Source organism: Bos indicus, chromosome 23, assembly GCF_029378745.1.
Source record: "Bos indicus isolate NIAB-ARS_2022 breed Sahiwal x Tharparkar chromosome 23, NIAB-ARS_B.indTharparkar_mat_pri_1.0, whole genome shotgun sequence".
NCBI classification, from domain to species: domain Eukaryota; kingdom Metazoa; phylum Chordata; class Mammalia; order Artiodactyla; family Bovidae; genus Bos; species Bos indicus.
The window spans coordinates 44,389,615-44,461,703 of NC_091782.1; the positions used below are offsets into that span (position 1 = coordinate 44,389,615).

General features: G+C 45.2%; 1 long non-coding RNA gene across 1 annotated transcript; it reads left to right on the forward strand.

Moving 5' to 3' along the window:
- Positions 1-11,650: 11,650 nt before the first annotated feature.
- Positions 11,651-36,033, forward strand: LOC139179082 (uncharacterized). Its single transcript, XR_011563485.1, has 4 exons — positions 11,651-11,857; positions 27,093-27,234; positions 33,036-33,307; positions 33,907-36,033. It is a non-coding gene; the product is annotated as an uncharacterized lncRNA (long non-coding RNA).
- Positions 36,034-72,089: the final 36,056 nt, after the last annotated feature.

The window sequence follows — 72,089 nt, forward strand, 5'->3', positions numbered from 1 at the left end:
TTAAGTTTTAAATTAAGTTGCAAACTAGTTGAATTTGTGTCCATCCATAAGGAGAAATTCAAAGTGAAAAAAAAAAATTCAGCGTTTTTGATGTTTGTTATTGTTTGGTTTGGGGTTTCATTTTTTTCCCCATGGAATTCTCTTGAAGACTGTTCAGACTAATGAAAACATTTTTTCTGCCTCCTCCTTCCTCAATACCTTTCAGAGAAGGGGAATTTGGAGTTTTTTTTTTTTTTTTCCATAGACACTTCTGAGTTTGAACAGTCCTATCATCCGACCCAGATAATCACGATGGTGTGATCACTGACCTAGAGCCAGACATCCTGGAATGTGAAGTCAAGTGGGCCCTAGAAAGCATCACTACGAACAAAGCTAGTGGAGGTGATGGAATTCCAGTTGAACTATTCCAAATCCTGAAAGATGATGCTGTGAAAGTGCTGCACTCAATATGCCAGCAAATTTGGAAAAGTCAGCAGTGGCCACAGGACTGGAAAAGGTCAGTTTTCATTCCAATCCCAAAGAAAGGCAATGCCAAAGAATGCTCAAACTACCACACAATTGCACGCATCTCACACACTAGTAAAGTAATGCTCAAAATTCTCCAAGCCAGGCTTCAGCAATATGTGAACCGTGAACTTCCTGATGTTCAAGCTGGTTTTAGAAAAGGCAGAGGAACCAGAGATCAAATTGCCAACAGCCGCTGGATCATCAAAAAAGCAAGAGAGTTCCAGAAAAACATCTACTTCTGCTTTATTGACTATGCCAAAGCCTTTGACTGTGTGGATCACAATAAACTGTGGAAAATTCTGAAAGAGATGGGAATACCAGACCACCTGATCTGCCTCTTGAGAAATCTGTATTCAGGTCAGGAAGCAACAGTTAGAACTGGACATGGAACAACAGACTGGTTCCAAATAGGAAAAGGAGTTCGTCAAGGCTGTATATTGTCACCCTGTTTATTTAATTTATATGCAGAGTATATCATGAGAAACGCTGGACTGGAAGAAACACAAGCTGGAATCAAGATTGCCAGGAGAAATATCAATAACCTCAGATACGCAGATGACACCACCCTTATGGCAGAAAGTGAAGAGGAACTCAAAAGCCTCTTGATGAAAGTGAAAGAGGAGAGTGAAAAAGTTGGCTTAAAGCTCAACATTCAGAAAACGAAGATCATGGCATCCGGTCCCACCACTTCATGGGAAATAGATGGGGAAACAGTGGAAACAGTGTTAGACTTTATTTTTTTGGGCTCCAAAATCACTACAGATGGTGACTGCAGCCATGAAATTAAAAGACGCTTAGTCCAGGGAAGGAAAGTTATAACCAATCTAGATAGCATATTCAAAAGCAGAGACATTACTTTGCCAACAAAGGTTCATCTAGTCAAGGCTATGGTTTTTCCTGTGGTCATGTATGGATGTGAGAGTTGGACTGTGAAGAAGGCTGAGCGCCGAAGAATTGATTCTTTTGAACTGTGGTGCTGGAGAAGACTATTGAGAGTCCCTTGGACTGCAAGGAGATCCAACCAGTCCATTCTGAAGATCAGCCCTGGGATTTCTTTGGAAGGAAAGATGCTAAAGCTGAAACTCCAGCACTTTGGCCACCTCATGTGAAGAGTTGACTCATTGGAAAAGACTCTGATGCTGGGAGGGATTGGGGGCAGGAGGAGAAGGGGATGACAGAGGATGAGATGGCTGGATGGCATCACCGACCAGATGCACATGAGTTTGGGTGAACTCTGGGAGTTGGTGATGGACAGGGAGGCCTGGCGTGCTGCGATTCATGGGGTCGCAAAGAGTCGGACACGACTGATCGACTGATCTGATCTGATCATCATGATAGCTGCATTCAAACTCACTTCACTTTTACAAATAAAGCCCCAACCTCTCATCAGGTCTGGTTGGCACAGACGGTAAAAACTTCAGTCTAAGATCTGGGAATGGGAAGCATAGCAGTTCGTTCTTTTTTAAAATCAAATTACATGGGGGCTCCACACTCCCACCATTAGTTGGAGGAAAGTCCAGGACTGGCTAATACTGGCCTGCGGGGCTCTGGTTCCATCACTCAGTCACTGGCTGATCTTGGCAGGTTACTAACCATTCTGTGCCTCAGTCTCCCCATTAGTAAAATGGGACTATTAGTACCTCTCTTCTTAATGGAAGGCTGTTGTAGAAGATTAAATGAATCTTACACTTACATGTACAAGTGCTTAGAGCAATGCTTCATATCAAATGTTCAGAAGGTGTCAGTTTGATCATAACGTTGATGATTATTGTTATCAATTGAGAGACTTATGTGATACCACCAAAGTGGGACAGTGGCATGATCCTTAGTCTATAAAAATGACCATCCCTACCAGTTCACCCTTTGGGCTCCTTGATGTGCTCTCTAGTGTTGGCCCTCTGCCACCTGTTAGGCACCTGGGTGTGCTCTGGGCAGGTTGCAGAGTGGCCGCCGAAGCCAAACTCAGTGTTGGAGGACCCTCACCTGGAGCTGGGCTCCAAGAGCCAGTTCCCAGAAATCCACAGCCATCCCCACCAGAGGACTAGCTGCTTTCCCATAGTGGGATGGGGATGATGTCTTTTCTACAGGTCCAACTACTCAGTTTCAGAGTCTCTTTCTCTGTCTCCCTGCCCCTGTCTCTCGATCCATGGACCCATGTCCTCCAATAATTTGGCCACTTAATATGAAGAGCTGACTCTTGGAAAAGACCCTGATGCTGGGAAAGATTGAAGGCAAAAGGAGAAGAGGGCGGCAGAGGATGAGATGGTTAGGTAGCGTCACTGACTCAATAAACACCAATTTAAGAAACTCCAGGAGACAGTGAAGGACAGGGAAGCCTGGAGTACTGCAGTCCATGGGTCTCAGACAGTCGGACAGGACTTAGCAACTGAGCAACAACAATAACACAGCCTCCTAGACAATCCAGTTCTGTAGCTTTGGGACCGAAGTCTTAAAGCAAAATCTATGCATTCTCCCCTGGAGCAAGGAATGTTTCACCCTCAGAATGGAAAACTTGCTCAACTCACTATTCTCTCAGAGGTGTGGAATGTTCTGAGGGTGGGATTGGAGCAAAGGAAGACGACCTTTGTGATTGTGTTGAGCCTGTAGCTGAAATCAGGACACAGCTCATTTCTCATCTGGTCTTCACACTGGCTGGAAGGCAAGTTTTGGAAACCGTGTGTTTGGCACATTCACCCCTTTAGAGCCTGAGCCAGCAGTGTTCTAGAAGCTGAGCTGAGGGAAGGGCGCCTCTTGGTTGAGTTGAGAGACTAAGGACTTCAGAGAGATGCCTGAGGCAGACAGACACTTAATGGAGTTGGTGGCTCAGAACTGAGTCTCCAGAACAAAGCTCATCTATTCAGTCCAGGGCTGCTGAAGAACCATAGGAAGTCAGTGGGTTCATGGGTGCTGGGGAGCCAGTGTATGGGGGATTCTAAGAGAAAGGAAGGAAGGGAGGGAGACATATTTGGAGGTACTTCCGGTTGTTGACAGTGGCACATTTTTGTTTTTTGCCAGTTATGTCACTTGTTCCCATGCTCTTCTAGGGTTATTGTCCTCTAATGGCCAGTGTGGCTCCTTCTTTTTATCCTATTATCTCTGGCTTGCACATCCCAATGTCTCAGGTCAGTTAGAATAGCCGGACTATCCACAAAGAAAATCATCAGGCCCCGCTTCTTCATTCAGTACCCCTGCCCCAGATCTAGATTTAGAAGAAAACTAGCATCAATTGATCATTTTGTATACTATGGGGCACACGTAAATGTGTTATCTAATTTAAGATCGGGTTCTGATCTCAGCTCTTCCATTTCAAGCATACTTATATATGATATCTTTTATATAAAGTCCAAAATAAGAAAAACTGATCTATGATGATTCAAGTCAGAATGGTCACCTTAGGAGGGAGGTGGTTAATAACCAGCAGTTATTAGAAGGTTCTCAGATCCTAGTAATGTTCTATATCTTTATCTAGGTAGTAAGTCCGTGGAAATGTTTACTTTCTACAAATTCATTCAATAAAAAAAAAAAAAAACAGTCCAAAAGCTAATTCGGGTATTTTGCTTATGGAAATAATTTTCATGCTTGGCAGAATGGCTAAAAAGCTTGATATGACCCACCTATTTATTACATGTTCTTCTGCATGTAAGATGAAGCTAATCTGAGACAGTGGCTGAGAACTTTAAACCCAGTTGCTGTTTGCAGCTCGTGGAAGCTGCCCTGCTCCGCCTCCCTTGGCTGCACTCTAGGCAAGTCTTTGCTCTCATTTTGGTCCCTAGCATCCTTTTGCCTAGCCTCATTGCTCGAGGCTGTCAACCAACACTAAAGAATTATAGCATGAAGGCCAGCTTAGAAGCACCATTTCTTTGTGGTACAAATGAGCAGTGAGAAGGAGCTATCTCCCCCATCACAGATCTTCCTGGTTGAAGAAGAAACAGACGTCACCGGGAAAATTTCCAGCTTTCATAGGAACCTGTTCCAGGTTATAATATTGAATCTAATCTTTGAACTTCCCTGGTGGTCCAGTGGTTAAAACTCAACTCCCAGTGCAGAGGGCACAAGGTCAATCCCTGGTTGGAGAAGATCTCACATGCCACGTGAGGCCATAACAGAAGTAACCTTTGGGGTGTGTGCCTATGCTCTAGGTTCTGCTGCTGCTGCTAAGTCATTTCAGTCGTGTCTGACTCTGTGCAACCCCATAGACGGCAGCCCACCAGGCTCTGCCGTCCCTGGGATTTTCCAGGCAAGAACATTGGAGTGGGTTGCCATTTCCTTCTCCAATGCCTGAAAGTGAAAAGTGAAAGTGAAGTCGCTTAGTCGTGTCTGACTCCTAGCGACCCCATGGACTGCAGCCCACCAGGCCCCTCCGTCCATGGGATTTTCCGCGCAAGAGTACTGGAGTGGAGTGCCATCGCCTTCATCTCCTTTTTGGTTTTCTTTTCGTATGTGTATGTGTTCAGTTGTGTCTGACTCTTTGTGACCCCATGTCTGTAGCCTGCCAGGCTCCTCTGTCCATAGCATTTTCCACGCAAGAATACTGGAGTGGGTTGCCATTTCCTCCTCTGGGGATCTGCCCGACCCAGGGCTTGAACCCATGTCTCCTGTGTCTCCTGCGTTGCAGGCAGATGCTTTACCGCTGAGCCACCAGGGAAGCCCTTGTTCTATTCTATGTACTTTAAATGTATTAACTTACATGATTACTTAACGACTGTATTGAAATGTAATAACTTACCTAATTATATAACAACTGCATGAGGTAGTGTTATAGATTGAATATTTGTGTTCCCACCAAAACTCATATTTTGAAACTCTGACTCCTAATGGGATAATGTGAGGGAGTGAGGTCTTTGGAAGTAATTAAGTTATAAGGGTGGAGCCCTCAGGATAGAATTAGTGCCCTTATAAGAATAGAGTTAAGAGAGCTTCTTGCTTCTTCTCTTTCTCTGCTCTCTACCATGAGAAGACACAGTTAGAAGGCAGCTGTATACAAACCAGCAAGAGGGTGTCCCCAGACCCCGACCATGTTGGCCCCCTGTTATTAGACTTCCAGCCTCCAGAACTGTGAGAAATAGGTGTCTGTTGTTTAAGCCACCCACCCTATGGTGTTTTGTTATAAGAACCCAGACTGATAAAACAGGTAGAAACTATTCCCCATGTTGCTGGTGAGGAAACAGAGGCAGAGAGCAGTTCTGTCAAAGAACACACAGTTAGCAAGCAGGGGAGTCAGGGACTTGGCCTCTTCCTAGAGCCCTTGCTCATCACACACACGCAGTACAAGACACAATCAACTTCCTGCTGCCGTCCATGTGTCTTCAGTTTCAGGAGACCCATAGCATGAGGCTTTCTCAACAGGGCCCCAGCTCTCTGTGAGCGGCTGGCTGTACATCAGAGGTCAGTCCCTGGGATTCAGGCCCCGGGGATGGTGAAGGGACCGTGAGGATCGTCCCTTCTTCATCTCTTGGTGATAGCAGCTGGGGAGCAGAGTGGGAGATTTTGCTCATTTCTGTTAAAAAAAAAAACAACAAAAAGCATCACAGAGAATGTAAACCTAGGTAAATCAAGGATCTGAGCAAGGGCGACGAACACTGTTTTCAAAAAAAAGAAGCACGGCTTTTCTCACCGCCCAATATTCCTCCTGCTCCCACTGCATGGCTTCCTCAGAACCGCCATTTTCTGAGCTCTCACCGGTAAACTTCATGAAGATTGATATCAGCGACAAATCTTGTCAACTTCCGTGCTGCGAAACTTAGTCACTGTGCAAAATGGACCAAGGAAAATAAATCACCCAAGGAATGATGAAGTGTGTAAATACTGATGTGGATGCCAGGCACCGGGAGGTTGGATGAAGCAAAAAAAGAGTTAGTGAAGGCAAGTTCCCATATCCTGATGGAAAGGAGAAAAGTCTTTTCACATCGATTTTAATTCTCTCTCATTATCTTCAGAATGGGAGTGTGTGTTGTAGGATTCCAAAAAGAACAAAAAAATCATTCTAGAAAAAGCATTTTTTAATTAGTTTAAAAAATTGCTATTACAAAAATAGTACTGTATATAGAAAAAATTTTAAATACATATATAAGAAATATAGAATAATGAAGAATACCATCACCAAAATAATTCCGTCACCGAAAATACTAGCTGTGAGTATCTTTCAGACTGTTTTCCATGCTTACGTATTCATTTCCTAATTTCTAAGGCCCAAGTTTTTCAAAATTTGGTATCTCTGAAATCAGACTGAATCTATGGCAGTGTTACCTTTTTTCCTAAAAGGCTGTTATTCAGTTAAAGTAGTTTCCTACCAATGATGACATCTTAAATCCAAAAATATATATGTGTACCACATATTTGTAGAAAATATTATATTGTACATACAATCTTTTCTTTTTTATTTTTTAACTGCTTTTTTTCTTTTTCTTTTCTTAAGGTATTATTGACATAACATTAAATTAGTTTAATGTGTACAATGTAATGATTTGATACTAGTATATACTGTAAAATAATCTCCACAATAAGTCCAGTTAGCATCTGTCACCACTCTTAATTACAATTTTTTTCCCTTATGATGAGAATTATCTACCCTCCTAGCTACTTTCAAATATGCAAATACAGTATTATTAACTATAGTCACTCTGCTGTACATTATATCCCCACGACATATGCCTTTTATAACTAAATTTGCACTTTTTAACCCCTCCACCCGTTTCACCCGCTCTAGCATCTCCTTTTCTCCTTTTTTCTCATAGTATTGTTGTTGCTCAGTTGCTCAGTCGTGTCTGACTCTGCGACCCCATGGACTGCAGCATGCCAGGCTTCCCTGTCTTTATGGTATGCTGCTGCTGCTGCTAAGTCGCTTCTGGATCATTTTAACCATTTTTAAGATTACAATTCAATGATATTAAGAATATTCAGGATGTTGTGTAACTATCACCACTATTTAATTTCTGAACTTCTTCATCATCCCAAACAGAAGCTCTCTACCCATTAATCAATAACTCTTTCTCCCAACCTCCTCCTCCCAGCCCGGATAACCACGTTCTACTTTCTGCTTCTGTAAATTTGCTTATTCATCATATAAATGGAACCATAGAATACTTCTTGTCATTTGTGTCTGGCTTATTTCATCTTGCGTAGTGTTTTTGAGGTTCACCCGTGTGGTAGCACGTATCAGAATTCCATTTGTTCTATGGCTGAATAACATACCACATTGTGCTTGTCTGGCGATGGACACTTGGGTTGTCTCCACCTTTGGGCTATTGTGAATAATGTTGCTATGAACATTGGCACACAGTATCAATTTCAATCCTGTTTTCAAGTCTTTGGAATTGAATATCTAGGTGTGGAATTGCTGGATCACATGATAATTCTCTTCAGCTTTTTGAAGAACTGTCAAAGTATTTTCTACAGTGGCTGTATTATCGTGTATTCCCATTAGTGATACATTAGGGTTCTAGTTTTTCCACATTCTCATCAATAATTATTTCCTGCCATATATATATAATTTATAATAGCCATCCTAATGGGTGCAAAGTAGCTGTACACACTTTTAAAATCTGCTTCTTCCTATTAATGATATATCCTAAATATATTTCCATGTCAGTTAATATTCTTCTATAATCCTTATCAATTACCATTTTAATGGCTGTAGTTTCTAGTTCTGTGTATGCTTAATTATATTAATATTTTTTTAAATAATCTTCTATTGTGGAATATTTAGGTTGTTCTCAGTTTTTTTCCTATTATAAATGATGATGAAATGGATACTTTATGGCTATTTTTTGCACACATTCTTAATTTATTTCATTGGTATAAATTCCTAGATATGCTATTGTTGGATCAAAAATATGAATGTGTAAAACTTTTAATTCATAATTCTAATTTTCCTCCACTTAGTTTTAAAAAGAAAAAAATCAACAGTGTTTTAGTGATGAACCACCCACACCACCACTGCCAACTCCAAAGATTTAACTGGAAAATATTTGCAATTATAAGGAAAAAAGGAAGTGGAAATGAAGATCTGGTCAATGAAATAGAAATTGTATCAGTCAGCTCTTTTGCCAGATGGCTTGACAATTCTGGAGTGATGAAATTCTTTATAATATTCATCTTGGGTCTGAGAATAAACTTTTTTTCAAGGAAGTATGATTACTTTCTTTCTGACCTGATTTTCAGATTTCTCATCTACCAGTGTTGCCTGGACTGTAGTAAGAAAAAAAAAAAGAGTGAAAGTAGGCATTCCACCAAAGAGTTCCTCCAGCAGTTACTTAAACTTGAAATTCTGAGCATCTGTATGAAATTTCTATAGAAGAGGAATAAAAAGAAGTTTCTGATTGGTATATCTAAATTAGTACAAATAACATGCTAAACCCACACCATAGAAATTCTCTGGAGGATTTTCTAACCTCTGAAAAATTGGATAATTTTATGGAAAGCATTACATTTCATCCCTCATTGCTCGTTAGGGTAGATGCTGCAACAGTAACCAGAGGGCAAGCAAGTGAGCAGTCATCCTGTAATTAGAATTTTCTGCCCCAGCTAAGTCACCTGTCCTAGTTTGTTTGGGCTGCTAAAACAGAGTGCCACAGACTTCTCACAGCTCTAGAAGCCAGGATGTCCAAGGCGCCGGTGGGTTTGGAATCTGGTGAAAACCTGCTTCTTTCCGTGGATGGCCATCTTATCACTGTGACCTCACGTGGTGGGAGGGACAAGGGAGCTCTCTGAGGTCTCTTTTAAAAGGGCGCTAATGGAATTAGGAGAGTTCCACCCTCCTGATCTAATCACCTCCCAGAGGCCTCATCTCCAAAGACCATGATACTGGGGATTAGATTTCAACCTAGGAACTTTGGGGAAACAGCATGCATATGTGTGTGCTCAGTCACTCAGTTGTGTCTGACTCTTTGGACAAAAAGAGTGGACTTTATAGGCCATGGACTATAGCCTGCCAGGCTTCTCTGTCCATTGGGATTGTTCAGGCAAGAATACTGGAATGGGTTGCCATTTCCTTCTCCAGGGGATCTTCCCCGCCTAGGGGTTGAACCTTCATCTCTTTTGCCTCCTGCATTGGCAGGCAGATTCTTTACCACTGTGCTACCTGGGAAGCCCCTCAATGTATAGCGACATTAAAAACCACAGCCCAACTGAGTGACTGAACTGAACTGAACACTGTGGTCCTTATGGCAGTAATTCTTAGACCTTAGTATCCATCACAATTACGGAGGGATGTTAAAACACAGATTGCTAGACTCCACCTCCAGAGTTTCCAATTCAGTAGATCTGAGTGGGGCCTGAGAATCTTCGTTTCTAACTGCTTCCAAAGTACTGCTGGTTAAGGACCGAACTGTGTAAAACCTGCCTTCATTGATACTGTCTTTCACTCGCCTCCCTCAGGACAGCTTTGGATGATCACTGAGATGAGTGGTTAAGAGCAAGCTAAATGCTAAACAAAACAACTGTATGGATTGTGATAATCATGACAAAGAGCTACAATTATGTTTTATTCATGGGGCAATTTTTCTCTAGGAGAATTATTGGAGTCCTCGTACTTAGAATTGGCATCAACAGACAACAGCCTTCTCACACGGAAACAAAGATGTCAATCCGGATCACACAGTAACTCTGATAATTAATTTTTTCACTGTGCTTACTTCAGTGGCTCTAGTGAATAATATATCTATGATGTGCATAAATAACACCAATGGGAAGTTTAAAATCCTTTCAAAGATGTATCTTTATAGGTTCCCAAATTAAATATATAGTCCTTGAGGCCAGAATCTTATTTCCTGTCACTCCAGGGCACTTGCTTCCATGGTAGCTCAGATGGTAAAGAGTCTGCCTACAATGAGGGAGACCCCAAGTTTGATCCTTGGGTTAGGAAGGTCCCCTGGACAGAGGAGCCTGGCAGGCTACAGTCCATAGGGTCACAAAGAGAGACACGACTGAGCAACTAACACGTCCTCTTTCACTTTCCAGGGTATTTGGCCTCTAGTCAGTATTCAGTACATGTTGTTGATCAATTCAAGGTTAACTCAACTACACAGCACATTTGAACCACCAGTATATGAGACAAAAACATATTTAGGAAGAATGGGAGGTGTGGTGTTAGACTGTGACAGGCCCTTGTGTGGGCCCTCCCATGTTGACTCTGGACTTGGCCATGTGCATTGCTTTGGCCAACGGAACAGCAACAAGTGTGATGATGCCAAGACTTGATCAGCACGTGTACACTGGGGCTTCTTCTCTGGAAAGATTCCTCTTGGATCCACCTCCCAGGCTGCTGGACACAATCACTGTGATGAGTGACCCCATGGAGAAAGAGGTCAGAAGACAGCTAGGATGTCCCCGCCCAGCTTCCAGGTGAGCACAGACTCATGAGTAACCTCAGCTACGGCACTTAGTCACTGAAGAACTTCCCACTGACTCCAATCAACTGCAGGCTCATAAGAAATGATGGGAGGCGGTGGGTACAAAGTAACAGGAAGCTGAAACAGGAGGACTGCAAAAGCAGTGTATTTTAAAATCTAAAAAATAATCCAACAGTCATGTAGATGATTTCCCTGGGTCATTTCTGCTTCTGTGATCCTTTTTCAAAGTCTGAGGAAAAAATCTGGATGTCACAAAACTTTCATTCATTTGTTTATCCACTCAACTGACTTTTGCTGACCTTCTATTACAAGCCCAGCTCTGTGTGAACAGAGGAGACAGGGAAGGAGGGAGAGACAGGGAAGTCAGTGATCCCCACCAGAGTGATAAGAGCCATGCAGGATGGTATGGGGGATGGAGGGAAAAAATGAAGCTGAGGCAGCTTCCCAAGACTGGCTCATGACTTCTATGGAACCCTGACTTGGGGTGATTGAATTCTAGGTACCTTGATGAAGCTCAGGATAAAAAATTAAATTAAAACAAGAGCTAGAGAGGTGGACAAGATGGAGTGGCAAGCTTTTGTTATCCGTATAAAGGTTTCAAATATAGCTCTTCTCGAGATATGAGCAATCCTTCTTGGCTTCCTTAAAGCACATCCTGGACGCAAGGCCAAGAAACTGTTTCCTTCCATCACTGAGACAGAACATCTCGTGTGACAACACATGCACCCTCCCCCCAACCCACCTTCCACATGCTGAAAGTCAGAGCTCAGACTCACACTGCCCGCCCCCGCGCCGGACACTAACGACTTGGGAATCACTAGGAGCAGAGCCTGGCATGTGCGGGAGCCACCCTAAGAGAAACCATCCCAGAAGAGAGGTGCTAACTAGGTGAAGACATATGACTCTGAGCTCCACTTCCTGATTCTAATGGAGGGAGAGTCTGGCATGGAGCCAGGAAGCAGAAAAGGCATGAAAGGAAGAACTAATTTGGAGCTGGCGCAGTGAGTGTTTTCTGGCTTATTTAAACACGTAGATATAGAATTCAAGCAGGGAGGAGGGAATCTGACTACCAGATGGAGATGCTGAGTGAGGTAGCATGTCAACAATGAAGGCAGCAATGCCCAGGCAGGAAAGGAGACATTTTTGACAGCAGGGAAGCTATAGAGGGATCGATGCTTGGTGGATTGGGTGGGTTCCAATTAACCTCAGGATTTTATTTTCACTTAAATCTCGAGGAGGCAGAGGATGAGGTTACTGGCTTGACCCCGTGTTAAAGGAAAACCACAACTCAGTCCTTTAAGGATGACTAAGGAAACAAGTCAAGTAGCTAACAAACAGGCAGAAGTAAGACCTTGGAACATGAATGTACTGAGTGCCTGGTGTGAGGCAGAGGGAGTGTGCTGGAGTACAGGGAAGCACAGAGGAGCATGACTGCATCCTGGCCCTCAGGGAACAGCCATTCTGGTTGCTGTTTAATGTCCCAAACACAGGGAGGTGCACAGAAGGCAGAGAAGGTCCGCAGGTAGCCGTGATGTGGCGGAAAGCTCCCAGAAAACCAGTCGTGCAACATCTCTCGGCAGTTTGCTTGCTTGGGGACCTGAAGCGAGTCTCTGAAATTCTCCTTTTCCCTTCTGTAAACTAGCGGTTCCTTCGAGGTCACACTGAAGAGTCACGAAGGCAGTGTTACAGGGTAACAGCGTGCTGGAGGGTGGAGGAAGGGCTTGGAGCCGTATTCTACCAGCCAAACCCACATGTGGTAGCTCTCAGGGGATGTGACTTTCCCTGGATAAAAATGTGGCAGGACAGGCAAAACCACTGGGAGAACTTAGAGGCAACAGTCAGAGAGAGGGCTTCCCTGGTGGCTCAGTGGTAAAGAATCCGCCTGCCAGTGCAGTGTTGGATCCCTGATCCGGGAAGATCCCACATCCATGGAGCGACTAAGCCCATGCACCACAGCTGTTGAGCCTACGTTCTGGAGCCCATGAGCCACAACGACTGAGCCCACGGGCACAACTGTGGAAGCCCACACACCCTAGAGCCTGTGCTCTGAAACAAGAGAAGCCACCTCAGTGAGAAGCCTGCTCACCACAGCTAGAGACTAGCCCCCTCTCTGCAACTAGAAAAAAGCCCGCATGGCAACAAAGACCCAGCACAGCCAAAACTAAATAATAAATGAATATGTGTGTATGTACTCAGTCGCATCTGACTTTTTGTGACCCTATGGACACATGGGGAAGACCCAGGGGAGCCTGGATCCCACCAGGCTGCTCTGTCCATGGGCTTCTTCAGGCAAGAATACTGGAGTAAGCTGCCATTTCCTTCTCCAGGGGATCTTCCTGACACCCGCTATCTCTTGCACCTCCTGCAATGGCAGACAGATTTTCTTTACCACCGAGCCACCTGGGAAGCCCAATAAATAAATGAAATTGTTTTTTTTAAAAGATGTTTAAAAAAAAAGAGAGAGAGACAGTATGCATCCACCTCCAGCCTAGTTCTATAGCGTCTGGAATTCATTGCTTCTCCCTCAATGTGATTCCATGATTCATGCTTCTCTGGATGTGATGTCACGTGCTCTCTGCTGTTCATTGCACTGCATTCCAAGGGTGGCGGAGGGAGCCTTTCCAATGTCAGAGAGCTTGGAAATGAGTCCTTGGTTTAATTTTAACTCCTTCTATAAACCGTGGCCTGATTTGAGGAAGACTCCATCTGCGTCTGGCCAGACATCCCTGCCCCTCCATCGCTTCCTTCTCTTCACCCCTTTCTCCTGTGCTCAGGCCGACCGTCTCGCCTGTATCGCACATATGGACTTTGCAAATAAGTGTGAGGTGATTTGTGAGCTCATCTAACTTGAGAAGAAAGAAAGTGTGTCAGCAAAGCCGAACAGCCAGCCAAGTCATGAGCCCCTGCAGTTGGGGAGCTGCCTGCTCCTCTCAGGCAGTGAAATGTTATCTCGGCAGGGGGATGGAGTCCAGGCAAGGCCAACAGATCAGCCAGAGAGCCCCTTCTTTCTCTCCCAGCCCCAGATTCTGCTGTATTTTTGTTTCCCCCTTGAGCAGTAAGTCAAGTTCCCTCTCTTCTTGTATAAATTGAGTGACGTTATGGCTGAGGGAACTGCCCCCCTTCTTGTTCACGGCTTTTCCCCTTTCCCTTCACCCACCATCAAGGAGGCTGGATTTACAGATGGGCAACACCTTGCAGAGGTGGACACGACTGAGCGACTTCACTTTCGCTTTTCACTTTACTGCACTGGAGAAGGGAATGGCAGCCCACTCCAGTGTTCTTGCCTGGAGAATCCCAGAGACGGGGGAGCCTGGTGGGCTGCCGTCTATGGGGTCGCACAGTCAGACACGGCTCAGATGATAAGGAATTTGCCTGCAATGCAGGAAACCTAGGTTCGATCCTTGGGTCAGAAAGATCCCTTGGAGAAGGGAATGGCCACTCACCCCAGTGTTCTTGCCTGGAGAATTCCATGGATAGAGAAGCCTGTCGGGCTACAGTTTATGGGATTGCAGAATCAGACATGACTGAGCGACTTTCACACACACACACACACACACACACACACGGCACCTCACAGGGGAATAGAAACCACCCTTCTCATTGCTCAGATGCCGACAAAGGCACTGAACGTTCCACTGGGAGCCCCCAGGTGATGGATGAATCCCAGTTAGTGAGCCACATGGTGGCCGTGGGTGGAGGATGGGGGTGAAACAGAGGGAGTGAGTGGAAGAGTCCTCTGAGGACAGATGGAGGGATGGCGACAAGCAAGGGTTAAAATGGCCGGCCACATTTTGACTGAGAAACATTAACTTAGGGCTGCTGCTGCTGCTGCTAAGTCGCGTCAGTCGTGTCCGACTCTGTGCGACCCCATAGACGGCAGCCCACCAGGCTCCGCCGGCCCTGGGATTCTCCAGGCAAGAACACTGGAGTGGGTTGCCATTTCCTTCTCCAATGCAGGAAAGTGAAACGTGAAAGTGAAGTCGCTCAGTAGTGTCCGACTCTTCGAGACCCACCAGGCTCTTCCGTCCATGGGATTTTCCAGGCAAGAGTACTGGGGTGGGGTGCCATTGCCTTCTCCAACTTAGGGCAGGGGTCAGCAAACTTTTTCTGTAAAGGGCCAGGTAGTAAATAATTTGTTCTCTTTGTGGGCCATGCGGTCTCTGTCCCAACTACTCCGTGGTCGTAGGGCAAAACTGGCTGCAGACAATTGGTAAACGAATGGGCGTGTATCTCTGGCCCCAATAAAAGATGGTTCAGAACAAGAGGCGGCAGGCGGGATTGGCTCGTGGGCTGCAGTCCGTGTGTGCATTTAGCCAGCTATCTCGGGGAGAGGTGACCTCTGCCTCCTTCACGTGGCTCTGCTTTTTCCACCCTGCTTCTCTCTTGGTACCGACTCTGGGTGTTGGACTTGGACAAGGAGACCCCCTAAATGAAAGCCACTGGGCTGGTGACTTCAGGGCTCAGGATTTTATTGATAAACCCCCCACCACAGGACAGGTAGAGAGTGCAGGCACTGAAATTCAGTCAGCGGAGGTGTTAGGAACTCCCTTAAGCAGTTTGGTATTAGGCTTCTCTGGTGGCTCAGTGGTAAAGAATCCACCTAGCAATGTAGGAGACAGAGATTGGACCCCTGGGTCAAGAAGATCCCCAGGAGAAGGAAATGGCAACCCACTCCAGTATTCTTGCCTGGAAAATCCCATGGACAGAGGAGCCTGGCAGGTTACAGTCCATGGGGTCACGAAGAGTTGGACACGACTTAGCAGTTAAACAACAACATAGATATTATAGAATTCTATTTTCTGCCTCTTTTCCACTTTCCAGGTCTGAATGTTGACACTCTGACTTCAGCCTCTATATGTGTCTTATATTTCCTATTGTAGCTTCTATTCCTTATCCATTCTATGCTTTCAGGAAGGGCTCCTTAATCTAATACTCCACCCCCTGGGTTCACTCCTTAACTGCCCTCTGTCCACCACTTCCCCTTCCATTGGGCTCCTTCATCCAGCCTGAGAGTGAGCTCAGTGATACAAGCTAGACTCTGCTTGGGTTCAAATCCCAGCTCTGCCTGTAATTGTCGACCAGTTAACCAATTCGTGCCTCTATTTTCTCATCTGTAAAATGGCCTTAATAATAGTACCCAGCCCATGTTGTGAGAAGTAAATGAATAGCCTGTATAGAACATTTAGAATAACAGGATCACCAAACCTATAGTGTTCTCATGTGTAGTGCTTCGATTTCCTTATTTTTCTTCACAATTTTTTCACCATATTTTATTGATAATATAAAATGGATTCTGAGTGGTAAGAATGATAATGACTGCACAGAACCTGGAGTTATCACTGGGTGACAGAAACTTGTCTTCAACCCGTAGGTATGTGGGAGGTCTTAGGTTTTTCATGATCAGTTGAAATCCTAGCCCTTTAATACTTTGGTATCAGATGCTATTTGTTGTACAAATACCAGTTTTTTCAGCATCAGAACTCCTCAGGGGTCTGGTTGTGGTCAGATGAGCTCACGGTGCCCCTGGGAATACCAGCTTCTATTTTCTAGTGCTGTGCTTTGGGGACGGTCAAAGTCCTGCCTAGGTGAGCTTAAGGGGAGAAGTCATGAGCCCTCGGGGATGGCCCTGGTCATCCCAGGACCACCGGTCATCATTCCACCAGAAACCTCTGTGGTTCGGTTGAACTCTAAGCCCTTCCAGGGAGTGCACTGGAAGGGGGCCATCTCCAAGGATTGCTCACCAGCCTGGGGGGGATGGGGGTGTTGGGGGGCAAGCCTGAGGGCAGCTATGTAGCCTTAATTCCACTACCCCCCACCAGGGTTTCTTCTGCTCAAATAGTAGCCCCGCCCCAACACCCCAGAGACCTCAGACAATAGGCACCAGTACCCTGCAGCCAATTTCTGTGTGGGATGGGTGGTCAGGGATTGTCCTCAGGCTCCTGGGAGGTGTGGTGGAGGCAGGGAGACCAGAGCAGAATTTTCAAAGCTTTCTTCCATCCTCTTCTCTCACTGTCCCTTCCAGCCACCTTCCTCAGCCCCACATCCCACATTCACACTGATTGAAGACAGGCCAGTGACTCAAGGTTCTGTGCGGTCATTATCATTCTCACTGCTCAGAACCCAGCTTTCCCTCTTGCTGCTGTGGTTTCTCAAGGGCTGATTTTGTTGGCAGGAGCCTGCACACTCTGCTAGTTCCCTATCTAAGGAAGAACCAGAAAACAGAATTGTAGAGTCTGAGAAAACTGAGATGCTGTCCAGCTTTCCGTCCTGGGTGTGACTCTCCCATGATGGCTCCAGTGAAGTGTCATTTGGGCTCAAACAGTGAAGGGATGGACCCGCTCATTTTCAGTGACTTGTATCTGAGACGTACCATACATACGGACGAGTGCTAAGACCTAAGTGCATTGCTCAATACAAGTTACAAGTTACCATGCTCAGTTGTGTCCAACTCTTCGTGACCCCATGGACTGTATGTAGCCTGCTAGGCTCCTCTGTCCATGGGATTTTCCAGGCAAGAATACCTGGAAAATACTGGACCAAGGTGCCATTCCTTTCTCCAGGGGATCTTCCCGACTCAGGGATCAAACCTGCGTCTCCTGCATCTCCTGCATTGGTAGGCAGATTCTTTTCCATTAAGCCACCTGGGCAACCCTCACAAAAAGAATACATCCAAATAATCTGCACCCAAATTTAAAAATTCTACAAGTGGGTTGTTCATTTTCACATCACTGTTAGGAAAGTCTCCTTTATTTTAGCTAAGAGTTTCCTTCTTATAATTTCCACCGATAGTTTCAGCTCTATGGAGTTACACAAAAGTGCAATATTTTCTCACCATTAAGTATTTAAATATTTATCTTTCCATCAAGTTTCTCCCCCCGCCCGAAGTTAGACAATCTTATTTCTTTCAAGCAATTTGTCTGTAACAAGATGGTATTGCAGTGGTGACGTAAGGAGACGTACAAGGTTGAAGGACTCACTCATTTAGGCAAAGGGATGTTTGGAGGACAGATGTTTGGGGACTGGCCTAGAAGGAGGCAATAGAAGGAGAGAAACAGAACCAGCACTGTGTCTGCCAGCATAAGGAATCCAGGGCCTTTCTGCCGGGTCACACCAGGAAGTTTGGCAGCTCTGGGCTGCCAGGTGGGTGGGCATGGGGCAGAGAGCAAGCGAGGTGGACCTGCTACTGTGCAGCCTGAGGTCCTTCCAGAGGCCTGACATGGGGCAGTCATGGTCCAAGAAATCAGGGAGGTGTGATCAGAGCCAGCAGTGGCGAGATGACAGCTCAACTGAGGTGGAGCTGAGAGAGCTCTGGCTACTTCCAAGACTCCACAGCCATGCATCTGGAAGCTGAATATAGAAGCCAGTTCTCTGCAGTTCTCACTGGACAGACTGGCAGAGGGAATAAAGCATTCAGGATTGGTGGTGACACGGAGGAGATCTGTAGACCTGGGTAAGGGAAGGACTGATGCTGAAGCTCCAATACTTTCTCCATCTGATGTGAAGAGCTGACTCGTTGGAAAAGAGCTTGATGCTGGGAAAGACTGAGGGCAGAAGGAGACGGGGCAACAGAGGATGAGATGGTTGGATGGCATCATGGGCTCCATGGACAGGAGGCATGCTGCAGTCCGTGGGATCGCTAAGAGCTGGACATGACTTAGTGATGTAACGACAAAAAAAAAAAATGCATAATTCATTACAGGTGTCCAGATATAGGCTGAAGGTTTGTGTGGAAAACAAGAAGTCCAACTCTGAGCCCCCTTCCACAACTGAGGCACCACGGGCGGGCCCTGGAGCCATGAGTAAGGACCGAGCGCGTGTGCAAAGGGAACCTGTGAAGCCTGGGAGCACTGGATCCATGTGCTCTTTGGGTTTCTTCCATTGTCCATAGAGGCCCCTCCTCTTTTTTGAAATTAATTAATCCATTTGGCTGTGTGGGGTCTTGGATGTGGCTCGAAGGATCTTCTTTGTCTCATGTGGGATCTCTCGTTTTGGCTCATCAGACTCAGGAATTGTGGCGTGAGGGTGCCGTGGTGCATGGGATTTTTAGTTCCCCAACCAGGAATCAAACCGGTGTCCCCTGCATTGCAAGGCCACTTCTTAAGCGCTGGACCGCCAGGGAAGTCTCAGGCCCATCCTTTTAGCCTCTCTTTGTGCAGGCTTGGAAAGGAGAGTGTGGAGTTATCTCAGCTAAAGGGCCTCAGGAAAACTGGGGCCACCTTCTTTTTCTCTTCTTCCTCCTCCCTCTGTACTTTTTTTCTAACGTACTGAGTCACTTGAATAAAAAGAATGAAAAGGGTGAAAAACGAGCCCTTTAACTTGTGTGCTCCCTATTACCCGTTGTATCTATGCTTACATTTATGTAGGTGTTTGCTATGTTCCTTTTTATACCCTTCTTTAATTCAACTCTTGCTCTTTCTGTGTGCAGGAAATAATGGAAAATAAAAGTGGGTGATTAGTTTCTGCCACGTACAGAGACCGCCCCTGCATTTGCCACGACGGGCTGTGTTTATAGTTTCTCCTGTGTAGACTTTTGGTCTTCGACCTCCTGAGTTGCAGGCTCTTTTGCTCAGAAGGAGTTCATCTGTTTCCTGTTGCCGTGTGCAAGTTTCGTGGCTCTTTTTCCCTAGGATTCCACGGCCGGGCCATACAATACCAAAAAGCATCGGCTATGGCTTATCCTAAAAGACTGCCAGAAGGAAAAAGTGCTGGTGGAGAAAAGAGAGGTTATTTTGCCTTATTGCAATGAGGGGGAATTTCACCTTGACAGAATCTAGAAGCATCTCAGAAGGGAGAAGTCAGGGGAAGGTTACTAGGGGTAGATTACTTAGGCTTGCACTGAGTAGCTTTACGGTGGGTTTTGCAAGGCAGGGAACTAGTTGGGATTAGGCAAAATTTCAATGCACAGTAGCTATGGGTTGGTAGGCACAGATGTGAGTATCTAAAAGTGAGCTTTGATGAAGAGACTGGTAGTCTTGATGTTAGCCATTTTATTTGAATGTTATTTATGTATTTAAAGTTTAGTTCATGTGCAATGTTATGTTAGTTTCACATGTACAACATTGTAATTCCATATTTTAATAGATTATACTCCATTTAAAATTATTATAAAATATTACCTATATTCGCTATGTATGATCATCTCCACATAGATGCAGAAAGAGCATCTGACAAAATTCAACACCATTCCTGATGAAAACTCTCCACAAAGCTGACATAAAAGGAACTTATCTCAACCTGATAAAGGCCATTTATGACAAACCACAGGTAGCATCATATTCAATAATGGAACGGTGAAAGCTTTTTCTTTAAAATCAGTAACAAGACAAGGATGCCCACTCTACCACTTCTATTTCATATAGTATTGGAAGTTCTAGTCACAGCAACCATACAAGAAAAAGAAATAAAAGGCATCCAGCTTGGAAGGGAGAAAGTAAAACTGTTACTATTTATAGATGACATGATACTATTTATAGGAAACCCTCAAGTCTCCACCAAAAAACTACTAGAACTAATCAATGAATTCAGTAAAGGTGCTGGCTACAGAACTAATATGCTCGCTATTTTAGTAGTTACACTGTCTAATGTGCCAGAAGCAAGTATTTATTGATAATTTAGTAATTTTTGCCTGGTTCCAGCATTATTCAGCTCAAAACCAGGAAATTATGCTTTATCCCAGAACCGTTTAGCACAAGAATGGAAAAATATGTTGTTAGTTTTTTATTCTGTTGTATTTGAACATTTTGCTTATACTACAATTGAAGCATACAGAGAAAATATGGTTTCAATGTTTTGCATCTACCTATTCTGCTCTTCTGGATGAGTCAACTATTGGGGACATAACAACAAAGTCAACAGTGTAGTCATTTAAGTGTGTGTGTGTGTTAGTTGCTCAGCGTCTCACTCTTTGCAACCCCATGGACTGTAGCCTGCCAAGCCCCTCTGCTCATGGGATTTTCCAGGCAAGAATAATACTGGAGTGGGTTGCCATTTCTTTCTCCAGGGGATCTTCCCAACCCAAAGATCGAACCCACATCTTCCGCATTGGTAGGTGAATTCTTTACTTCAGAGCCACCAGGGAAACCAGTATGAATTTCAGGGAGACAGAAACATTCTGACCAAATTACCCTGCCATAGGGCCTCTAGATTAGACCAACTTGCTTCAAGATAAGCTTCTGTACTATGCAAATAAATGAAGACCAACCTGATGAGAAAAGCAAAGGCTATTTATTTTGAGCTTGGTATGGATCAAGGGAGTCAGCACCATCACTTGCATTTTGGCAGACTCTAGGGCAGGCAGAGGAGTAGGAAAGCTTGACAGTGGGAAAAGGGAAGGCAGGAAACGTGTGCCCTGATTTGATCTGTTGTGGGGAAGCTGGAGACAGGCAGAGCATCCTATGTGATTGATTGGGGGGTGTGTGCATTTGATTTTTTCTGATTGGCCCTAAGATGGAGGTGGGGACAAAGGTTAGGAAAGATGTCAGTTATTAATCAAGTACTGGCCATTTGGGGCTGATTATTATAGAAGTTATTGTTCAGCTTCCTGGAGTCTCACTAGGGATAGCAGTCTGGCTTCCTTCCCACAAGACTGACTTGTATTAGGCTGCCTGCCTAGGCTGATTATCGTAGATAAGGAGTTGGCCTTCTGGGCAGATTTTAGGTCAGATTCTATTTTTAAACATGGCCTAACTATTTCCTTTGCCAACAAAGGCCCATCTAGTCAAAGCTATGGTTTTTCCAGTGGTCATGTATGGATGTGAGAGTTGGCCTATAAAGAAAGCTGAGTACCAAAGAATCGATGCTTTTGAACTGTGGTGTTGGAGAAGACTGTTGAGAGTTCCTTGGACTGCAACGAGATCCAACCAGTCCATCCTAAAGGAAATCAGTCCCAAATAGTCATTGGAAGGACTGATGCTGAAACTGAAACTCCCAATACTTTGGCCACCTGATGCAAAGAACTGACTCATTTGAAAAGACCCTGATGATGGGAAAGATTGAAGGCAGGAGGAGAAGGGGACGACAGAGGATGAGATGGTTGGATGGCATCAGTGATGCAATGGACATGAGTTTGAGTGAACTCCGGGAGTTGGTGATGGACAGGGAGGCCTGCCCTGCTACAGTCCATGGGGTCGCAAAGAGTTGAACATGACTGAGCAACTGACCTGAACTGAACTGTTTCCTGTTGGTTTGTTCCATCTCTCACTACCATAAACAGTCTGACCTCATCTCCCAGAAGTGCAATGTAGACCTCGGCTCGAACTCCACCCCATCCTCCTAACAATGCTGGGCTCTTCTGTGTTGTCTCAGTGCTCTGGCCCTTGGTGTCAGCATCAATTCCTTTGGGATGCTCCTAAATCAAGCCCTCCCCCAACTGCCTTTATCCACTCATCATCTCCTGGACAGGAAGGGGAGGACTCATCTGTGCTCCACTGAGGCATCTCCTCCTCCCCTGGAGCAACAAGCAGGTTGTATCTCTAGGGGAATAACTTTTCTATCTGCAGGAGAACACTGAGATTCTGGGTGCTTCTGGTTGGTGCTTAGCAGGTCAAAGGAGGAGATAAAGGAATTCCCATGGATCTGAGGGAAAAAATGGTCTTTTTGCTATTGTCTTGCTTCAAAAAACTTTTTTTTTTTAGATTTTGAATATCAAAAGCCTCAATATCAGCTCTTTCTTTCTCTTTGCATACTGTATGTAACATACCCACAGACCTCTGGACAGATGACCCTGGAACCAATTAGGAAGAAAGACCTATACTTGCAAAATCAAAGGGAAAATTACATTAATACTTTTCCAAAATATGGCTCTCATTACAGAAGATACTTTTCATTGTGTTCAAATAGAATTTTTTTGTCCTGCTTTGCTTCAGCTGGCTTTCTTTGGAGGCCCAGAGGTTAATAGGGAGAGAAGTGTAGCTATTTCTTATGCCCTGTTTAGGAATGATCTCTTCCTCTTCATTTTAAGTGCTGGAGTATAAAGTCTCTTTTATCCTCTCAGTATAGGGCTCCATCTTCTCAAAAGGGTCTCCATTGGCTTTTCTATTTCTTCTCCATAATTTGAGCTCCCTGCCCCCTCTTGCTTGAATATTAATGGAAAATAGATCTGCAACCCATAACTTGTAAGGATCTTGTTCATAGGGCTCCCCACCTACCCCCCCAACTTTACTGCAAGCTTTTTAAAGTTTGTGTGCACATGTGTAATAATAAGCCCTGTATCCCCTTCTTGTCTTGATCACTCTTACAGACTGTGTGTAATAATACTTTTATATCTGACTTTGCCTGTTACTTCATTCCCTCTAGTTCTAAGCCATTATTTAACATTTTCAGAGGCTCATTATGACTCATTGGGCAGCCAAAGAAACATAATGAGTCCAAGATGACTGCACATGGCAGTGCTCCACAAATAGATATTAAACAGCTCATGAAATCTATAAATGTCCTTACTATCCTGGGTGCATTATAAAGCTATGAATCAATAATTCAGGCAAGTTTTTTCATCCTGTCTTTAAAATCTGACTTTTGGGATGTTTTTCCTTCTGGAAGTGGAAGCTATGTACATACTGGGGAAAGAAAGCTGGAGGGAAAGAAGGCTAGAAAGATGATGAAGAATACAAAGAAAAAAAGGAAGAAAGCATGACTTATTTTAATAGTATAAGCCCTTTCTCTCAGCTTCATGACAGCTGTCCACATAAGGAATAAAAAAATTGGCACAACACAAGCACTCAAAAAGTATTTGTTGAATGAGCAAAGAAATTTTATGATTGTTTTGGGTTGAGTTTACATTGGTTTTGATGATTACCTTTGTTGAATTACCTTACCTGTTCTCTGAAATGATCTCTCCCTCTCATCATCTCCTTAGTTGGAAGTTCCTTACCTACAAGATACTTTCCAAGACTTGGCTTTGTTTTCCTCTGGGATAACTTTCCCACTTTTGTGTCCTGCCCCTTCCTTCTCTTCATCTCGCTATTCCCTCATCGACCTCCGAGGTACACACATCTCAAAAGTGGCCTCCATGTCTATATTAGCCAGTGTCCCAGCAGGAAACGGATGGACCCTCTGATCAGTCTAGACTAAAGGAGAGTTTATCGACAAGGGACTAATATAAACTAGTGGGTGGAGTTGAGTGCAACCATAAGAACTGGTGTAGAAATCTAGGGCCAGCGGCAGTGGAGCTGTCCCCAGGGAGAAGGTGAGCTAGTGGGTAGGTCTGTTGAGGATGAGCAGTGGCTTTCAACTGAGCCATCCTTCCAGAGAGGGAAGGGAAGCCCTAGCTTCCCTTGTGGCTCAGACGGTAAAGTGTCTGCCTACAATGCGGGAGACCTGGGTTCAATCCCTGGGTCGGGAAGATCTCCTGGAGAAGGAAATGGCAACCCACTCTGGTATTCTTGCCTGCAAAATCCCACAGATGGAGGAATCTGGTAGGCTACAGTCCACGGGGTCACAAAGAGTCAGACACAACTTCACTTTCACTTTCCAGAGAGGGAAATAAACGTCCTTGAACCCCCTCTCTCTCCCTCTGATCTCCTGAAGTGCTCTCCATTGATGGAAGCTTATGAGAGTTTTTTTGTTGTGGTCCCTGTAGGCCAGCCTCTCAAGGAAGAGAAAAAAGTGGTATAGAGGAAGAAAGACTTTTTTTTCTACCCTCTTAAGTTCTGACACAGTCTGAGAATTAAACCAACAAAAGACATATTAACAGGAGAAAAACAACACTTTTATTTGATGTTAATATTTTTACATGACACGGGAGCCTTCATAGAAAGGAAAATCCAAAGAAGTAGACAGGTCTGAGAGCTTATATGCCATTTCCTCAAAGAAAGATACATTGCGGAGATGTGACAAGACAGAAGAGAAAGGGTTTGGCCTAGGAGCAGTGAATTATGGGGAAGTGACTAGGAAATGTACGGGGAGCCTAATGGAAGATAAAGGTAATCCTAGTAGGTTTCTTTCAGATTCATCTCCGTATCAACTTCCCTTCTTGGGTGCAAGAATATTCACCTCTTCCTGGTGAAGGATGAGCACCTTTCTCATGGAAAATCTGGGCCCTACTTTCAGATAGAAAGAGGGGTGTGTGGGGAGCCCTTCCTGCTGCTGCTGCTTCTCAAAACCATATGCCAAAGGGACATATTTTGGGGTGGCCTACTCTGGTTCTCTTTAGTGAATCAGAAGGTACATGGTACCATTCTTCTGAGCCTCACAGACGTCCATGCACAGCTTTGGGATCCCACACCTCAACTGCTTAACCCTCTAGGGAATCCACTTGTTAGGGTTGGGGTTTCCATCATTTTATCCCATTCCCTATTAAGATGACTGGTGTGTAATATGGACTCATTCTCTAAAATGAAGTAACGTTTTGAGTGTATGTGGAGCCAGAATTGTTAGAAACCTAAGAGATGATTTTAACAAGTAGTTCAGAGCCAAATCCTAGTTCTCTTGATTCCCAGTCTTCCTCTCCTACTTCATTTTAACTGCCGTCTCAGGTTATCATTGGAAGGAGAATCCACACGCATTTCCCATAAAACCAAGAGTCTTATATTTTGGCAACAAGAGAGAGACAGCAAGGAGGGTTGGAACTGCCTGCCTCGAGTCCTTTGCCAAAAGCAATCTCGGAGCTCTCTGGATAAGCAACACTTTCAAACCCAGCAAAGTGGCAGGAGCTGGAGTCACGAAACAAAGTGCAGGGCTCAGGAATAACACGAACTACCTCTGGTGGTGGGTGGTGAGGGTGGCTTCCCTTTTAGCATCCTATTAGCCCATGATCTTTAGTTCCCAAAGTCTTTCTCGGTTCCAAACCCACAGGCGGGGATGGTGGGTGGGAGGAGGCTGGGTAAGATGTTCCTGAGTTGGGAGGCAGAGCTGCTGGTGCCTCCTCACTGAATGATTCAGCGAGGCACTGCTGCCCTATTGCTGTGTTCTTCCTGGGAAAAGCCACCCTTGCTGTGGAAGCGATTGCCTGCTAGAAGCACTCATCATACCACGTTGGGATTGTCTGTTTATTCATCTGCCCTCGGGGAACTGTGTGCTTTTGGGGGGCAGGGGTCACGTCTTTGTCTAGTCAAGCAGCTAATGTGTAGTCGGCACCCACCCCCCCCCCACCCCCAAAGAACAAAGAAAGGTTGTTGGATTTGAGGATATGGATTCAGTGATGGGCTAGCTCCTAAGACCTGGCGTTCTTAGCGCTCACCTGACCCCTAATCTGTCAAGAGAAGTGGTTCTATCAGTGTCAGCTGTCTGACACGATGACCCAGGAAGGTCACGTGCCTGAAACTCCATGTGACGTGAACTATAAAGGTCAACTGTAGCTGAACTGCCCAAAAGCCGTCAGCTGATGGGATGACTTTGGACAAGTTAAACCACCTACATGAACTTCGCTATTAAAATAAGAAGGTTGGAAACTGTGACTTATAAGGTCCTTTTCTTCTTTGGAATTCTTTAAAATTTCCCTGTTGTCAAACATCTGAACTTTCTTCTCTGACAAGACAGCAGCCAGTCCGTGAAGCTCCCCCTGAAAAGGATAAAGGGGGAATTGGCGGATTTATGATCGTAACCAGTTCTGCTACTGCCAAAAGCAAAAGAGCGCTGGATTTTTTAGTTTCTCAGAAGACATACAATGTTTGAAAATCATCTTCCTTCTTGCATTTTCCAAAAAGTAAAAGTAGAAGAGCCATCGAATTCTGCATAGCTTGTCTACTTATAGACACAATTTTTAATGCATGTTTTTTCTTTCCTAGAGGGGTAAGGGAGAATTCCCATAGCTGGAGGCGTGTGTCAGCCAGGGGACTCTGGGAGAAGGCGAGTGTGACTGTGGGGCTACGCTTAATTCATTAAAATGTGTGGTTTATGAAAATTGTTTTGCCAAAAATGAGCTTTGTGGGAAGAAGAAAGCAGCGGGGAGGACTGGGGTGAGGGGGAGGGAGGAATAAGAAGTGCCAAGAGAAAAGGGACTCTTATTTGTTGCTAAATGTTGAAGCCCACATAAGAATGTGTCATGAGCCAATTCCAGGAAATTAAAATGCAAATTGGGGGAGTGTAAATCTATTAGGCTCAGATATTATGTGTTGACATTATCATTGTCCTATTTTTATACTAACAGTGAATATTCTCCAATGACTTAAGAAAGTTTGAGGAAAGTTCTTTTGAGTTCACCTCCCTTCTCATTTTTTATCTTCTATCAAATCAAATGGCAGTAATATAATGACATTGTTCTTTTTTTCCCCTTTCTGTGGATACTGTGAGTTATTTCAGAAGCCAACTGCATTGGTGAGGGTAACACTAGCTGCTGTAACAAATAAACCCAACCTTCAGTGACTTACAGCAGGAGTCTATGTCTCATTCACAGAACAGTCCAATGCAGATGTGCCAGGCGGGCACCAACTTCCTCAATGAGGTAAGTCAAGGATGGAGAGGCTGACATCTCATAGCTTTGCAGTCTCATAGGAATTAGATGTGCTTAGTATCCAGCCAGGGAAAGAAAAATTGAGGGTGGAGAAAGCTCTGTCTTCTTAATTGCTGTGGCTCAGAGTGACAAATCCCGATTCTACACATATTCCCTTGGCCCAACCCAGAGGGTGCTAGAAATAGTCGCTGATCCGATGGTATTTGCCCATCAGGAGCATTTTACCAGGGAAGGAGGAGCTTGAATTTTGACAGTCATTGGTGTTCTGCCCATTTATCTTCATTGCTCTCAGACTCTAAGAAAAATGGCAACACTTCCTTGTCCCTTGAGTGTGACTTTTTCTCTAAAGACCTTCAAAGCAGAGTCCTAATTCATCTTTTCCGTGAGATGGATGATTTGGAGGTGAATTCCCACGGGAGCACTACCAGCTTCACTCTGCATCTGCCTCCAGGCTTTCCCCTCATCCTGCTCCATCTCTTTTGGAATTCCACTTCCACCCAGGTACCAGGGCCCACCCGCAGTGGTTTCTCCTCACATTCTTTTTGATTTTGCTTGTTTTCCTCTCCAGAGGTCTCCTCTCTCAGAGATATTTCTTTGAAAATCTTTGTCTTGATCAAAAGCATTTCAAGAATTGACAAACCAGTGGGGAGATAACTTCCCTTTAAGGAATCTCTTGATGGTCAGAGGCCCCAAGTCATACCCAGGCATGTCTGACTGTGCCTATACTCAGCAGTCACCAATGGGGTCCCCTTCCTCACTTATAAGTCAGGAAAGAACTATTCATAATAGTCTCAAACTGTAACCAACCCAAATGTCCATTAAATGGACAACAGAATGAATAAATATATTGTAAAATGGAATATTATACAGCAATGAAAATAAATGAACTCCTATTATATGTATACATGAAAAGCTTTCAAATATAATGCCAAGTAGCCAGACCAGAAAGAATATGTAAAGTACAGTTCTACTCAGTTGTGGCCTCAACGCAAATAAAACTGACCTGTGGTGTTACAACTCAGGAGTGGGCACCTTCGGAGGGAAGTAGTAATAATTGATGGAAATTTGCCAGGGATTTCTTAGATGCTGATAATGTTCTGGTTGTTGAACAGATATGTTCATTTTGTGAAAGTTCATTGAGGTACAAACTTAGTGATCTATGTGCTTTTCTGTATGTATGCAATACTTCATTAGGAAAGTCTTAAAAGTCTATTGAAATTAAAGAAAAAAAACTATTTTTCTTCCAACTAGCTGTTTCAATCCCAAAAATAGGGCAAGACATACCAGCTGTACAGATTCTTAGGTGAGATTGCAAAACAGCTGTACATAGAAACAGCACTTGGAAATGTCCACACGAAGGCCCAGATGGCTTCAATGTGTTAAACTTTAAAGGTCATCAGGATGGGGGTAAGAGATAGGCAGTTTGGGATGGACGTGTACACACTGCTATATTTAAAATGGATAACAAACAAGGACCTACTGTACAGCACAGGGAACTCTGCTCAATGTTGCAGCCTGGATGGAGAGGAATTTAGGGGAGAATGGATACATGTATATGTTTGGCAGAGTCCCTTTGCTGTTCACCTGAAATTATCATAACACTGTTAATCAGATATACCCCAATAGAAAATAAAAAGTTAAAAAAATACGTCATCTGAGCTAGTGACCATTGTACAGAAGGAATAGTTTCTAGATACAACCAGAGAGGTTCATCTCAGAATTATCAGGTCGAGAGGACAGCACGAGGTCAAGTCAGAAGAACTATAATGCAATTCTGGTCTCTAGCAACAGTCCCACTTTGGTCTCCCTTTTCTCCTGCCAGTCTCCACGGTTACATCTCATGGGATGTGGTTTTACTCACAGGACACATGGCTGTCTATACCCAGTGGCTCAGACTTAAGTTCCCCTAGAGCTGGGCTAGGTTGATTGGATATTTTTGAAGCTCTATTGTTTTTAATATGCAGTAGCTGAGAACTCTATTCCTGAGCCCTGGAACTATCATCTTCATTACATAAAGGGAATTTGGCCTCCCCAATCAGAGCAGAATGATTATTCAACTGCTTCATATTTTTCTCATCTAATCCTTGAAATCTTGAGAGGTCTCTAATTGAGACTTCCTAAATTCATTTCCTCTAAGTACTCCACTGCAGCTAGAACCGTTACTGGGGCTCAGAATTTTCTCTGACGGAGATACAACTGCTCCTCTGTCGGAGTCTGGGGAGAAGCTAACCTCAGTGCCCTGTTTTTCTAAGCTTTGGTGGTTGAGAGAAGGCTGACAGGACAGCAAGGAGGGAAGGATCCACACATGTCACCTTGAGTGGAATTTAGAAAAAGCACAGACTTTGGAGTCAGACAGATCTAGGCTCAAATACAAGTGTCCAACAATCGCCAGATGCGCAAATGACTGCATCTTGCTTAGATTCAGTTTTTTCAATTATAAAATAAATTGTGTTTATTTGATAGAGACGTTGTATGTGAAACACAAAACAAGCTATGTAACGTTCCTAGTGCGATGACTGACCCAAAGCAATAAATAAGAAGAATACTTAAATAGCATTTACCATGTACCAGGCATTGTTGTATGGGCAGTGTATATGTCAACTCATTTAATTGTCACAACAATCCTGTGAGATAAGTCCTGTTGACATGATCAATTTATAAATGAGGTGTAACTTGCCCAAAATGTCAGAGCAAGGCCACTGACCCAGGCAGCCTGGACCCAGGGCCCACATCTGTTCTTTTCCACTACACCAAACTGGTTTTCTGTCCCTAACGTGGAGAAATACATTATGGATTGTTCACTTAAAGAAACTCTTCTCACCTTTCTCACAAATCTTAATGGCGTATCTAATTTGTACAGTTTATGATAGAGAGATATTAAGGAGATCCCTATATGGTTTTCCCCTGGATCTTGCTTGAACCTCTTCAGTGAAAAGTTTTAGAGACTAGGACAGCTTTGGGGAGCTCGGCTATCCTCCACAAGCCCGTGCTATGGCATGCCGAGTGCTGTGCTGGGTGATGAGGAAAGAGCCTCCTCCCTCCTCACCCTTCCACCTCCTTCCTGTGGAAGCGCTGAGGAGCAAAGACCAGAGAACAGGCCCTCGGGCTATGGATGGGCCGCTGCTCCTGCAGCTGGGCCTCCTCGGTCGGCTTCAGGGAGGCTCGTGTGACGCCGTGACGGAACCAGCCCAGGGAGCCCCTCCAGCCTGGCCGTGCTCTGCCGGTTTGCTCCCGAAACAGCAAGCACACTGTTTCTCCTGGACGCACTTGCCAGCCGCAGCTCATGACCTTCCAGAAATTGCTTTGCTTTTATATAGCAGGCTTTAATTTTAACTCCCTTACCCGCCCGCCCCCGCCCCCCCCCCCCCCCCGCTTTTTTTCCATCAAAAATTAATTAAAACACCATGGCAAGCACAGAATTCCCTCGCTCTGGCAAGAAAGGAAAGAGAAAGGAAAAGAAAGGAAAAAAAACATTTCATTGTTTGCCACACCTGGGTTGGCAAAGTCCTCAAGAGTTTTGCTGGAGTTGGCATTCAAGACAATCGCTTCTCCAACCCAAACAGTCCTGCTGAGGGTGGCCATGCCTCCTGGGCCTCCCTCAGATCTGCGGGTTGGGGGGAAAAGCCAGGCCCTGAAGGACATTCTTGGCCCAACTTGAATAAATGAGTGCCTACACAAAGTGCATTTTCTTGCTGCCCTCCACCCCACCAGCTTCTGTCTTCTCCCTCAGGCCACCTCTCTCCTTCCCAGGGGGCTTCTCCTTCCCTTAACACACCTAGGAATCATCCTCTCTACCCAGGTCCCAGCCCACCATGATCAGGCTGTCAGGCCTTGACAGGTGAACCTCAGCCCAAGATCTGGGGGGATGGGGAGGGCGTGCCTGACTCCCCTCTTCCTGGCTCTCCCTCCCCGCTCCCCATCCCCACACCCAAGCCCTGATATGGGTGGTGAGCGCCGAGACAGAATCACTCACAGGAGTTTGGAGTGTTTGCCTGTAGTTCTTCTGGCCCAAGCTGGTATTTTCGCGATGCTTCCGAAGTCGAGTTAAGACCAACAGTGATCACAGCAAGCCCAGTGGTACATTCATGTTGAAACCGACATTGGTGTTTCTCCTAAACTTGATGCTCTTGGAGTTTATATAAAAAGGAGGAAGGACAAGCTGGAGGAACTGGCATTCTCCCAGTTTGCTCCATTTTCTTCCCTGGTTGTGTAATGTTCATGGCTGCCTGCTCCACGGAGAAGCAGGAGTTAATGCCAAGGCTCAAAGGGCCCGGTGAGTGGTGGGCGGGGGGTGGGGGGTGGGAGGGAGAGGGGCGCGGGGGGGCGGGGGGGGGTGGGCGGAGCTGACGGCTCCCAGCAGGGGAGCACGTGGGGCTTCTGTCCAGCTTTCTTGAACCACAGGACTGATTTTCTGCTGGAGTCCCCAAGAATCAATGAACCTATAGTCCTCCTTCCAGAAATTATCAGACTCTGGGGAGATGATAAGAAAGGAACTGAAACTATTTTTGAAAAGTTTTCCAAAGTCAGTGAAGGCCACACAAGGCCCCCATTGCCTTTCATTTCTGCCGGGTCAAGGAAGGGAGAAACACGAGGTGACTGTGTGGTTGGAAGCTTTGGCCGAGGCCTATGTTACTCAGAGTTAAGACTTAGGAAGTAGAATGTCCCCGGGGGCCCTGGTGCTGACTTTGAGTCGAGATCTTACATGTGGAACAGGAAAACAGTTGCCCGTTATGCTTGCGCAACAGCAGCGTGAGAGATTCTTTCACTCGAAGAATCTTTATGGGCTGATCTGAGAAGCCTGAACTTTAAGGAGATGACAAACGATGTGAGCTGAGGGGAAACTGGGTTGGTTCTGGGTGTCAACTACAAATTGGCACTTGCCGTGAGCACTTGCCATGTACCTCTCCAGGGATTAAGTCACAAGCTTCTGCTGCAACTGCTGACCTTCAATGGGAGGAGTTCAGGGTGGAGATCAGCAGTGAGGCGCTCTGTGCTGAGGGGGCAGAAACCTGGTAGGACAGGTCTTCAGATAGATATTTTCAGGAGCCAATTTCATGAGCCCAATTCTTATATCTCCTCATATCTAGAAAAATGCCAAAATCCTTCAGGGCAATGACTGTTCCTTGTGACTAGCAAAGACTCCACAAAACTAGTAGAAACCTTCTGGAAAAATATGTGCTAGATTGCCCGTATTGCCCCTTCATCCAAATCACATGTATATTAACCTTGCCGCAACCTGCCTCTTCGGAGCAGTTTCTCAGAGCTATCTGAGGTGCTGTCTCCTGGGCTGCAACTCGCATTTTGCCCCAAATAAAACTCAACTTGCAGCTCTCACTTTGTGCAGAATTTTAAGTCAGCCTGGGTCATGGAGCAAGCATTGCCCTGCATGCCTTGTGTTGTTCTTACTTAGGTTAGATTCACCGCAAGCATACACTGAGTGACTCATTTAAGGAACGTCCCCAGGAGAATCCGGCAGAAGGTTTGGGGAGTCAGGCCCAGAGAAGAAGGATACTAAGTAAGGGTGTAGCTTGGTGCAAAGCCCCAGAGAGGGAAGCGATGAGGGGCTGACCCTCTCTCCAGCCCCATGGCCCCTACCATGGTCCTGATTAGGACCCAGAGAAGCTGGAGTGTTTATATCCTACTTCCGCCTGTCATCTGCTGGTTAAGGGCTGTCACCCCTTTGTTGTCCAGTCGCTCAGTCGTGTCTGACTCTCTGCGACCCCATGGACTGCAGCACGCCAGGCTTCCCTGTCATCCCTGGAAGGATGCAAATTCTCGTTACTTTTCTCAAGCAGGCAAAGTAGTTCCAGATCCCGGAGGGTAACCTGCTGCCAAAGTGACAAAGGTCCTGCTCGGCACACCTGGAGCTGGAGCAGGAAAACGAGAAGGGAACCCTTGGGGGTGTGGCCGAGCACTGCCTGTATCGTGTCTGTATCGGCTGTATCGTGTCTGGACCAGAGAGCGCTGGGCTGGCAGGTCATCACAGAGCAGGTCCAAGAGAACCCGGCAGGAGCAATCCACGGGGGCGCAGGGACAGGAGGACCCACGTGGTCACTGGTGATTCGTGAGTGCCCCCAACCCTGCCACCAATCCCAGAGTTATTGTCAGCCTGTGGTGCCCGGGGGGTGTGCCAGTCATCTCAGCTTGTTCTGGTCCCCATGCCCCTGCTTGACTGCATGGAGGTGGGGGTCGTTGTGGGATGGTGGTGCATGAGCTGGGAAGCCACATACGTCGCCGTCATTAGCAACAGAGCCCAGCTTTGCACAGAGACTTCTGAAGGCACATCCCTTGTCCCTAAACCTCAAGGAGGAGCCTGAAACACAGCCCTTGGCTTCTCAACTGTGGCCTGCCTCGAGGCGGCCTGCCAGCCTGCAGAGAAACAGAAATTAGCTGCAAAGGCAGCTCTGGGATCCGTTTTACCTGATCCTGAAGTCTTTGGGAGACCGGTAGGGAGTCAGGGATGTGAGGCTACCACCCAGGGGCAGAAACAGCCAAACTCCTGGCTTTGTGCGAGTGCAAATCCTGCTGGTTAAGCCACACTGTCGCAGGCCTCCAGATCCTTGTCAGGCCTCTGCCTCAGACTAAAAATAATCTCTCGGATATAAACAAACGTAAATATATTTTTAACCCGCCTCAGAAAACCACCTTCCTGTTGGGTTTCAGGGCGTGTTCTCCACGTCAACCGGCAGATCACAAAAGCAACTGCAGCTCCTTGGAACTTTCCACCACAGATGGGCGATGGTGACCCCAGGTGACATCTGACTGCGATGACAAAGTGACTTGGGTTGAGAGATTAGAATCTCTAACTGCTTTGCGGTTTCAGAAGGCAAAAGGAGACAGACCTAAAAGAGGGGTGAGAGCTTAAAAATTCAGGGTGAATCGCTCCAGGACGATAGACTTGTCTGGTGGGTCATTCGTGTGGCTTCCTGAGGAAAAGCTTTTCAAGCCCCAGTTTGATACCGTTGAAATGGGCTGTGGAAACACAGGAAGCCCATCCCTCAACCGAGCAGCTCACTGGCAACTGCTTCCAGATGGAGTGGCGGTTCACCCCGTGAGGGCAGACAGACAGCGAAGGGAAAGCGGCCAGCTGACACCGATGTGGAAGACTGTGGCATTATAAAAACTGTATTCTCTCTTAAAGGCGTGCACAGGGCAGATGAGCCCTGAGTCACAGCTTATACCTGATGGGGTAACACTGTGTTCCTGCCAAAACACTCATTCTCTCACTCCCTAATCGGACGCCGGGCACCCCTTCCTTCTCCTTGGCACTTCCCGCCATTCCGACGAGGAACTTCATTGCGGGGACACTGTGTGCTTTTCAGCGTGTCCCACGTGGCCAGAAGGCAAGGCTAGGAATCGTTGGAAATATTTGTAGATAAAGAGGCCGAGATAGAAGGAGCCATGACATGTGCCCAAGGTCAGTGCTGGGTAAGCGGCAGAGGCATTTGCTGGGCACCAAAGGTAGGCCCTGTTCTGGTGATGACCTCAGGCTTCCTGTTCTTCCCATGAAATGGTGGAGGCTCGTCCAATGGAACGAGCACGAAGCCCGCTCAGGAGGGCAGAGCCCGAACTCCCAACCCCACCGCCTCCAACCTCTGCCATTGGAACCGTTTGGGAGCCTCCTTCACCTTGGCCTTCTGCCTCCAACAGTGTCATTTCTCAGGGTGGAAAGAGGAATCCCTCCACTGTGCCAACATCACCACCCCCCACCCCGTACTCCCCGCATCCGCCTTCTTCTCACCCCGAAGAGGGAGCACAGAGGGGCAAGAGCGAGCCTGCCCAGAGACGGAGTTTTGAGACGTGAGGTAATGCCGGTTCCCCATCCATGGCAGGAACCAGAGGGAGCCTGGCAGGGGCCCTGAGGGAGCAGAGCGCCAGCCTGGAGATTTTCTTTATGTTTGGCCTGGAGGTGTTCCAACCTGAAACTCAAACGAAAGCTTTACAAATGTTCTGTTACCGAAGTGTGCGCGTGTGTACGTCTGGGGGGAAAGGATACGCGTAGAAGGATTTGAGGGGCGGGGAGGCCACTGCGAAGCAGCTGGACTCAACACCTATCCTTACCTGCAGCGTCTCCTGATGACCCCCCGCTAGAAGGACAAAGCCTCACTACCCCAGCTCTTGGATTTTGTGCCTCAGTCACACACCAGTCCAGGGATGTGATTGGCACGCTTCGGTCCCAGCCATCCGCTTGTCACTAATGTGGTTGCTCACCTTCCTTCAATCTCCTTCCTTCTCTGACCCTCAGCCTGCTCGGTCATCAACTAGAGGCCCGAGGCAGACAGCAGGCATCTTTCCATTCACAGAGTGGTATTCAGACGCAATCAATGGCACATGTGATTTTTAAGCATCGGTCTCCCGTGCTTCTAAGACGGATTTGAAAAATGGGAAATGTTAAGGGGCTCAATGCATTCCTTTTTCTGTCTTTTTCAAAAGACCTTTGCTACTTCAGACACTGCCTCTGCGATGAGTATGTGTGTGTGAGAGAATATGTTTGCAAAACACACGAAACATTTGCGTATAATAGCATTTTCACAGCAGTGAGTATAAACAGGGCCAAACTTATCTTCTGCAAGTGATTAGGAGTGGCTTTTCGTGGGTGTCTCTGAAATGACAGATTGTGCAACTTTTAGAAAAAAAAAAAGTTTATAGGAAAAAACCCTACACAGGCAATAATATTTTGACCTTGAGGGGGAAAAATATGCTCATTTGTTTATAGAAAATAAACTCCCCTCCGAAGTTTATGTTCAGAAGACCCTTGGTTGGCTGCTTATAAATAAATTGAGAACAGAATTGTTGATTACTCAGTTTAATGTTCTTTTACTAAAGTGAAAATATTGTGCATAATTAGATTAAGAAGAGATTTCAGAAGAAAGGGTGACGATCTGAGTAATCGCGGAGTCAATACAGGCACATTTTGATTTTATTAGCCAGCTATTAGAGCCGTCTTTGGCATTTATATGTGGTGCGCAGGGCAGGCATGGAGCCGTGGAGAGTCATTTGTGTCCGCTGTCTGGACTAATTGAGCGACAATAATAAAACGCTGTTTTTAGATAAACAATGGGTGGCACAGCTCCATCAGTCCCCGCAGGGAGTGTGTTTATGTCTTTCAAAGAGCCACGGGCGGAGCTCGCCGGCCACAGTCATTTCACAGAGCAAAGTCAAGTCCTTTAAATCAACTAAATTGAACGCAGTTTTGAAATGGAAATCAGGGGTCCCAGTTTGGAGCTGCCTCGCTGTCAGTGGGAAGCTAGAGGCACCGATTGCCCTTTGGTCCTCTCCCAAGTCTTCTTCAAAGGAAGGAGGCCCCGAATGACATTAGCAACACAGGGGAATCAAAGGTCACGTATGATGTGTAATGTGTGGGTGCCGAGCAGCCTGACATGGAAATATCATCATAAATCCAGCTGCCCACTTCCATGCCGCCCTCCTTTGCAGAAAGTAGACAGGCCCATGACAGACGAACAGTCTGAGAGCTCCAAGAATTAAGTGGGTGAGTGCTGCCCCACCCAGGGCGCAGGCATTTCTCCTTGGGACCATGAGCTCTACCTCCATTCTCTGACCCCTTCAAAAAGTGTTCCTTCCTTCCTTCTCCCTCCACGCTCTTTAGACTGAAGAGTGTCTAGACATGAACCTCTGCTCTGTGTGGAGATTAAGATCTCTAGTTACAGACTAGGAACAGAAAAGCACTTGCAGACTGGTCTCCTGAAAAAGTCACTTTATCTTAACGCAGGCTCACACAACCGCCAGGCTTTTGTAGGCGCCAAGGGGTGGCTGGGAGGGTTTTAACACCTTTCTCTTTTCAGCCATCAGCCTTCTCCAAGCCAATTCAAACAACCACGCCTTTGAGGGAAAAGCAGTGTGCTTGCCTGGCAAATACAGCTTCAAGATAGGTTTCCTGCACCCCACCAACTAAATTGCATGCATCTCTTTCCACTCTTACAAAATGTCATTGCCACCGCTGTGTTTTAAAAAGTTGGGTAGAGTCCACTGACATCTTCATTCAATAGCTCTTCCTTAAGCACCTACAGGACACCAGGTCCTGTGCTGGTTGCTAAAGAGACAGCCTCTCATAAGACCAACCCATGGAAGCTGAGGTCTTGTGGGGATACAGGGAGATAAGAACAATATGATAAAATACTGCCCTGGGGAGGCACTCGAGAGGCCATGAGTGGCTTCCTCTGTGTCTTAGCTCCTGCTGCTGTGATAAAACATCAAAGACTGGGCTTCTCCGGTGGCTCAGTGGTAAAGAATCCGCCTGCCAATGCAGGAGACATGAGTTTGATCCCTGATCCAGGAAGATCCCCCATGCCACAGAGCTGTGTACCACAACTCCTGAGCCTGTGCTCTAGAGCCTGGGATCCTCAACTACTGAACCCATGTGCCCCAACTACTGAAGCCCACGCGCCCTAGAGCCTGTGCTCTGCAACAAAAGAAGCTATCATAACGAGAAGCCTGTGCACGGCAACTAGAGTAGCCCCTCCTCGCCGCAACTAGAGAAAAGTCCACACAGCAATGAAGACCCAGCACAGCCAAAAATAAATACATAACAATTATTAAGAAAAAAAAAATCAAAGCCTGAGTGGTTTAAACAACAGACATTGATTTCTCAGAGTTCTAGAGTATGTAAGTTCAAAAGAAAGTGGGGGTGGGGCAGATTCAGTTCTCAGAGATATCCTGCTCTTACTCTTTTTGTAAAGGGCACTAATCCCATCATGGAGGCTCCACCCTCATGACCTCACCTGCCAAAGATCCACCTCCAAATACCCTCACACTGGGGGTTAGGGCTGCAGCATATGAATACAGGGGCTGGAGGTGGGTGACAGACATTCAGCCCATCATTCTCTGCCAGCATACCAGCTGCAGACCAGCTGTTCTCCCTTACATCTTCTCACTGTGCCACAACCCTGACTTCCCTCCTCCACACTATCATTTCTGTCCATTTCTCTGATCCAAGCTACTGGGACAGATGAAAACTACTCTTCACACACTCAGCTGATCCCACTGGATCCTGCCCATTGGTATGTCCCCAAGGTCTAACAGCCTGAAAGTCTCCTCCACTTTTCTAAGTATCTCTTCCTGAATTTCCTCCATCCTGGACATATTATAGTACTTTTTTCAAAAAATATCTGTGATGGCTAATTTTATGTGTCAACTTGTCTGGGTTATGATGCCCACATGTTTGGTAAAACTCCAGTCTAGATGTTGCTGGGAAAGCAGTTTTTTTAAAAGATGTGATTAATGTTTACATTAGTAGACTTTGAGTGAAGCAGATTACCCTTCCTAATGTGGGTGGGCTCAAAGGACAAAGCACTGAGCAGAAGAGGGTGATTCTCAGGCCTGAAAATCTAATGGAATTTACTCTGCTGGGTTTCAAACTGTGTCAGGATCCATGCCCCTTTTTCCTTCTGATTTCTCCCTTTTGTAATGGAAAGGTCTGTGCTTTGACTGTCCCACTGTTGTGTTTTGGAAGCAGGTAGGTTTCACAGGTTCCCAGGTGGAAAGGAATTTTGCCCTGGGTAAATCTTACTCTCTCACCCATACCTTATTTAGATGAGATTTAGGACTTAGAGTTGATGTTGGAATAATTGAAGACTCTCAGGGCTATTGGGATGAGATGAATGCGATCTGCATGTGAGAAAGACAAAAATTTTAGGGGGCCAGAGGATAGGTCATTATGGGTTAAAATGTGTCCCCCAGAATTCACATGTCAAAGCCCTACTCTCAGAACATGACCGTATGTGGAAATAGGATCACTGCAGACACAGTTAGAAAAGATGAAGTCATGCTGCAGTAGAGGGTTCCCCTAATCCAATATAACTTGTGTCCTTGTAAAAAGGGGTGATTTGAACATAAACACACATGCACACTAGAGAACATCATGTGAAGATTGGGGACTTCCCTGCTGGTCTACTGGCTAAGACTCCACACTTCCAATATAGGGGCCTGGGTTCAACCCCTGGTCAGGGAACTCAAATCCCACATTCTGCATGGTGTCGCCAAAAAATTAAAAACAAACAGCAAAAACAACATGGAAAGTCTAAGAAACTGTCATAGCCAAGAGGCACCTAGGGAGTCATGACAACTGAATACCATGTATCCTGGATGGGATACTGGAAAAAATAAAGGACTGTGGGGGAAAACTGAGGAAATTGGAAAGAAGTATGAATTAAAAGAGAAAAAAAAAAGATTGGAACTATGCTGTCACAATCCAAGAAACTACTAGAAGCTAAGAGAGAGGCAGGGACAGCTTTTTCCCTCGGGCCTTAAGAGGGAGCTTGGCCCCAGCAGCACTTCCATGTCAGAATTCTAACTTCCAGAACCATGAATTCAACAAGTTTCTGTTGTTTAAGTCACCTGTTTGCAGTCCTTTTTACAACAACCCTACCAAACATCTTCAGCACTCTTTAAAAATTAAGCCAAAACATTATTAAATGGGGTAGGCACATTAACATCTGAAATGTAGGAATCCCATTCCTACTGAAACACCCATTTATGTAAAAATACGAAAGGAGAGGACACAGCCTCAAAAATTATGTCTTTACTGAAAATGCTGAGAACACGAGATCTTGGCTACTCAAAAGCCAATGTGCTTCTTGACTAGCTCTGACCATACTAAGTCGCTTCAGTCATGTCTGACTCTTTGTGACCCCATGGACTGTAGCCCGCCAGGGTCCTCTGTCCATGGGAATCTCCAGGCAAGAATACTGGAGTGGGTTGCCACTTCCTTCTCCAGGGAATCTTCCTGGAGAAGGAAGATTGTCCAGGAAGAGAATCTCCAGGGATCGAACACTCATCTCTTAGCTCTCCTGCAATAGAGGCAGATTCTTAACCACTAGCACCACCTTGCCTTGGAAGCCAGCTCTGACCAGAAAGATCCACTTTCTTTCTTTCTTCAAATGAATGCCTCTGGTGGATTAGGAATATGGGATAAAGTAAGAAACAGCTGGGGAAGACTCTTGAGATTTGCCTGGACTGCAAGGACCAAACCAGTCAATCCTAAAGGAAATCAACCCTGAATATTCATTATTGGAAGGACTGATGCGGAAGCTGAAACTCCAATACTTTGGCCACCTCATGAGAAAAAGTGAAAGAGTCACTGGAAAAGACTCTGATGCTGGGAAGGACTGAGGGCAGGAGGAAAAGGGGGAGACAGAGGATAAGATGGTTGGATGGCATCACCAACTCAATGGACATGAGTTTCAGCAAACTCTGGGAGATAATGAAGAACAGGGAAGCCTGGCGTGCTGCCATGGGATCACAAAGAGTTGGACATGACTGAGCGACAGAACAACAAGAAACAGCAGTTAAGACGTTGAGGACCTGGGTTCAAATTCTGACCAGGTTTCTAACCAGCTCTGTGATCCTAGATAAATGACTCATTCAGCGCTTTGAGCATCATCTTTCTCATTTATAAATGAAGGCAAAAATGCCTAACTGAGAGACAGAGCTTCCTTTAAGTCATTTATTTTCTCTGGCCTCTGACTTCTGAGAGGGAGGAAGCATTTTAACATAAAATATTGAAGTCCTGTAGTGAGAAGCCATCGTTACCAGCATGAGGAAGGTCTGCCCTGTGTATGATCCACAGGAAGAAGGTGAAAACCTCAAGATGGCAGGGGCCCCCCGCTGGTCCTCAGGTTGGGGCCAGGAATGCCTGTCAGCTCCCCAGAGAGCATCCTTATTTTGTGGAGTCTGGACCTTATCAATCTGGGGGAAGGCGCCTTCTGAAGGAGTAGAAATCCTGAATACAAATATAAAGGTAGACACAGGTCCTTGAATGAGGTTTGATGAATCCAAGCATGTCCATTTGGAACACCAGGAGGGCAGAGTCCAGACCTTGGGCAGTGCAGAAAGGGAAGGGGAAACGGACAGGGAATGAAATAACAAAAATGATTTTAAAACGCCCATCAGACTAATCCAGCATGGCTGGAGCATCAGTTTTCATCCATTCAGCTGTTTGTAATGGACTACTTGTTGTTCAGTCACTCAGTCATGTCCGAATCTTTTGCAACCCCATGGACTATAGCCCTCCAGGCTCCTCTGTCCATGGGATTTCCCGGGTAAGAATACTGGAGTGAGTTGCCATTTCTTTCTCTAGGGGTCTCCCCAACCCAGAGATCAAACCCACATCTCCTGTACTGGCAGGCAAATGTATTTTACCACTGAGCAACCAGGAAAGCCCAACTGACTACTAGGAAGATTAAAAAATTTTTTTTTCAACATTGTTAAGTTTTTTCCCATTAACTAAGCTGGAACCAAGTGCCTGCTGAAATCTGACAACATTTTGTCTATTATTTTTTCTTAACTTGATGCTAAGGATGAGTTTTGTGTCATAAACTCCCACATGCAGTGAGGGCCCAGCTTTGGGCCTTGTGTGGGCATCCCCACCGGTCACACGGAGTCTGTGTGAAGCCTGGGGACAGTTGCTATTGTAGAGTCGAGAGATGGAGAACTTGACCTGCAAGGAGACCCAGGTGTGAGGAGTGGGGAGCGGGTTGGATTCAATCAGCACACGTACTGCAACATTTGAAGGCCACAGTCACGTATCTGAAGCTCTGGAAGACAGACAGGTTTCAGAATTCAGAACATTTCCGACTTCAGCAAGGCATAAATGTGGTGCGTAAACCAAATGTCTGATAACATCCCAAAGAGGTCAGAGGCAACCCCTGGGATCAAACACATCAATATTTCCAGTCCTGTATCAGCAAAATAGTACATGAATATCCACACTAGGGGGATAAATGTAGCCTTGTATCACTTCACATGTGGCCACCAAGGTGGTTATAAACAATCTCTCAGTTTTCGGGGACTTCTGGATTTTAGATGTATGGATCCATGACTGTGGACTTGGGCCTGGTGCCAGGCGGTGTTCTCAGTGCCCCGAGGACTGGTGCCTGCAGGAGCTGGAGGTTCCTAATGGGGAACGGGAACTCTCTGGGTCACATCAGACACAGGTATAAGCCCCATGGGGAGAAGGCAGGATTTGAAAGGGAAGAAAACAAAGCAAAACAATTAAAACTGTGTGCTTGAAAATAAGGGGTCTCACAGAAAATCACACAAGGAAGAGAGGACTTCCCTGCCCCCCCAGTTCCTGTCAACAACAGGAGGCTCGCTGACGACTCTGGTGTCCTGAAGGCCGGGGGCCTCAGCTGTGGTTGGAGGTATCAGTGCCCAGCGGACCAGAAGGAACACAGCTGACGCCGCCGGACAGAAGCAGAGCCTGATGGGAGGAGAGCCGCTTCTAGTGGTAAGTGTACAACGTGTGTGTCAGGGTGGGGGTGACCGTGCGGCATTGTGAAACAGGGAGTCAGAATGCTTTAAGATCTGAAAGCGCCTGCAGTCTGCCAACAGAATGTGTGTGTGTGTGTGTGTGTGTGTGTGTGCACATTAAAACTCTTGGGAAAAAACTCTTCTTCCACCCACTTAGGTTGAATGGTCAGGACCTGCAAATTAACTGATGATAGACAGCCGAACAGGACAAAAGACAAGGTTTATTTGCGTGTGGCTGGGGAACTCTCGGTAATGAGTAACTTTCTCAGTACTCAGAGGTAAAGGCTTATATATCAGCTTAAAAGGGCGGGGGGCTTCACTGGGAAAACTGGGCTTCACTACACCCACTTCTTTTGGGTTTTCCTTGATGCTGCTGGGAATGGTCCGCCTGCCTCCTTCCTAGAATTTGCAGGGAACCCCTTGGAGGTGGGTTGGTGGCAGCTGTATTTTTCAGAAGGCTCTGCTTTGGTCAGATAAGGGAAGTTCAGATAAGATTTCAAATATTTTCACTCTAAATTAATTTTAGAGTGAAATGCCCAAATCATGTTGCTATATATATATATATAATGTACTTAAATTCTTTACCACCTGAGCCACCAAGGAAGCCCATACATATACATACATATATATGTATATGTGCATACATGTTGCTAATACTCAATCATGAGCACATTGATTCTCAAGGATGGGTCATAGCATCTCTGTTCCTTCTGAGTCCATATTAAGACAGCCTCAGTGGCTGTTCTGCATCATTCTTTGTTGTTAGGTTTTAAAGCTCCCTCTGTTTTTTTCTCTTGTTCTCCACTGTTTGCTCTCCTGGGGCTGTAGGATCAGGACAGGGAGAGGGCTGAGGAGGTGGAAATGTGGCTTGTGTACTGGGGAGCTTTGCCATTTCCTGAGGTTCCGCCCCGGGCTCTTGGGCCCACCAGGAACGTTAGAGGACACTGGTTCTCTGTGGCTCAAGGGCTTTACCCTCTAAGTAGATTTCCCAGGGAATCTCTGAAACACCAGAGGGGCGGGGGCCGCTTTCCCTGGGGCACGTGCTCCACGGCAGCACATACGATCAATAGCCAGTGGGATCCTCTAGGCTGGGAAACGGAGGTCTAGACTTGCTGGTGAAGACCCTCCACAAAGTCTGAAAGCTCTTTACCTCTTCCTGCCACTGTGCAGCTCCTCCACCCCAGAGTCCCCAGGAGAGCTCCCAGAAATCATTCTGGATTCTTCCAGAAAATAACTTAGCACTTTTATCTCTCCTTTCGCTTATCTTTCGGAATGTAGGGCAGCAAAACTCATCACCCCAAAATGTCTCTTTGGCGTGTGGATTACTTCAAGCTGAAAACAACCAAGGCCCAAAAGTCTCAGGAAGAAACTTTGACCTTGCCCCTTATCACCTAAGAGAATTCAGACAGAGGGCACATACCCGGAACAGAGCTATCCCCAAAGATGTCATCAGAGAATACAGGCTGGGTCTGGTGGGGGATGTCTAGGCAGAGCCTAGATATCAAGATATAAAGGTCAGAGTTCACTGCATGTCCCATCATCTCTGCCTGGCCCAATACTTATTTACCCACCATTTACTCATCCGCCTCCATGTCGATTGACTGCCTTCCCTTTGAAGTCCCAAACCACTACCTTCAACATTCCTTTTTTATTTTAGCTGAAGATGGTATTTGAGGGTTTTGTCCATTTTGGCAAATGACATACCTGGGTTTCACCCATGTATGCATGAGTGCTAAGTCGCTTCGGTCATGTCCAGCTCTTTGCTACCCTATATAGACTGTAGCCCACCAGTCACCTGTCCATGAGATTCTCCAGGCAAGACTACTGGAGTGGGTTGTCATGCCCTCCTCCAGAAGATCTTCCCAACCCAGGGATCAAACCCACATCTCTTATGTCTCTTGCATTGGGAAGTAGGTTCTTTACCATTAACGCCACCTGGGAAGCCCCTCACCCATGTTTCAGTTCAGTTCAGTCACTCAGTCGTGTCCAACTCTTTGTGACCCCATGGACTGGGGCGCGCCAGGCTTCCCTGTCCATCACCAACTTCCGGAGCTTGCTCAAACTCAAGTCCATCGAGTTGGTGATGCCATCCAACCATCTCATCCTCTGTCATCCCCTTCTCCTCCTGCCTTCAGTCTTTCCCAGCATCAGGGTCTTTTCCAATGAGTCAGTTCTTCACATCAGGTGGCCAGAGCATTGGAGCTTCAGCTTCAGCATCAGTTCTTCTAGTGTACATGTCCTTCATCCATGGATAAGCGTTATTAAATTTTTGTTTGATTTTTCTCCTGTTCATCTGTCTCATGTCAATTTAATTCTTAGACCAGAAGGATAACTTAGAAGGACAGAGGAAACTTTCTTGCTCCCCAGCAGGGACAGCAGGTATAGACCATTGCCCCGTGCTGTGTCTCGCCCCACACCCTTCATCTCATTGCTCAGCGGTCCAGCATTTCCTCATCATCCACGTGGGCCACCCCACTCATTCAGGATTTACCAGCAGAGGCAGAGACCCACCTGGGGGCTGATTTGTTACTAAAGAAAAGGTGAAGCCATTTCTGAAGGAGGGTTGCATTTGAGTAGAGAAAAGGAGCAAGTATCTCACAGAGGTTTTGGTTCTCTGGGTAGGACCGCTCCAGCTCCTGTTTATCCAGCACAGGGAAAGTGTTCTGAATAGATGTCTTGGCTGACATGGATCCCTTTGCTCCATGAATAAGGCAATTACTAAACAATGAAGCTATTACATAAGGAGTGAGGAGCTGGCTGGAGCCAACCAATCTTGTCCTCTAGGTTTACAGAGCTATAATTATCCCAAGTTTTAAAAAACAATGGTTGTATGTGCTGAAAGGGAACATCTGGGAAGGAACCAAGCAGCCCCGATGAAATGAATGAGGCACATCCCATGGACTGCATGACTCCACGTTAATGGGGTGGCGGGTTTTTTCGGTGTCACTCAAGTTAACAAATGTGCTGAAAGGTTTAAGTAGAACAAATGCACAGGGCGGGGGGAAATCAGATCAAGAAGAGAGATCTGTTTTATAAGATCAACAGCAAATTGGCCAGAGGAAGCATCCTGGGTTGTGAACGCTAATCAAGAGAAGTAAATGCTTTATGAGGCTTTTCCCATATGAGAATAAAAGCTTTTTCCAGTGGCCCTTTCATTTAAAAATGAACTCTTTTAACCTCCAGGGGCCTCTGTGTGGAGGAGCGGCTAGGGTGGGGGAGTTAGTGGGGAGGTCTGCGTGGCCTGGTGATCTGAGACGGTGCCCAGCATACAGTTTAGAGGAAATGGGTTGTTAAGGAGAGAAGGGAGCCTCTTTCCTAAAAATAGATTTGTTGGCCCAGATGGTAGCATTGGACTCTAATTTGAGAAGGAAGGATGCAGGATGTTCCCTTCCCCAATGATCTGGCCCCAAACTGAGTCCAGTCCACCCACTTAGGACTCTGGAGCACTTTTTCAAGATCTACAATGTCAATATAGGTTTCTACCCCCACATCTTCCCTGTATTGGGGCAATTCTTTCAGATAAAAAACTGAAAGAACAGCTGTGAGAATGACAACAAAAACAGACGGGAAGCAATCTCACTCAGTGTCTCCTACCGAGGGGAACGGACTTCCCAGGTGGCGCTAAAGAACCCTCCTGCCAATTTCAAGAGATTGGCAGGGTTTGATAGTTGGGTCGGAAGAATCTCCTAGAGTAGGAAACAGCAACCCACTCCAGTATTCTTGCCTGGAGAATCCCATAAACAGAGGAGCCTAGTGGGCTACAGTCCATGGGGTCACAAAGAATCAGACATGACTGAGCGACTCCGAAAGCGATCGAATACCATCTGAGCCAGCCCTGGGCCGTTTGCCTCTGAGCCGTCACCTGCCTTTTCTCCTCTGCCTCCAGGACTGGCTTGTTTTAAGTTCTCCTTTTAAAGTAGATCAACATGTGCAATACTTTTTCTGTCTGTGAAAGATACCTTTAGAATTCTTGGACCTTGACACACATTTTTTGCCCTATCAAAGATACCCATCCACATACCTCTTCCCCAAATCTCCTTATCACCCAATTTTCCCATCATGTTCTTTCCAAGTCCATGCTCATCCAGCCAAACTATTGGCCACCGCCCATGAATCAGGATATAATCATACAATCACACATGTGGTCATTTCTCCTTCTAAGCAAATAAAACAACCCAGGGGCACCTCTCACTCTTCTGCCCACTGAGAGGATTCCCCTTCACCACTGTCCTTCAGGGATGTTCCAGAAAGAAGGGCTGAGACGCTGCAGCTATTCACTCTGGGCTGGTGCCTGAATACCTCTCAGAACCATCAGCAAACTAGACTCTAATCACTTCCTGTAGGAGAGAGAAAGCGGTGTAGCAGAAGGGGGAGATGACTGGCATTTTGACCGTTTCTGCATGTAACTTAGAAATCAGTAGCTTTTTTTTTTTTTTTTTTTTTTACTTAAAAATTGTAATGAAGTATGTTGTACATTCATAGAAGTGTATAAATAATTAGGGTTTCAGATGAGTGACTTATTCCAAATATAATCAGACTAGAGAGTCAATTCCCAGAACCAATTCAGAAAACTCATCCTTAAAGTTCTATTCCACTCTCACCATTGTGGTGATGGTTGTATACAACATACACTTAACACACTTAATGCCACTGAACTGTACACTTGAAGATAGTTAAAATGGTAAATTTCACGTTATGTATATTTTACCACAAGAAAAAAAAACATACTTAGAAAGAAAAAGGAAAGGAAATAGCCCAGGTTTAATGAAGACAGGAAAGTGGCAGAAAGGACTTGAATGCAGAGTTTAAATCAACAGATCGAGTGCTGATCAATTTGATGAATGGAGGATAATAAAAACTCAGGGTTTTAGGGTTTAAGAAAGGAAGTGTGAGTCTAAGTTTCTCTACTTTTAGTTTTATTTTAATCCTTCTTCCTCTTCTCCCTCTCCTTTCAATAGTCTGATTTCTTCCAGGCAGGACTTAGTCAAAAGTCTTCAACTTTTGGACCTATGATTCTATGCTAATTTGCACTTTAACATTTGTAATGTAATTTTCTCCTTGGCAAGACTAAAATAAAGATTAAATATTAACCTACTTCTACAGGTATAATTATAGGGAATAACATACATGAGTCTCAGAGATTTTGCTAATGTACCTTCTAATGTAAATTCTAAACCAGGCCAAAGGTTTAGCTTCGTGACATGCCTATAGGGTTGAGATTTTGACTTCCTTCACTTCTCTGCTACCATCTCACCGCGTATCTTTTGCATACTTTTCCAGGGATCATAGAAGTCACCCTAGGTGATTATTAGAAATCCCACAGCCATCAGTACTTGCTATTCTTCTTTTTGCTGTCTTTCTGGGGTTCCATATAAGAGGCTGGAAGGAGTAAGGGGACCATTGGCAATTGAAATGCTCTTATCTTTTTCTTCTGACATCCAAGAATCTGCAAAAGTTCCAGTTTTCCCAGCTTCATGTTAGGTATAGTTTCTATCTTATGTACAATTGTTCCCAAATGCTTGGGGGTTGAAATATGATTTTCCCATCTTGAAAATCTATTAAAAAGAAAGAGATTCTTCACTCCTCTCCCCACCTCCTCCAGGCATTGCAGATGGCAATTAGCACCCCACACAGCCCCTCCCTGTAACATCATCAATTTTTTGCCTGCATTGCATCTACTTCACAGCTCAAGACATGCCAAATCACACACGTGCTAAGTACTTGTTGCTAGCAACGAATCCATCTTCCTAAGTGGCCAAGCACGGGCTATATTTGGAATGTCAGAGCACCTCACTCCACCCTGGCCCACTTCCTTTAGCTGATACATCTCCAAGTCTTTAAGTAAGCTTATCTACATTTCTGGGTTCTGTTTCTCAAAAGAGATATTCTGGACCAACTCTGCAAAGTGCAAATTGACACAAAGACAGGGAAATGACCAGATTCTTTCCCGTGAACTCCCTTCTCCTCTGTAAAAATGAACATTATTAGTAATGACAGAGGATGAGATGGTTGGATGGCATCACTGACTCAACTGACATGAGTTTGAGCAAATTCTGGGAGATGGTAAAGAACAGGGAAGCCTGGCATGCTGCAGCCCATGGGGTTGCAAAGAGTCAGACACGACTTAGCGACTGAACAACAGCAACAGCCTTACAGGAACAGCTGGAAACATTTGCTGAGATCATTGAAATATTAAAAATTGTCAGGGTTTTGACAATTGATAGTCAGGCGACTGTCAATCTGGCACATGGTCTGTGCTCCATACTTATATACCGCCAGGTGGTTCTACTCCTGTTTCATCCTCTCTTTTTTTAATAATTGAAGTAAAATTAACCATTTCAAAATGAACACTTCAGTGTCATCTCATAATTTCACAGGCTGTACAATCACATGTCTATCAAGTTCCAAAATATTTTTATCTCCTCCTCCAAAGAAAACCCTGAACCCCTTAAACAGTAACTCCCCATCCTTCTTGCTCCTCCTGAGCCCTTGCAAGCAACAACTTACTTTCTGTCTCCATGGTTTTACCAATTTCTGAATATTTCATATAAATGAAATCATGCAGTATATGTTTTTTTTTTTGTCTGACTTCTTTCCCTTAGCATAATGCTTTCAAGGTTCATCCATGTTGTAGCATGGATTAGTATTTTATTCCTTTTTCTGGTTGAAGAATATTCTGCTGTATGGACTACCACAACTTGTCCTTTGAATCACTGATGGAAATTTGGGTTGCTCCTACCTTTTGGCTTTTGTGAATATCACCACTACAAACATGCATATACATGTATTATGTTCAAGAACTTGTTTTCAGTTCTGATGACTATATACCTAGGGATGGAATTGCTGCTTGTCATTTAGTCACTAAAATCATATCTGACTCTTTGTGAACCATGGATTGTAGCCCGCCAGCCTCCTCTGTCCATGACATTTCCCAAGCAAGAATACTGGAGTGGGTTGCCATTTCTTTCTCCAGGGGATCTTCCTGACCCAAAGGTTGAACCTGAGGCTCCTGCATTGCAGGCAGATTCTTTACCACTGAGCCACCTGGGAAGCGGAATTGCTACTTGCTGTCTCTTTAATCTCTATTTTTCCTCTTAATGATCTCATGTCTGTGGGATCTATAATAGTGTCCTATTTTTAAACCCCTCATATTGCTTATTTTTGATGTTTTAACAGTAATTTTAAAATGTTACTAGTATTTTAATGAACCAATCTCTAATTTTGTGGCTTTACCTATTCATACATTTGAATTGATTTTAATTATTGCCTTCTCTTTGGGTTCATTGGCTGTTCTTTTTGTAACTTCTGGACAGGGCTGCTAAGCAGACCCTGTTGGGGCTCCACTCATATGCCCCTTTGCCTTTCTTATGCTCACCAGCCTGACTTACAAGAGCCAATATCTGATCCTCTGTCAGGGGGCTGCCATCGAGCTGCTGGAACCCTCGTTGTGGATACAGTACTCTGCCCCTCACAGCACAGTGTGTTATCAGACTTAAAACTTCTTTACAAAGTGCGTGCGTGTGTGCTAAGTCGCTTCAGTTGTGTCCAGCTCTTTGTGACACTGTGAACCGTAGCCCACCAGTCTCCTCTGTCCATGGGGATTCTCCAGGCATGAATATTGGAGTGCGTTGCCATGCCCTCCTCCAGGGGATCTTCCTGAACAAAGGATCGAAGCCCCATCTCTCGTGTCTCCTGCCTTGGCAGGCAGGTTCTTCACCACCAGCACCACCGGGGAAGCCGGGTGGCACCTCCACAAAGTGGTAGGCGTGAAGCAGTATCTTGTGGTTTCGTGTTTGCCTGACTAATAGTCAGTGTTGGTCAAGTGAGTTGGTCAAGACATCAGATATCTATTTAAGGAACAAGGTTGAACTTCAGAATGAGCTTTATCAGGGGTCAGAAAACTTTTTGTAAGGTTGTTTTTTTTTTCCTTTGCTGGGCATATGGTCTCTATTGCAACTACTCAGCTCTGATTGTGTAGTGCAAAATCATACTTTGTCAATACAGTGTGATTTTGTTCCAATGCAACTACTTATGGACACTAAAATGTAAATTTGATATCATTTTCATGTCACAAAATATTATTCTTCTTTTAATTTTTTCCCCCAACAATTTAAAAATGTAAAAATCATTCTCGACTCATAGACATATAAAAACAGACAAGGGGACATTTGGCTCCAGTGACCCCAGGCTTGTTGACCCCTGATCTATACCAGCTTGACCCAAAAGACTAAGAATACAATGGAAGGCATCCACTTCCTGTTAAAGCCACTCTCCTTGCCATCAACACTGAGGGTTAAGCTCCTTCCTGGCACATTCAAACCTCTTTCTTCTACTTCTGTACCTTATGAGGGTCTTCTTAGTTATGTTTCATGATCATATCTGGGTCCAGTTCAGTTCAGTCACTCAGTCGTGTCTGACTCTTTGCAACCCCATGAATCGCAGCACGCCAGGCCTCCCTGTCCATCACCAACTCCCAGAGTTCACCCAAACTCATGTGCATCCGGTCAGTGATGCCATCCAGCCATCTCATCCTCTGTCGTCCCCTTCTCCTCCTGCCCCCAATCCCTCCCAGCATCAGAGTCTTTTCCAGTGAGTCAACTCTTCGCATGAGGTGGCCAAAGTACTGGAGTTTCAGCTTTAGCATCTTTCCTTCCAAAGAAATCCCAGGGCTGATCTCCTTCAGAATGGACTGGTTGGATCTCCTTGCAGTCCAAGGGACTCTCAAGAGTCTTCTCCAACACCACAGTTCAAAAGCATCAATTTTTCGGCGCTCAGCCTTCTTCACAGTCCAACTCTCACATCCATACATGACCACAGGAAAAACCATAGCCTTGACTAGACAGACCTTTGTTGGCAAAGTAATGTCTCTGCTTTTGAATATGCTATCTAGGTTGGTCATAACCTTCCTCCCAAGGAGTAAGCATCTTTTAATTTCATGGCTGCAGTCACCATCTGCAGTGATTTTGGAGCCCCAAAAAATAAAGTCTGACACTGTTTCCACTGTTTCCCCATCTACTTCCCATGAAGTGGTGGAACCGCATGCCATGATCTTTGTTTTCTGAATGTTGAGCTTTAAGCCAACTTTTTCACTCTCCTCTTTCACTTTCATCAAGAGGCTTTTTAGTTCCTCTTCACTTTCTGCCACAAGGGTGGTGTCATCTGGGTCCAGTGGCCCCAAAAGATTCATTCTGCTTTCTGACTGCATAGCTTCTTCACACAGCGAAGACCAAAGGCACAACCCTCACAGTCTCTGGATTACCAGACCCAAGTCTCCCATCAGTGGTTCAAGAACCCCCACATTACCCATCATCTGAATACACTTGTAGAAGCACTTTACAACATAATTTGTCCAGAACAGTGAATACTGGGTACCACCTTGTGTGGGAGAAAAGAAAACTCAGTAACGACAATGAATCTTTCATCAGAAAAAAAGGGAAAGACGTAAGAAGGCCATGAGATTCTTCTTTGGTGGGTTGTCATATGTTGAAAGGGATGAAGTGGTTCTAGGAGTCAAAACAGAGAACTGGGAACATCTGAGAAGACCGTGAGCAAGTCCCCAGAGCTGATTTTGGACATATGTGTGTTATGTGAATATTACACAAGATCTGGCTTTTCCAAAGGACCTGACTTTGCAAAGCTGATATAATGGTGCCTCAATGTCACTGTACTTGAGTTTCGCTGAAATGCTCTGAAGTCTGTTCCATGTGTAATTGGACATTTGCTACTGTCTCATTTTGGTCAAGCAGAAAACCACATGCAGGTCAGATGAGTTTAGTTTCTTCCAAGCCTGGAACACCCTCCACCCTCCAGTACGCTCAAGTATGGTGATTCGGATGAGTGCCATGTGGTGCCCTAGCCTCATTTCTCGATGGCTGGGACTACTATTCTCTCCCGGAATGGTTTTGTTTGCAATATATTTACTGGTACTGCCAACTCAGGGCATTGCAGAATATAAATCCGGTGCTGTACTCTCCCAAAGGCTGAGCAGAATCTTCTTTCTGTGAACATTTTCAATAGTTTGCTTCCAAGGTGAGGAAGTAGGAAGTACAAGAGGGACAGGCATCAAGGCAAATTTTTTTCTTTCTACCTTTACTTTTGTTAGGAGGGAACATTTCTATCAAGGAATACAGTTTCCTTTCATTTTACCTGATCCAGAGAAACTATGGAACTTCTGTTACCGATTCTTTATCCATAATTTATGTTCGTAACATAGGACCTGGTGATAGAGGTTATTGATGAAAACAGAAACGGGTGGCTTTCTTAAAGGAGGGGGCAGAGGCTCTTAAGAGAGTTGTGTCAGAGTCAGAGGAGCATTTCTCTGTCTAAAGCTTCCAGTGGGCTTTTTCTTTCCTTTTGCATCTGAGTTATCGCCACACTTACTGGCTACTGTTCCTGAAACGGTGAAAGAGGAAGATGCTTAAGCGTTTCTGTGATGTCACAGTGGATCTAGATATTAAAGTCTTCTCTTCCTCCCATTTGTATTTGATCCCATTTCACATTGTTTAGTGATAAGTAATTTCAGGTCTCAGTAACCCACTCTAGCATATAATGCCAAGGCTGTTAAGGAAATAGGAGAAATAATTCCTGTAGTAATTACCATAGTGGCATTTCTAAATTTCCTGCACCCCAATATCTGTGGAGAGATAGAGCTGGACAAGTATTTGAAGCCTCAAGTGAATGAGAAAAATCCATTCATCCATGAAATATTTATTGAATAACTACTATTTTAAAGGATACTGGCTCAGCACTCTGAGGGATGAACAAAAAATTAGAGTGAAGAGATAATATTAATTACTATTATTATTAATTAATTTATTTATTTTGTTTATTAACAGAAACTATGGTAACTGACTGGATAAGAGAGGGGAGGCAAGCATTCTGTGTCTCAGGCAATTCCAAAGGTAGATAGAAGCTACTGATCAATGCCAAAGACATTTGTTCTCCCTCCAATTTATCCCCACTGTGGTTCTACTTTGCCACTTAGACACTCCAGTTTCACTCATATTTCAGAGAGGAGATCAAAACTGATTCTTTGCGAGGTCCTAAAATGGGAATGTGTATGCTAGTCTAATCCCTTGCATAGGGAAATGACCTGCTTTTCCCCAGGTTTCCTATAGTTCTGATGGGGCTATAATGAACACTTCCTGAAAAGTAGAAATCTAAGAGCATGTGTGTAAGTGTGCGTGTGTGTTTGTGTGTGTATGGGTTGAGTGTTAGAATTTTGTTTCTAGGATTAAATGGCTAGATATCTTTTTTACATGTGCTAATTTCCACATTTGCTAAATTCTGAGTGAGTCCATAAACTAGTTTGCCTCAGAGTTGATTTTCCTCATTGCTATCAATTTTCTGCTCTGGAAGGTTTCAAAGATAAGAGGTTTTGAAACTAACACACTAACTAGCAACAAGAATAATCTTTTATTTGGAAAATGGAACAATGAGGAAGCTATTTGCATCAGAAATGACTCCATCATTAAAATATTCCACATCTAACCCATTTGCAGTGGAAGGTTTTTGCACGGCTTTGTTTTGTGTGGGGGCATCTCCTACCATGTGGTTTGGCCATCTGCATATAGTTATGGAGTCACCATCTCTGAGGACAGCTGAGCTGGTGAAACCTAGGGGAATCACAAGAATAACTCCACTCCATTTACTTGGATATATTTCACAGGGAATCCTTTGTATCAACTGAGTCACTCCCATCCAGATATCCATGGGAAGTTCACATAACCTCATTTCCCTCTGTGATTGTTACTGAGTTAAGCACAAGACAGAAATATTCTTAGAAGATATATGGCTTCCTCTTCATCAGAGCTGGCCTAGAGTGGAGAAACAGAGCCCCTGGGGACAAAGCAAGACACTCATGAACTCTGGCCACCGTAAGACAAACAATGGGGACCTTATTCTTAATTTAGTTTCTAAGCAAAGGTTTTCCTGGTGGCCTCGTTTTTCTGGAGCAATCACAACACTCCCTTGATGGATTAGCAACTTGCCATCGTACCATGAGTTCCCTCTTGCCTCCCATTTTCTTTCAGGAGATATGGATTTTTTTTTTCCTAATTACATATTTCTTCCCTAATTCTGCACAACAGTGAAAATAAATATAACTTCTATCCTCTTAAAAACCTGGTAATCATTCAGCTGGAAGAAGGGCTACTGTTTGGCATAGATAAAAATAGTCTCCATGGTGACCTGCCTAGAAATAATCCAAACTTGAATTTATAGTGAGGATGACCCAAGGTCTCTCATGCTTAGGAAACCTTCAAGCTGTGATGGTGCCTAGCCGGATGTAGCTACTGTATTGCCCTGGGGCTTAGGAGCCCTGAGGGATCCACATGGTTTATCTGGGTTGAGAGACCCCACCCAAAGTGCACGGTACCAACTTTCCCCATCAATGAAACCTTCACTGCCTCACCCCTACTGCCTCATCTTGTGAAGTGAGGAAAGCTGTCTGATAAGAGAAGTGGAAAAGAGGGAAGAAGGAGGAGTGTGCAGGATAGAAAGGAAGGGGAAGGTGGTTTCCATAGAGACCTAGCCTTCCTGGTGCCCTCATCCTCTGATGGTCTGGAAGAGCAGACTCTGAGAGCCACTAGTCTGATTCCCCAGCTGCCTATAGAAGCCCTGGGGGCACTGAGACATCAGTTCTTTTTCCACCGAAAAAGAGCTGTTAAATTGCCCGTGGAGAACAGTGTGTAAGCTTTGCATATATCACACCATCTTTCAATGGAGCCAATAGAGCCAGTTTTGTTTCGTTTTTTTCATTATTGAAATACATCTCTGATGAAGTAGTTGGCTTTAACGGCCATGTTAAGTGAGAGCTGTGGTTTCTGGAACTGTTGGCTTTTCTGAAAATGTGTTTGAGTGCATATAAGTTGAATGTGAGTGTGATGTGTCTCCACTATGATGCAGAAAGGGGTGAAAGTGAAAAGCGTTAGTCGCCCAGTTGTGTCTGACTCTTTGTGACCCCACAGACTGTAGCCCACCAGGCTCCTCTGTCCACGGAATTCTCCAGGCAATAATACTGGAGCGAGTTGCCATTCCCTCCTCCAGGGGATCTTCCTGACCCGGGGATTGTAGCCGGGTCCTCTGCCTTGCAGGCAGATTCTTTACCACAGAAAGGTATGAGGCTATTTTAAATTTGATATGGTCCTAAGATGAGCCGATAGGCAGAATGACATTTCTGTCCTTCCCCAGGAAATGCCTGGTATTCATTCTATGCTAAGTTGTTTGATTCCGAAGATCTACTGGTTTACTCATGGCTCCTCTGTAGTTTTCTTACCCAAATTCCGTCCCACGCTACTTATTTGCCCGGGAGAGGTCAACATTTGAGGACCTAGTACATCAGGTCAGGCTCGAATTTCTGTTACAACTCTGATGTCTTCTGTGAGCACTTTGTATCACAGAGAAAGAGTCTGGAGGACAGAACACAGAGAGCTCAGAGAGGTTTCCACTGACATTTACTCAGATTTTATGTGAAAGTATTCTCCCCAGCTCCCACTTATATCCATTTAAAACACAGATATCCAGAGATGAGCACTATTTTGACTGATTGCTGACATAGGCAGAAGGGAGGCAGTAGGGCCAATTTTGTTTTTTTCCTCTTTTTTCCCCCCCATTTTTTGGCCAAATAGTGAGGCATGTGGGATCTTAGTTCCCCAGACAGGAATTGAGCCTGTGCCTTCTGCAGTGGAGGTACAGTGTCTTAACCCCTGGCCTGCCAGGGAACTCCCAGCAAGGCCAATTTATATCCCACCCCCCACCCAATTTGAAGTGGCATGGTATAGGCTGGAGGGGAAAAACATGTGTGTACGCACATGCTGAGTTGCTTCAGTCGTGTCCGACTCTGTGCGACCCCATGGACTGTACCCAACCAGGCTCCTCTGTCCGTGGGATTCTCCAGGCAAGAATACTAGAGTAGGTTGCCATGCCTTCCTCCAGAGGATCTTCCCAACTCAGGGGTCAAACCTGCATCTCTTATGTCTCCTGCATTGGCAAGTATAATACAACTGTGTTTTGCATATTGGGATCCGTCAATACATGTTCATTGAAATCAGTTAGATAAAAGTAAATGCCTAAAATATTTGTCTTGTGCTAACATGCTCAGAAGTGGATTTTTATTTCATTTTCCCTGTCATCTTGCAACATTTCCAAATATTAACTGATGTTTTGCATAACTCCAAAATATATTTATATTAGTATAAGGTGGTGTAATTGATAAGACTGTCACAATTTTCTGATCAATTACAAGGCTGATATAATTGTTGAAACTTACTTTTAAATGAAAGATTAAATACAGATGGGTGACAAAATCAAACTTGGAGGTGGAGATTGTTCTGCCCAGTCCAGATCCTGTTTTCAATCAAGATTTGGGATATTGTTTCAGGGAATTCCCAACCAAGATAGTATGAAATAAAAGCCAGATGAGTGAAGCAAATAAGGAGCGATGGGAAACCAAAGGAAGAGATGGTCATGTGAGAAAGTTCTGAAGAAAATTTTCACAGAGAAGATAACATGGGAGCAAAGGGCATGGATCTTACTGGCTTAGTCTCACATGGTACCTAGAGCCAAGCTTCACAATTAGTAGATTCTCAATGAGAAGATTTTAAAGTTATAATAGAAGGAAAGAGGGGGAGTTAAGGACCAAAGTTTTAATCTTGGAACAATCGCAATTTTTATTATGGAAAGTGCAAGTTGAATTGAACTTACACTTAACTTTAAATGAATTAAAATCATACAAAATTAAAAACTTAGCTCCTCAGTTCAGGTAGCCCGTTTCAAGTGTTCAACAGCCACATGCTACCTCGTGTCTACCTAGGGCAGTGGGACACTTCCGTCACGGCAGAAAGTTCTTCGGTGCGGCACTGCTGAGGAAGTCCACTCACCGTGCAAAGTGGTTGTCCCTGGCCTCACTCTAGAGACGAAAAAGATGATGTCCACTGAATAAAAGACTGGTTTAGTTGGTCTTCTTGTCCACCGAAGGAGGAAAGACTGTGATAAGCCAGGAGGTATGTGATGAAGAAATGGCGTCCGTGTAAGTCATTCCCCTCTTCTGTGTGGTGAGAGTGGGGTAAAGACTGAGCTTCTGGACTCCGTGGCCCCAGGAGCGAGCTCCCTAGAACATCCTCTCTCGAGGGAGTGCTCTGCAAGCCATGGTTGGCTCCCACTCTCCTGGCCCACGCCTTCCCATTTCTCAGGCAGCCCAACTGCCAAGGTGGTTGGCAGTGCCCAGGTGCGACGCCAGGTAGCTACACTTCCCCTCTGCGTGCATTCTGCCAGTCTCCTCTCAGTACAGTTTACATCCATCTGCTCCTCTCGCCCTTCCATGTCACAGAGTTAGGTGTTGTTTTGTTCCCTGGAGGAAGCCCATATTGTTCCATTCCTACCAGAGAAGAGACACATCAAGAGCAACAAGGAAAAATATGGAGTGTAAGCATGTGTTTCTAGGTCATCAACATGCAAGGAAATGTGCATGAAAATGAGTGTTAATTTTCTGCATGATTCAGTGTTTGCGAGACTATCGAGTCATTTCCCATAGGCAGCCCGACAGCCATCACATGATAATGAATTTCTATTACAACCATGTAAGATGGTTGAACCAGAAAACTAATGATCAAAGAAATGAACAAAATACTAACAAAGGTGATAACAATACTGATGTTTTAATAATTAACTGGCATTTACAATGGGGGTCAATTGGGTATTATAGTTACTTGGGGGCAGTTAATACAGGTCTGATTTTCTCATTTTAACATTTGTGGTTTCACCTGCCTTAATTTTTTTAAAAACAAAAATTCTCAATGAAAATAGACCTAGCCTAATGATCAAAATAGAAACAAGTTATATGGTTAAGTAGTTTGTGCTTTTATTTACGTTTTTCTCCTTAGGTTTCAGAAGTCTTTTAAAATTACTCCGGACTGTTCTGCAGAAATTAAAATAAAGACTCTAGCTTTTTGGAATTTGTGTTCAGTATTAAATTATATTCTTCGTTACCAATTTCCTCATTCATACATATGTAACTTTTGACTTTGCTTTAGTTATCTGTAAAACTCAGGTCGGCCCTATGCTTTAACATGGACTAAACCACTTGTAAACAAGACCATTTTAAAGATAGATATTTCAAAAATTAATTTTATCCTTTTTGCCTGTGTGCTAGTTATTCAATCATGTCCAATTCTTTGCGACCCCATGGAGTGCAGGCCACCAGGCTCTTCTGTCCACGGGATTTTCCAAACAAGAATCGTGGAGTAGGTTGCCATTTCCTTTTCCAAGGGAAATTTCCAATCGAGGGATCGAACCCATGTTTCCTGCCCTGGAAGGTGGATTCTTTACCACTGAGCCACCTGGGAATCCCTTATCCTTTTTTAAAAAATTACTATTATTTCCTTCTCACTTTTTCTTTCTCTCAGTTGTCACCAGGTGTATTTTAATATCAGATTGGATGGAAAATTGACCTGGTTTTTACAAGGTAAAAGTGCATGATGAATTTAAAACATCCAAAAGAGAATTCTGAAAACCGTAAATAGAGTTTAATGTTTGGTTAGCAATTTTTCTTGAAAAGTCGCCTCCGTTCATGCTTATTTTCTTTAATGGAGTGTTGTTAGTTATCTCATTTTAGGTAAATATCCTGTAGCAGGTTTCAGCCAGAACAAATATTTACAGTTAAACCCTCAACTCCAGAAAATGGCTTTGTGTGTATGCTGGAGGAGGGGTAGGGATTAAATGGAAAGGCTGACTTTGTCTTGGCTTTAGACAAGCCACCACAATAAATCACTCCAAGACATTCCAACGGATGTGTATTGGAGGAACGCTCCCCTCCAGGAAGCTAAGGTATAGGGTTAAGAGGCTTCGCGGGCTGTGATCCCATGTAACTAATGGGCACATGTTTCACAGACAGAAGGGCCATGCCTTAGTCATCGTGGTAAGTCTGTAGTGACAGACGTCTGTTCTATATTTGTGAGTGACCTGATTTGGCATGCATGCAGCTCGTTCTACTGACAATAATGGGAACATGGTGTGAGGGGGAGAGGCAAGAAAGGAGGAGGGGCTGGGGGAGGCAGCGAGGTTGAGGGAGGAGAGAGACCTGGGGACCAGGAGGGGGAGAAGGGGAAAGGAACTCTAAGCAGCTGAAGATCATGAGCGTCTAAACACGGCTCTAAGGAAACCTGCCCTTAGTGGACGGTTCTTTAAATTTGGGAGCAAGCCTTACATCTGTTGCTAATGGATTTGAGGAGGATCACCTTCCCCTCCTCGTGCTCCCTCTGTCTCTCTCACTCCTCTCCCCTCCAGTCTCTGGGGAAGATAGATATTCAGACAGCTGTCAGACGGTGGCAATGGGATGCTTCTGCCTCCAGGAGTCCCTCATAATTTGCAAAACGTGCCTGGCCCTCCACCCTTTGCTGTGGTCCTCCAACCTCTCCAGGTAGGAAAGAAACCGGCCCCAAGTGATGAAAAGAACAAAGGGCTGCCCACATATATATACATATTTTTTTTTTAACTTGGAATATAACTGCTTTCCAACGTTGTGTTAGTTTCTGCTTACAATGAAGTGAACCAGCTGTCTGTATCCACATACAGCTCTTGAACACATCCGCCTCTTGAATCTCCTACCTTGCACCTCCATCCCACCTCTCTAGGTCATCACAGAGCACCGAGCTGACTCTCCTGTGCTATACAACTGGTCTCCACTAGCTATCTATTTTATACATGGTAGTACATATATAGGGAGAAGGCAATGACAACCCACTCCAGTACTCTTGCCTGGGAAATCCCATGGATAGAGGAGCCTGGTGGGCTGCAGTCCATGGGGTGGCTAAGAGTCGGACACGGCTGAGAGACTTCACTTTCACTTTTCACTTTCATGTATTGGAGAAGGAAATGGCAACCCACTCCAGGGTTCTTGCCTGGAGAATCCCAGGAACGGGGGAGCCTGGTGGGCTGCCGTCTATGGGGTCGCACAGAGTCGGACATGACTGACGTGACTTAGCAGCAGCAGTAGCAGCAGCAGTATATATATGTCAATCCTAATCTCCCAGTTCAGCCCACCCTCCCCCAATCCCTCCCCTGTGTCCACATATACAATGCAATATTAGTCAACCATAAAAAGGAACGAAATTAGGTCATTTATAGAGACGTGGATGAACCTAGAGTCTGTCATACAGAGTGAAGTAAGAAAGAGAAAAACAAATACATTAATGCACATATGTGCGATCTAGAAAAATGCCCATCATTATTGACATCTGCCCCAGCCAAGTAACCCAAGTGCTCCTCTCTCCCATCATCCTCGAACACAGCACTCAGTCTCATCTGAGACCATCATGATTTCTTCATGGCTGCTCGATTAGCTGGCGAGGACACCAGCTCCACGCAAAGAGGAGCACAGGCTGTCTAATTCACCACTTCTTTAGTGAGGAGTATGTTCGTTCTTGATCTTATTTATCTTCTCATTGTAAAATAAATGCTTCACGAGTATTCAGTGAATCTATCGAGCTATTTTTCTACATTGAGTCCTTGCAATTGGCAAGTAGTAGAGACACAGTGGGGTTGCCTCAATGAGTGGGCATTTATAAGCGATACACCAGCAACCAAGGGCTCAGGCAACTCTTCTAGAAGTTCCCCTGGAATATGGAGCATGGCTCTCACTATTTGGGGTCCAGTCAGAGCTTTTATGCTGGAGAAGGACATGGCAACCCACTCTATATTCTTGCCCGGAGAATGCCATGGATAGAGGAGCCTAGTGGGCTACAGTCCATGGGGTCCCAAAGAGTCAGACACAACTGGGCAACTGAAGAAACAGAGCTCTACGACCTGATAGTGGCCCTGACGACACAGCATCTGTCTGCTCACTTCTGCTCAGATCAAGTAGCCCTCGTCCTCTGCTCCAGGGCCCCTGTTCCGGGCTCTCCAGCATCATCAGGTCTCTGTGAGTTTTGAAGTCAGACTTCCTCCAGAAAGGGTTTGATTGATTTGTCTAATCACTATCCAGTATCAGGAGCCCCTCTGGGGAAAAACTGCCTTAAAACTAGTGCTCAGAGCTTCCTTACCAGGGGAGCACATCAGAAGCAATTGTACAGCTTTTTCAACCTGTATCTCCCGCATTGGCAGGTGGATTTTTAACCACTGAGCCACCAGAGAAGCCCCATGTAGATGGGTGGCCCTGGGCAAGTCATAATATTTTCTTGAACTTCATTTTATTCCTCTGTAAAATAGAAACACAGAGAAGGCAATGGCACCCCACTCCAGTACTCTTGACTGGAAAATCCCATGGATGGAGGAGCCTGGTAGGCTGCAGTCCATGGGGTCGCTAAGAGTCGGACACGACTGAGCGACTTCACTTTCACTTTTCACTTTCACGCATTGGAGACGGAAATGGCAACCCACTCCAGTATTCTTGCCTGGAGAATCCCAGGGACGGTGAAGCCTGTTGGGCTGCCGTCTATGGGGTCACACAGAGTTGGACATGACTGAAGCGACTTAGCAGCAGCAGCAAAATAGAAACAATAATAGGTACCTGGATTTTAAATGATATATTTTATGATAAATCCCGGGGTCATCAACAGGACAGGGGAGGTTAATACAAATTAGCAAGGCTGTGGAATCCCAAGGTGGCTGGCTCCTGTCCGTTGCCTATAAATACAAATGCTGGACGAAGACCATTCTCCCCACTTCTGCTTTGCTGAAGGGGAACTCCTCTCTCTATTTTTTTAAAGCAGGAAGCAGCTCTTGACAGCTCTGGCAAAATATCAAGTACTTTGTAAATGATAAATAACCATAAAAACACTGAGGATTAAGTACAAATGAAATAGTTCCATCGCACAATTTATATAAGATATATTCCTGGGATGGAGGGCTCCAGGTACCCTCATCCAGCCGTAGAGAGCAGAGGTGATTTTTTCCTTCAAGTTCTCTCTGGGGTAGTCCCACCCGACAAGCTTCCTGAACCATATCTTTTCTTGCCCAAAATATGTCCTTCCTGCCCCAGAACCCTTCCTTTAGTTATGAGCAAATATAAGACAGGAGTTAGCAGCCTGTGTTGTGGACGCTTGCTGGTCAGAAAGCAGCAGGGAGATAAGAATGGAAGGTTGTTCCAGAGGCCCACGGCCCTGATGTAATTGGATGGCAAATTCAGGGGTGACAATGGAAGCCCACCCCTGCTCCCTGAGCATTCGAGGTGGTAGCTGGGCCTTCTCAGAAGGACTCATGAAAGAGACTCGACGCCCTTACTTGGAAAGAAGGGCTTCTCTGTGAGAGTCTCAGTTTTCAGGTTTCTAACAGGCTGGAGTTTTCCAAGCGTCAGAGCATCAAGACACAGGTCCATGTAGACTGGTGTCCTGGCTCTATCCGTCTCTCCTTCCTCGCACAGTTCAATCAGATCACCTGTTTGCAGATTCGAGTCACCACATGGCCGGCCCCTGTCTGTCATTTCCTCTCCCTGCCACCCGCTCACACCCTCTCGCCACTCGGGAGCTCAGTGAATACGGTTTTCCAAATATAGGTTTGCAGCCAGTGTGTTAGGCCTTCTAATGAGCCACGGTAATTGCTTCTGCTATTTTCCAAAATGGAAATCAACCTCGGAAGAGCAGCTGGTTTGTGGTAAAGCTCTCCTCCCTTGATTCCATCCCCCCTTCCTTCCAGTCAGTCAAGCTCCAGCCTTGACTGCTTCATCTGTGAGCAGGGCCTGAGGGACCCACGGGAGGAATGTGCTGATGGTGGGGAAACAGAATAAGGAGCTATTGTGCCTTTATTACATTGGGGAGAGGCAGGGAGGAAGGGGGAGAACTCGGCTTTTACTTTTGATTTCTAAGATAACCTGTTCTGGGTTGTGCTTTTCGATGTATCTGAAAAGATAACCAGGTTCTTTGATGACAGAGCAATGATGTCCCTGGCCTCCGTCTTTTCAGAATTGACCAAAATAGCAAACAGAACGAGAAACAAAAACACAGGCGCTGTATTCTTCAAGGGCAGGAGAGATCTGTAATCTGGAACCACAATATATGGAGATGAGAAACAGATGGAGGAATGGGAAGGTGTTTAGTAGATCTATGGAAAGTCAAGCCTGAAAGCCTGGTGGGAGTTACCATTGCTAATCAAGCCCATTCTCTCTGCAGAACACAGGGACGTCCTGGGCGTGGGGCCCACGAAGGCAGCGGCTGGGAGTGAGCATGGCCCTGAAGGCTGTCCCTGCAGCAGAAACGTAATAACACTAGTTACCATCGTGGTGTGCTTGTTGGTGCCTGGCTCTTCACATTCTCTCTTGCAATCCTCATGAGAGCAAAAGGTATTCATTTTCCCATTTTACAGATGCAAAAACTAAGGCTCAGGAGGGTAAAATCATTTGTCCCAGACAACAGAGAGAAAGATACTAAACCAATGTAGTCTTAATTCTGAAGCCTCACCACCAAATCCCACCGGTCGGAGGCTATCATCAGCCCCAGAAAAGGGAACCGAAGGTACCAGAGTGTGTGGTCAGGAGCTGGGGGAGAGGTTCCCAGTGTTAACGAAGTTGTCCTTATTGTCTGTGGTACTTGCTCTTCTATTAAATTGTGAGCTCTTTGAAAGGAGATGATTTTCCCCCTCCAGGCCATAGCAGTGTGAGGGTAAGCATCTTCTCAGTAAGCATCTTTTGAACGAACGAATGGATGGATGGATGGATGGATGAACCCATATGTTCAGAGGAAGGAGGACTGGACTTGTCAGGAAAGATGTCAACGAGGAGGTGAGTCTGCAGCCAGGCCGAAGTTTGTCATCCAGGGATTGATTCCATGTTACCAGCGGAAACTTCCGAAGGACAAGACAGTCCCAGAAAGACACTAACTTGAGAGTAAGCCCAAAAAGCAGGCTGGTGACAATGAACTTTGGTGAGACTGATGGAGACAAACGCATGCCATGGGGACACCAAAACAGAGCCTTTCTAGGAAAAAAGTAAAAAGTCAACTGTGGGTAAAAGAAGTATCTAGAAACAGGTACATGTTCTGATCCAGATGGTTGCCACTGACTATAAATTCCTATCTTGCAAAGACAAGGCGAGTTTTCTAATGCATTTATTGTTACTCCAGCCAGTCAATCTGCTCATTATTTGTACCCTAGGTGGCTGCAACAGTCTTTGAAAGAACGTGAAAGTGAAGTCACTCAGTCGTGTCCGACTCTTTGTGACCCCATAGACTGTAGCCCACCAGGCTCCTCTGTCCATGGGATTTTCCAGGCAATAGTACTGGAGTGGATTGCCATTTCTCTACAACCAAAGGCTATTCAGAAAAGTGTGGAATTCTTGTTGGCACTGAACACATCAGAGTCATGGGTTCCTTGCCTCCTACGCTGACATATCCAGCGATCAGGACCAGTTCAAACTAACTTCTGCCCGTGCTACTGACAGTTAAATGGAATTGATGGCTATCCCTTCATTCAGTAAATATTCACGAGCACGCACCATATGGTTCAGCACAGTCCTAAGTGGGAAACAGAGCGCTGGAGGTTGAATGGGGCAGTGAATAGACAGGGTGTCTGCTCTGTGGACTCTGGTTCTGGTATCTGCACAAATGCTCACTTCCTTTATTGGTGGATGCTGCTTCCAAGCTCCAGGGTCAGGAAACTACAACCTGGAGGTCAAATGCAGCCCACCACGTGTTTTTGTACAGCCCTTGAGTTAAGTTGGTTTTTGTTTTCATTTTTTTTGAGGCTCGGAAAAGCCGAAAGAAAGATAATATTTTGTGACGTGTGAAAATGACATGAAATTTAAATATCAGTATCCGCAAACCAAAGTTTACTTGGAGCTCAGCCACGCGGGCTGGTTTATGTGTTGTTTACAGCTGTCTTCATGTTATAGCTCAGTCATTGCCACAGACCGCATGGCCATTAACCGGAAAGGTCTTCCTATTTGATTTTTTTATAGGAAAAGTTTCCTGACCCCTGTTCTAAGCTAACTTTCTCAAAATGCACTCCATAAAACATTATTTCTGAAGATATTGTGTTAGAGTTTTTGAGTTCTATTGTCAACATATTTAAACACAATGAATTGTAAAAAGTTATAAGTTTCTCTACTTAATATTTTCTCTACTGTGGAGTGTGGCCAGAATACATCGTGACCCTCTAAGACAGAGGATGTGGAGGTCTCCAAACATGTTCCCTGTTGTTCAGTTGATAAATCGTCCCAACTCGTTGTGACCTCATGGACTGTAGCATGCCTGGCTCCTCTGTTCTCCTCTGTCTCTGGGAGTTTGCTCAAATTCATGTCCATGAGTGGATGATGCTATCTAACTATCTCATCCTCTGCTGCCCTGTCTCCTTCTATCTTCAGCCTTTCCCAGCATCAGGGTCGTACATGTGTCTGTTTCTAGCGAATCTCATAATCCAGGCGGTTGTGCACAGCGCTCTTTGGGAAATACTAAACAGAGTTCTTACTCATAGGCTTTGTGTTATTTCTGAAACTGGCTGCCAAAAAACCAAAGCAGTATCACTGCTAGTGAAGTAAGACTTCTGCCCAGATCTGAAGCCCCTTCCTCTTAAGCATAGCACGATTCTTCTGAAGGTTCCCAGTTTGATCCCAGCTAAACAATACCTACCTTCCCCTATTAATACCTTTGCAATTTCTTTTCTCCCACGCTCTCTGGGTGCCAATCACAGCACCTCATGGTACTTCCTGAAGGATCCTGTTGCCTCATCGACCAGTTAATACCTCCCTATCACAGAGTGTCCATATGCGTTTGGAAATAAAAACTTTGAGGGGAAGATCCCAATCCCCTAGCTGTGGGGTTATCTTGACGATGAGCTGCTCTTGATTTATTCTGTAACCACACACTGATTCATTCACACGTGTGTGTGTATAAAGGGTCTCAGGAAGAGCCCAGGATGGCTCAGCTGGAGCTCCGACACCCTGGGACACATCTGGAGAACTGAGGATTATCTGCAGGGTTATCTGGGAGGCCTCCTGGGAGAGCATTAAGGGAGAAATAAGCCAGGCACATGAATTTAACTTAGTTTTTTGTTTTTGGTTTTTTTAAGTTTTCATCATTCTGGGGAGGAGCAGTTCTGAGGGCGTGCGATCTCTGTCACGTAGATGCGTCCCCGGCTTCAACACCCACCTGCTTGAGTCCTGTAAAGGGGTGGCAAACGGGAAAGAGTGTAAATAAAAACTGAAAGAGGTTTTTCTTGGAATATTTTAAAACCTCAAGGCCTGAGTGGCTCTGTTTCTAAACTGAAGGCGGCATTCTTCCCGCCACGCTGCAAGGTGTCTGTCGGGTAAGAGCTCTCCCCTTGAGGTTGCAGCGGCACCGGAGAGAGGGAGACACAGTAGCATGGCCTCCTCGGGGCGCTGTTGGCATAGACGCATCCATCTGCGCCCCACCTGCGCTTCGGAACAGCAATGGGTGGTGTGGAATCAACAACCACAAAGAGATCATTGCGTCTGGTGGAGCAGCGGCTCTGATGGTCAGCAGCGGAAGTTCTGGCGTCCGGTGGGAGAGGAGGCCTCTGGTCCTCTCCTTGAGCGGCAGGGGAGGGGCGGCTACATCTCCTAGAGCGCTAAGTGAAAGTCGTTCAGACATGTCGGACTCTGCGACCCCATGGTTTATACAGTTCAGGGAATTCTCCATGCCAGAATACTGGAGTGGGTAGCCTTTCCCTTCTCCAACCCAGGGATCGAACCCAGGTCTCCCACATTGCAGGCGGATCCTTTACCAGCTGAGCCACCAGGAAAGCCCAAGAATACTGGAGTGGGTAAGTCTAGCCCTTCTCCAGGGGGATTTTCCCAACCCAGGGATCCAACCGGGGTCTCCTGCATTGCAGGTGGATCCTTTACCAACTGAGCTATCAGGGAAGCTCCTAGAGCACAAAGGAGACCATCTATTGTCCCTCCCAGGAGAGCAGATGCCAGGAATCCTTGGGGGTAATGGGCATGAGGCTGCCATAGCGTGTCAGGCTGGTGACCAGTGAGTTTGCAACCTTAGATCTCACTCCTAGTCCCAGATAGAAGGCGGGTGGGGGAAATTTGGAGTTCTTCAGTCTACTCACGGAACCACACATAAGCTCACACACTTACATGCATTCCTATCGAGACGTGTACTATGAATGTAATTGCTCACTCATACCCAAGCTATGCTTGTATATGAAACCATACACTGTGAAAATGAGGTGGAAATAGGTGAAAGTTGGGTCGGGGGGGGGGGCGTTAAGTGGGTGAGTCTTGAGGGTCCCATCATCCCTGCTTCAACCAGAGAGCTCTGCTTTTGTCTGTTATATGCATTGTGGTGGTGATGATCATTTAGCAGTTTGGTTATGTCTGACTTTTGTGACCCCATGGACTGTGGCCCACCAGGCTCCTCTGTGCATACGCATTGTGCTTCTACTTAAAGATTTCTTTTAAGAAAGGGTTCCATGGCAAAAAAAGAAGAAGAACTTTGGAAATCCCACTTGATATAATCAAATTATATATATATATTCCTATTATTTTATAAATGAGGAAATGGGGACACAGAAGGTTTAAATGACTCAGCTGAGTTCATAAAGACAAAAGCATTGGTTTAAGGGCTCCAATCCAATATTTTTGTTTTGTTTTTCTATAACACCCTGCAGAGAAAGAAAGAATATACACAAAGACGAAGAAGCCTGGATGTTTTTCAGAACTTGGTGTGTTTCTCAATTTTAGTGGTCAAAGGTTTGAGAACCGGCTTATTAGATCTTTTAATTTTTCTAACTATGATTTTATAGCTAGAAAAACATTAGCTATGGGGGTAGAAATGTAGATTAAATTAACACAGTTATGTATCAAATGACCATGTTAATACAATTTTCAATTCAGCTCTAAAGGTGAATTAGAAGCTACTTAGACATGCTATACTAATCAGAAATATATAGCAAAAATGAGATCATTGTGTTTTAGACAGGGCCTCGAGAACCATTAGCCCAATTTTCTAAGCACAGAAGGAGGCAAAAAATGATGACAGGAAAGTTTGTGAAGAAGTTCATGAGTAAATGTTAATAGAATTATTCACTCTGGAGAAGAAAGAACAAAAGAAGCTAACCGTTGTCCTGGAGCATAAAGGGTCTCTCGACTGAGACGCAGTCCCTTTCTCATTCACAGGAGGACAGAATAAGAGTGGACCTTTTGAGAGACCACAGGAGGTTCTAGGTGGTGGAGTCTGTAGGACAACGTTGAGGTTCCCCAGGCTGCGCTGAGCTATAAGGACCAGAGGCAGTGCCCGTGGAGTGCCCTGTCCAGGGAGGAAATGGTAGCTGATGACTCAGGGTCTCTGCTATTATTTCAGAAAATATCAAGCATCACCGTATGGCAGAAGCTAAAGGTAATTCACCAACAGGGCATAGAGGTGGGAAGGAGAAAACTGGGGCACCACTTTCCACCTGTGTGCTAAGATGGCCACTCAGGATACCCTCCTGCTCTGCACACTGTCCCAGCCGTGAGTGCTCTCTGTACCCCACCCTGCCTTCCTACTGTCAATCAGAGAGTCCCAGAGGCCTGATAGTCCCATGGTTGAAGTCTATGGATGAGCACTGGGAATAAGGCAAAACCCTTTCTGTAGAAACTTATGCATCTAATGTTCTTATCTCTTAATATGCTGTCGTAAAGGTCTGAAACATGACAGAGTTTGAGAACACAAGTTAGGTAGATAACACAAATGGCTATCACACACCGTCCCCCCATGTCACCTTTTCCCCCTTTCTTATCAGAGAAGGCATCTGAAGCTGGTGGAGTGGGATATATACAGTTGGGGAAAGGATGCAGACACGTCTCCCTGGAGGGGGTTGTGATAAGACATATACTCACATGAAAAGTGACAGAGATATGCTCATAGGAGTCACTAGCTTAACTCTTAATACCACGAGAGCACCCACATCAGGAGAGCCCGACTGTCCACTCGTCCATCTCTCAAGTTCCCTTTTTTCGGACCCCAGGTATAATGTTGCCATATTCTATCTGTAGCTAACTTTACAACCCCAGGGCCCAGTGGTGTGGATATTTGTAATGGAAAAAAAAAGATTCAGAAATACAGTGATTATTCACTTCAGTTTTAAGGGACCCAGAAGATGTATTGGAATCCTATGGAATGAAAGCGTTATTTGTGACTGAGTGGAAGATTTTTGTTTAATTAACTCCAAGTCATCGGCTTAATTAGAAAGTGAAATCCAAGATTTCAGAAAGGCATATTTACAAATTGTTAATTATGAAAGCAAGCAAAAAAGCCAACTCCACAATAAAACTCCGACTCACTAGCCTGCCCTGTGCTTTGAGATCCTTGGATGACTTGTGGTCCAGTGACCAGTTCACTTTCAGGAAGAAGGAAATGAGCTGCTGAGACTGTCTCCCCAGGACAGACCTTGACTAATTCTCTTGTTGTTCCTACCTTTCTCAGTCTGGGTAAAGTCATCAGCTGGAAAACTCAGCTTCAGCCAGTGAGACACTGTCTTGCAAATTCCAAGGATTTAGCAGGAGTGGGTATTAATAATTTGCAGTGTCTGGTGGTGACTCAGGTCTCAGCAGACCGGCTGTTTAATTTGCAGCCAAGCTCCGTTTCTCTGACTGCGGCCCCGATCCCCACACATTTCTTCCAGCACTCCTCATTTCACAGGAGTCTTTGAGGATATAGACATGCCTCTGTCTTCACGCTTCTAGAAGTATGAGACACCCAGGAGGCAGTGCAGGGCCCTTTGAGCGTGAGTTGTTGAATCAGCCTGCTTTGACTGATTTTCTGTCACGAGTCTGCTGTTGAGAGCAGCTGTGTCCCAGTTATTATTCAAGCTGAGAAAACGTCAGCTTTTACCAATTGACTTGGGGAAGTCATGGGTCTTCCCAGGTGGCGCTAGTGGTAAAGAACTCGCCTGCCAGTGCAGGAGACATAGGAGATGCAGGTTCGATTCCTGGGTCAAGAAGATCCCCTGGAGTAGGAAATGGCAACCCACTCCAGTACTCTTGCCTGGAAAATCCTGTGGACAGAGCAGCCTGGTGGGCTACAATCCATGGGGTTGCAAAGAGTCAGACACAATTGGAGCAACTTAGCACATTCCTCCATGTTGACCTATGGACAGGGCATAAGAGACGTGTACACTGCTCAATTGCTGGTTAATTACAGCAATTTTCTATGGATTTTTAAAGACTGGTATTTCAAGAACTGATTTGAGCAATTATTTCACTGGTCATCAGTATGAAATGGAAGAGATGAAAAGAGCAACAAGATGGCATGTACATCATGACTATTGAATGAAACAACTATAGTTACAAACATTCTTTTAAGTAAGCTACTGAAATAAGGAAGAACGGTGGCAACTAAAATTTATTTAAAGGCTATTTGATCCAAGAAGATCCCACATGCCTCGGAGCAGTTAAGCCCATGTACCACAATTATTGAACCTTATTTAAAGGCTATTTGAAACTTTTCTCCCTCCAAATGGCATTTCATCTCTAGCACTATGCAAACATCCTTTGAAACTTTCTCGCCCACTGCCTGTGCCCCACCCGCAGTCCACATCTCTTCTCTCTTTTCCAAACTCCTCAAACATCTCAGGTCCACGTAACTGCACAGTCCCGGCGCCCTGCTCCCCCTACTCCTTTTCTTACCTCTTACTGGATTCTATTCCACCGGAAACGCTGACGTCTCCAACGGGCTTCACTCCAGCTGATCTTGGCTCCTCTCAGTTCTGCCCTACCTCCCGATTCTGCAAACGAAGGACTGAAAGAGCAGCACAGCAGCTGTCTTGTACAGGTGGGAAGAGCCAGAGGCTCTGAATAATTCCTGCTTTTTTTCTATTAATTACACAGGAAAAGGCCTAAGACCTGGCCATAGCAAGGGAAACGATCAACAAGTAATTCACTCATATTAACTGATAATTAGCTGGAGGAAACAGAGTGAGGTTAGAAAAGCAAGAGAGAGAAGGAAAGAAAAAAGAGATGACATCAGTTCCTAGCAAAATTTTGCTTGAAGTCTCAAATTCAAAGTTCCAACTCTGATCATGGCAATCTAGACGTGGCCTTATTTGTAATAAAATTTGTAAATAAAGGTGAGACACTGTGACAAAACTATGCCCAGAATACATCATGCGAAGAAATATATAGTATTAATAAAATGATAATGGTGGCTGCTGGGGGAGGTAGACATGTAAGAAATGTAATTTTGAAAAAAAAAGATGAACTGATAATACACATAGAATCAAGCTATAACATCTCCCAAGCTACCCTAGCCTTCAATATCATCATTATTGAAACTCTCTCCATTGACATAAATACTCTTCACTGTCTTTCTTCTTCCTTTCCTTCCTCCTTTTTATCTTCTTCTCACTGTCTTAACCCACTCAGGCTGCTATCACAAACTACCATAGACTGTGACTTATAAATGACAGACTGTTATTTCTCACTGTTCTGAGGCCTGGAAAGCCCAAGATCATGACACCAGCAGGCTTGGTGTCTGATAAAAGCCCACTTCCCAGTTCATGGGCTCCCCTGGTGGCTCAGATGGTAAAGAATCTGCTGGCATTGCAAGGGACCTGGGTTCAATCCCTGGATTGGATTTGATCCCTGGGTCGGGAAGATCCCCTGGAGAAGGAAATGGCAACCCACTCCAGTATTCTTGCCTGGAGAATTC